General features: G+C 43.5%; 1 protein-coding gene and 1 non-coding gene across 2 annotated transcripts; both read right to left on the bottom strand.

The window, feature by feature from the left end:
* Positions 1 to 24,598: 24,598 nt before the first annotated feature.
* On the bottom strand, positions 24,599 to 24,705 carry LOC122152221. Its single transcript, XR_006164459.1, has one exon. It is a non-coding gene; the product is annotated as a U6 spliceosomal RNA (small nuclear RNA).
* Positions 24,706 to 26,385: 1,680 nt separating this feature from the next.
* GGT7 (gamma-glutamyltransferase 7) lies at positions 26,386 to 50,914 on the bottom strand. Its single transcript, XM_007934582.2, has 15 exons — positions 50,746 to 50,914; positions 44,000 to 44,235; positions 43,490 to 43,641; positions 42,038 to 42,155; positions 40,244 to 40,311; positions 39,939 to 40,012; positions 39,455 to 39,651; positions 36,661 to 36,748; positions 35,039 to 35,166; positions 34,764 to 34,852; positions 31,929 to 32,078; positions 31,693 to 31,810; positions 30,804 to 30,941; positions 29,524 to 29,623; positions 26,386 to 26,549 (listed from the first exon to the last, which is right to left on the bottom strand). The coding sequence occupies exons 1-15, from the start codon at positions 50,912 to 50,914 to the stop codon at positions 26,386 to 26,388; spliced, it is 1,989 nt and encodes a 662-aa protein (XP_007932773.1).
* Positions 50,915 to 57,178: the final 6,264 nt, after the last annotated feature.

A 57,178-nucleotide genomic window follows, 5' to 3' on the forward strand; every position in this document is an offset into this window, starting at 1 on the left:
CACTATGAGTCGGAAACGACTCGACGGCACTTAACAACAACAACAACAACATTCTTTTACTCTTGCTCTTTTCTCTCACAGCCCACCCCCACCAATAGATTGGAGGGTTTTTTTCCCCCCTCTTTATCCCATTATCTTTTATCTTTTTTAAATATATTTTTTTAATTTCTTCTCATTTATTGCCTTTTGTGTGTGTGTGTGTGTGTGTGTGTGATTATTCCTGCTTGTTTATGTGGTTTGCATTTTTGTTCTCTTGTTTTATTTTTTTCATTGTTTACTTATTTCTTGTCTGAGTGTGAGACAGTAACTGATCCCAAACATACCTGCACCTCCTGCAGCCCCACCCTCTGAGTGAGGGCCACCACTTGCTCCTGCACCAACTGACCAAAAATAGACAGCAGCCAATACCAGCTCAACTCATCCTAAACAGCTCTTCCTGAACAGCGAACAGATCTGTGCACATACTCTCAATTCTCTATCAACCTACCAGGAGATAGGTGGAAAGTCTAAGTGGTATCAACTAGTGAATAGAGGAGTACAGTGCCTTGCTCACACAGATGTATCAAAACAAAATAAAGGAAAAAAAAAAAAAAAAAAACACCTTGGTGAAATCACACCAAGAAACAACCTCAAATTAAACATAAATACAACATCACAATATCTTGGAGGCAACTGACCATCCCAATCCAAACAAAGATGATAAAGTAGTACAAACAACCAGGATACAAACCCAGAAAATATCCCTGAGGAAGAAGTAGCGTTGGAATTCCTTGATAAGGAATTCAAAAGAATTATATTTGGGTACCTTCAATGTATTGAGAGACAGATCAAGGAAAACAGTAACAAGATCATGGAAAATACTGACAAAATTAAGGAAAACACACACGAAAAAAACTCTAGAACAATTTAGGAAAACAATACCAGAATAAATTGATAAAATAAGGAAAAAAAAAATAGAAATGGTATAAAAACAACATATAGAATCCAAAAGATTAATTCTAATATTTCTCAGAAATAAATAACACACTGAATAGGCAAAGGAGTAATAGTAGAAGATTAATTGAACTAGGAGGTTCATTGAACTTTTGAATGGGTATCTTCTCATCTTTCATTGTATTAGGGAAATTCTCTACTAACAAATCTTCGACAGTTTTCTCTGTGGATTTATTTGTCTCTTCTGTAATAGTAGGAGACTTTAATATACCACTTCAATGAAATTTAGGACAGCTAGAAAGAAACTCAAAAAAGACACAGAAAAACTAAATAATACAATCCACCAACTTGACCTTATAGAGAGCACTTCACCCAACAACAGCAAAATATACATTCTTCTCCAGCACACATGGAATATTCTCAAGGATAGACTATGTTACACAAGGGCACAAAGCAAGCCTCAGTAACTCTGTCAACATTGAAATACTGCAAAGCATTTTCTCAGATCACAGTCCTATGAAATTAGAAGTAACAGAAATAACACTAGGAAGACCAATGGAAAAAGAGCAAACGCATGGAAACTGAATAACAAACTCCTTAAAAATGACTGGGTAATAGAAATAAAAATGAAATTTAAAAAATTTCTTGAATCAAACGAGAATGCAAACACAACATACCAAAATCTTTGGGACACAGCAGAAGCAGTCATCAGAGAGCAATTTACAAACTTAAATGCACACATCAAAAAAGAACGAAGAGCCAGAATCAACACCTTAACCCAGCATCTCCAGCAATTAGAAAAAGAGCAACAACAACAACAAAAAGCCTACACTCACCAGAATAAAAGAAATAACAAAGATTAAAGCAGAAATAAATGAAACAGAAAACAGACAATAGAAAAAAATCAACAATACTAGAAGTTGTTTCTTTGAAAAGATTAATCAAATTGACAAACTACTGGCAAACTTAACAAAGGAAAAGAAGATGCAAATTACATGATAAGGAATGAAATGGTTGATGTCATAACAGAACCAAAGGAAATAAAAAGGATAATATCAGGATACTATGAAGAACTGTACTCCAACAAATTTGAAAACCTAGAAAAAATGGGCAGATTTCTAGAAACATACTACTTACCTAAACTAACACAAACTCAGGTAGAAAATATGAACAGATCCAAAACAAAAGAAGAAATTGAACAGGTCATAAAAAATTACCCAAAAAAAAGTCCTGACCAGATGGTTTCACTGGAGAATTCTCCCAAACATTCAAAGAAGAGCTGACACTAACCCTGCTCAAAATATTCCAGAACAGAAAAGGATGGAATCCTCCCAAATTCATTTTATAAAGCAAGCAAAACCCTGATACTCAAACCAAGCAAAGATGCCACTAGAAAGGAAAACTACAGACCAGTATCTCTCATGAATATAGATGCAAAAATTTTCAACAAAATCCTAGCCAATAGACTCCAACAACATATCAAGAAAATCATTCATCATAACCAAGTGTGGTTCATACCAGGTACACAAGGATGGTTCGACATTAGAAAAACAATCAACATCATCCATCACATAGGTAAAATAAAGGAAAAGAATCACATGATCATATCAATCAATGCAAAAAAGGCATTTGATAAAATCCAACACCCATTCCTGATTTGAAAAAAAAAAAAAAAAGAAAACTCTCAGAAAAATAGAAATAGAAGGAAAATTCCTTAACATAATAAAGGGTAAATATACAAAACCAACAGCCAACATTGTTTTCTATGGAGAGAGACTGAAACCATTCATTACCCCCGTGAACAGGATGAGCTCTATCACCACTTCTATTCAACATTGTATCCAAAGTTTTGGACAGGGCAATAAGGCAAGAAAGAGAAATAAAAGGCATCCAAATTGGTAAGGAAGAAGTAAAACTAACCCTATTTGCAGATGATAGGATCCTATACACAAGAAACCCAAGAGACTCAGCAAGTAAACTACTGCAACTAATTGAAAGATTTAGTAGAGTGGCAGGATACAAGATCAATGTACAAAAATCAGTTGGATTTTTCTGCACCAGCACAGAGGTCTCTGAAAAGGTAATCAATACCATTTGTAATAGCTACTGAAAAGATAAGATATTTGAGAATAAATCTTACCAGAACATGAAAGACCTACAAAGAAAACTACAAAATACTACTTCAAGAAACTATAGGATATCTACACAAATGGAAGAACATACCATGCTTGTGGATAGGAAGATTGAATATTGTCAAAATGTCAATACTACCCAAAGCAATCTATAGAGTCAATTTAATCTTGATCCAGATTCCATCAACATTCTTTAAACACATGGTAAAACCAATCACTAATTTTATATGCAAAGTAAAGAGATCCTGGATAAGCAAGGCACTACTGAAGAAGTAGCTATCAGTTTGTTGTACTGCAGTGGCTATTGTGTTGCTGTGAGGCTGGATGTTATGCCACCAGTATTTCAAATACCAGCAGGGTCACCCTTGGCAGATAGGATTCAGCAGAGCTTCCAGACTAAGACAGACTCGGAAGAAGGAAGGGGCCATCCACTTCTCAAAGAATTGGCCAGTGAAAACCTTATGAATAGCAGTGAAACACTGTCTGATATATTACTGGAAAACTTTATGAATAGCCCTAAAACACTGCCTGATACAGTGATGGAAGATGAGCCCCTCAGGTCGGAAGGTACTCAAAATACGATTGGGGCAGACCTGCCTCCTCAGAGTAGAGCCAACCTTTATGATGTGGATGGAGTACAGCTTTCGGGACCTCCATTTGCTGATGTGGCACAACTCAAAATGGGAAGGAACAGCTGTAAACACCCATTAATAACTGGAACATGGAATATACAAAGTATGAATCTAGGAAAACTGGAAGCTGTCAAAAATGAAATGGAACGCAAAATCGATATCCTAGGCATTAGTGGGGTAAAATGGACTGGTTTTGGCCATCTTGAATCAGACAACCATATGATCTACTACGCCAAGAATGACAAATTGAAGAGGAATGGCATGGCATTCATCATCATAAAGAATGTTTCAAGATCCATCCTGAAGTACAATGCTGTCAGTGATAGGATAATATCCATACACCTACAAGGAAGACCAATTAATACTACTAGTATTCAAATTTACGCACCAATCACCAAAGCCAAAGACAAGAAAACTGAAGATTTTTTACCAACTTCTGCAGTCTGAAATTGACCAAACATGCAATCAAGATGTGTTGATTATCACTGGTAATTGGTATGCAAAAGTTGGAAACAAAGAATTATCAGTAGTTGGAAAACATGGCCTTAGTGACAGAAATAACACTGAAGATCTCATGACAGAATTTTGCAAGACCAACAACTTATTCACTGCAAATACCTCTTTTCAGCAACACAAATGATGGCTATATGTGTGGACTTCACCACCTGGAGTACACAGGAATCAGACTGACTATATCTCTGGAAAGAGGCAATGGAGAAACTCAGTATCTTCAGCCAAAACAAATCAAGGAGCTGTCTGTGGAACAGACCATCAACTTCATATATAAGTTCAAGTTGAAGCTAAAGACAATTAAAACAAGTCCACAAGAACAAAAATATGACCTTGATTACATCCCACCTGACTTTAGAGACCATCTAAAGAATAGATTTGATGCACTGAACACCAATGACCAAAAACCAGAGGAATTGTGGGATGACATCAAAAACATCATCCATGAAGAAAGAAGTCATTAAAAAGACAGGAAAGGAAGAAAAGACCAAAATGGATGTCAGAAGAAACTCTGAAACTTGACTTTGAATGGAGAGTAGCTAAAGCAAATGGAAGAAATGACAAGATAAAAGAGCTGAAAAGAAGATTTCAAAAAGCAGCTCGAGAAGACAGTCAATTATTATAATGAAATGTGCAAAGACCTGGAGTTAGAAAACCAAAAGGTCAGAACACAGTCGGCATTTCTCAAACTAAAAGAACTGAAGGAAAAAATTCAAGCCTCGAGTTGCAATACTGAAAAATTCTATGGGCAAAATATTGAATGATGCAGGAAACATGAAAAGAAGATGGAAGGAACACACAGACTCACTGTACCAAAAAGAATTGCTCGATGTTCATCCATTTCAGGAGGTGGCATATGATCAAGAACCACTAGTACTGAAGGAAGAAGTTAAAGCTGCACTAAAGGAATTGATGGAATATCCACGGAGATGTTTCAACAAACATATGCTGCACTGGAGGCACTCACTTGTCTATGCCAAGAAATCTGGAAGACAGCTACCTGGTCCACTGACTGGAAAAGATCCATATTTGTACCCATTCCAAAAAAAGGTGATTCCACAGAATGTGGAAATTACCAAACAATCTCATTAATATCACACACAAGTAAAATCTTGCTGAAGGTAATTCAAAAACAGATGCAGCAGTATTACTGGCAGAGAACTTCCAGAAATGCAAGCTGGATTCAGAAGAGGACATGAACAAGGGCTATCATTGCTAATGTCAGATGGATCTTGGCTGAAAGCAAGGAATACCAGAAAGATGTTTACTTGTGTTTTATTGACTATGCAAAAGCATTTGATTGTGTGGATCATAACAAATTATGGATAACATTAAGAAGAATGGGAATTTCAGAACATTTAATTGTACTCATGAGGAACCTGTGTACCAGGAGGCTGTCATTCGAACAGAACAAGGGAATACTGCATGGTTTAAGATCAGGAAGGGAGTGCATCAGGGTTGTATCTTTTTACCATACTTATTCAATCTGTATGCTGAGCAAATAACCCGAGAAGCTGGACTATGTGAAGAAGAACATGGCATCAGAATTGGAGGAAGACTTATTAACAACCTGTGATATGCAGACGACACAACTTAGCTTTCTGAAAGTGAGGATGACTTGAAGCACTTACTGATGAAGATTAAAGACTTCAGCCCGCAGTATGGATTACATCTCAACATAAAGAAAACGAAAATCTTTACAACTGGACCGATAAGCAGCATCACAATAAATGGAAAAAAGATTGAAGTTGTTAAAGATTTCACATTACTTCATTCCACAATCAACACCAATGGAAGCAGCAGTCAAGACATCAGATGATGTATTACACTGGGCAAACTGCTGCAGAAGACCTCTTTGAAGTGCTGAAGAGCAAAGATGCCTCTGTGAAGACTAAGGTGCCTAACCCAAGCCATGGTATTTTCAACAGCCTCATACGCATGTCAGAGCTGGACAGTGAATAAGGAAAACAGAAGAAGAGTTGATGCTTTTGAGTTGCGGTGTTGGCAAAGAATACCGGAAAATACCATGGACTGCTAAAAGAACAAACAGATCTGTCCTGGAAGAAATCACAATGCTCCTTGGAAGCAAGAATGGCCAAACTTTGTCTCACCTGCTTTGGTCATGTTGTCAAAAGGGACCATTCCCTGGAGAAGGATAACATGCTTGGTAAAGCGGAGGGTCAACAAAAAAGGGGAAGACCCTGAAGGAGATGGATTGACACAGTGGTTGCAACAATGGGCTCAGGTATAGCAAAGATTGTGAGGCTGGCACAGGACAGGGCAGTGTTTAGTTCCATTGTACGTATGGTCACAATGAGTCGGAGCCAACTCTCTAGCACCTAACAACAAGAGTAGGTGTCAGACACTGATCTGCACATATTACAAACATTAACTCATTTAATCCACACAACGTATGAGATAAATGCTATGGTTCCTATTTTAAAGATGCAAAACTGAGGCAAAAAGAAGGCATGTATTTGTCCAAGGTCACACAGCTAACAAGCAACAGAGTTGGAATTAGGACCTCAAACCTCTACCAAAAAACCTGAAAACAAGCCTCTTTTAATAAATGATGCTGGGACAACTGGTTATACACACACAAAAAAAACACCAAACTAATTGCCATCAAGTCAGATCCGACTCATAGTGACCCCTCCTTGGGCTTCCGAGGTGGTATCACTATGGAAGTAGATGGCCCAATCTTCCTTCCGAGGAGTGGCTGGTGGGTTTGAACCCCCAACCTTCAGGTTAGCAGTCAAATGCCTTAGGCACTAAGCCACCAGAGCTCCTTGGTTATACAGAGTAAAAAAAAATAAATTGGAACCTACCTCACATCATTTACAGGATCAATTCCAGATGGATTAAAGATCTAAACATTAAAGGCAAAATAGTAGAGATTCTAGAAGATGATATAAAGAATAACTTCAAAATATTGGAGGTGATAAAGATTGACAAATTTGAGTACATAAAAATTCAGAACTTGGTTTTTACAAAAGACACCTTAAAAGGAGTAGATAAATAAGCAACAAACTGGAAAACAACATTTGTAACACATATAACCAACAAAGAAGTCACAGACTATATAAAGAAATCTTTTGAAAAAGACAAATAGTCCAATAGGAAAACGGCAAAACAAGCCCCAGCATGGTCTACACTATGAAAACCTGGCATTACCACAGTTGCTACAAATCTGACCCTATAAAAGTAGACTTTGGCATCACTGACCAATATACAACACTCATGGACCTATGTCATGTTGCAGGTTACACAAAGCATGGAGAATCCAGTCAGAAAGGTAGAGGCAAAATGGTTATTATCTACAGAATAGGAACTAGATGGCAAAACAGAAGCTGAGCATCCAACATTCAGAACATTGATCAGATAGTAAATATTTTCAGCTCTGCAAGCTATACATTCTTTTTCACAACTATTCAACTCTGCCAGTAGTGCAAAAGCAGCCAAAGACAACTAGTAAATGAATGTGAATATGTTACAATAAAACTTAATTTACAAAAATAGGTGGCAGGCCAGCTTTAATCTGTGAACCATAGTTTGGGGACCCCTAATTGTGATTTTCCTACAATTTAGGAATACTTCCTGCATCGTTGTCTGCCTTTTATGTCCTATTACTCTATCAAAAACATTATTCTTTGACAATTCTCATCTCATTTTTCATCCACCTATTCTTAAATCTCTTTGGCAGTCACTCGCCCAAACTAAAATAAAACAAAACCCATCACCGTCCAGTTGATTTTGACTCATAGCAACCCTGTAGGACTATAATCTTTTGGAAGCAGACTGCCACATCTTTCTCTCATACAGTGGCTGGCTGCGTTTGAATTGCTGACCTTTTGGTTAACTACTATACCACCAGGCCTCCTTACCCCAAACTAGAAATCTAAAAAAAATCCTCTTCTTTCAACACTCATGATGTAACAACACTTGAAAATTCCAACTCCGTGCAATGCCCATAATCTCTGCTTTAGTTTGGCTCTTCTTACTTCTTCCCTGCACTCCAGTCTACCCTCCAAAAAAGCATCTAGTTATCTTCTAAAAATTAAATCTCACCATACTACTCCCTTACTTGAAAACCTGTAATGCCTCCCTATCAGCTGAAGGCAGAAAGATGAGGCAGTCTGCTTCCATAAAGATGCACAGCCTTGGACACTTCATGGAGCAGTTCTACTTTGTCCTAAAGGGTCACTATGAGTTGGAATCGACTTGATGGCAGTGAGTTTTTTTTTTTTTTTTGGTCAGCTGATTGTGTTTGGTAAAACGAATGCAAGGGAAACTCTCAATAGATGGACAGACGCAATAGCCACAACAATGGACTCAAACATTCCAACTATCTAAAGACAGCACACGACCAGGCAACAGTTCCTTCTGTTACACACGGCAACTAACAACCTCAGCTGAGGATTTGGTCCAAACTCCTTAGCAAAGTCCTTTACAACCGGGTTCCAAACAACCTTCCAGTCTCATCTCGAATGGACTCTTTCACACATACACACAGATTCTATGATCTAACCACATTCAATTACATTTCCTGAAAATGTATGCTTTTACCTGGAAAGCTCTTCCCTCCAACTCTCCATCTTGCAAACTCCTCTATCCTTCAAGATACTCTTAAATGTCACTCTAATCACAAAATCTTCCTGGAGCAAAGACCCACAGCCCACCACTGTGTCCTTACAACCTCTGATAAGACACCCTTAGCATGTGACATCCTAAACCATCATTGTTTACAAGTCTACTACTCTTACTGGACCAGAACATTCAAAGTGAAAAAACCTGCCTTTGTGGCACAGTGTAAGTGCTTGGCTACTAACAGAAAGGTCTGTGGTTCGAATCCACCCATTACTCTGTGGAAGAAAGATGTGACAGCCTGCTTCTATAAAAATTACAGCCTTGGAAACCCTACGGGGCAGTTCTACTCTGCCTCACAGGTTGCTATGACTCAGAATCAATTCAAAGGCAACAAGTTTGGTTTTTCTGGTAACGATCTTTGAAGTCTCAGCATCCAGCACACTTAGCACTGTGCTTGACACACAGTAAATATCTATTCATTAAGATATGCCTGGTAGTAGGAATTAGAGTAGGATTTCTTAATGTGAAGTTTATACACAGGAGCTCATAGACAGAATTCAAGGGGTCTGTGATCTTACATAAAGGAGTACTGTAGTAAGGCATTTGGCTGCTGACCAAAAGGTCAGCAGTTCGAACCCACCAGCTGCTCTATGGGAGAAAGATGAGGCAATCTGCTTCCATAAAGATTTACAACCTTGGGGGTCATTTTAAGTCAGAATCAACTCTATGGCAGTGGGTTTGGTTGGTTGGGTTTGGTGAACTTGTGTTACTTTCATTGACCTCCAGCTGAAGTTATCATTTTCTTCAAAATGAGTATAGTTGACAAATTATTGTAGTACTACCAGTACCTGTGACTGTCAAGGAGCCCCAGTGACGTAATGGGTGAGCTCTGGGCTGCTAACCAAAAGGTCCGTGGTTCAAAAAACACCCAGACGCTCCATAGAATAAGGATGTGGCAGTCTGTTTCCATAAAGACTACAGCTTTGGAAACCCTATGGGGTCTATTCTGTCCTTTAGGGTTGCTATGAGTTAGAATTGAATCGATGGCACACAACAAAAGGACTATGTCAATATAGACATCTATCTTTATATCTTACACTTGTTGCAGATATCTTAAACTATTATTTATGTTCATCTTTTTGAAATTATAAGACCCTTCACTAGATCTTATTTAATGTGCTAATGTGCTGATAAAAGTACATATATATTACTATGTCAGTTTATATATTTTAGTAACTATTTCAATATAATTGTCTTGTGCAATTAAAAATATTATTCTGAGAAGAGTCCATACAAAAAAAAAAAACCAAACTTACTGCCGTCAAGTTGACTCATAGTGACCCCTCCTTGGGTTTCCAAGGAGGTATCTCTATGGAAGTAGATTGCCCAATCTTCCTTTGAGTGGGTTTGAACTGCCAGCCTTCTAGTTAGCAGTCAAATACCTTAGGCATTACATCAACAGAGTTAATAGACTTCATTAGATGCCAACGGGGCCTATGACACAAGATTAAGCATCCTTGCATTAGACAGACCCTAAAAAAATGAATTGTGTTGCTGTACATATATATGGTATTGAAAACTTTATGGTTATGCATAACCTCTTAACCTCTGTGATTACACAGGGGCTCTGGACCTACCATATCATGAGTGATGTGCATAGATTCCCTCAGAACCCTACCATATTCCATCTGAACTTTGAACTTCTTTATATCATGATCAAACTTCAATTAAAGTTTGATCACGATAGCGATTCTGTGCCTCCATCATTGTTCACTGGTACCATTTTAGGTTTTTTTGTGTCAATTTATTATATACTGAACACCTTAAACAAGAAGAATCATTTCTAAATATTACAGCAAGTTAGAGGTCAAAAGATCTTGAAGATAACTTTTTTGCATAAATGGAGGTGAGCTAAGAAATAACAAACAACAGGTCATCTATACTTTCTTGGATCTCCTCACAGCCTTTGCACTGATAACTCATTATAAAACCAAATTCATTAATATTTTTCTGATACATACTGCCATTCTTTTCTTAACATTTTTCTCCCAGCTAGCAAATTCCTCTAAGGCAGTGTATTGAATGAGAAGACTACAAACCTGAGTTCTGGAATACCCTCTGTCACTAACTTTGTAACATCCTGGGAAGTCAACTTCACCTTGCCATGTTTCAGCCAAAACCACTAAGTACATGATCTGATTACATTACACAAACTCCAAAGCCATTAAACATTTTACACATTGACTCCTCTTCACCATTCTTAGTGGCTTCAATAATGCCTTTCGGATGACCTCTCCAGGTGACCCTGCTCTTAGCAGTGGGCTGTCCCCTTCCTGGGAAGACACCTTGGGTCACCGCCCCCAAACAGCCTGGTTCCTCCTTTTAAAGACACAAACTCCCTAAATTGATGGAGGCTCTCTCCCTCCGTGCCAACCAGCTCCACTCTGCACTCCTTTTGCTAGCCAGCGCCTGTATTCAAACCTCAGCCCCTCTCTTCTCTCTGTCTCACCAAACCCGTCCCTTTTTCTGGTGCTCTCCCCAATAAAGGGTTGAGAATCCTCGGGGTACGTAAGTCTCCAACCCCTTGGAGGTTATATGGGCTTTGCAATTCAGTCCCGGGATTCAGAGATTGCTCAACGCGATACCCGCGTCTGAACCCAAAAGGCCCGAGTTTCTAGTCAAACCCTGGAGAGCTGTCCCAGCCTTGACAGCTTGAGCTAGACCCCCACGCCCCCCAGGTCCACCCTGCCCTGGGGTCCTGAACACTGCCGGTGGCCCAACTCAGCTCCACGTCCTGCCCCACCCCACTCAATGGCCCCCGACCATGGTTCCAATCTGACCCAGTGTCTCTTCCTCGCGACCCTGGCCACGACCCCACGTCCGGCTCCCGCCAGTCTGCAAGACCCCGAGCGCCACGCCACGCCGAGCAAACCCTGACCCAGCCCTGCACTCCCTCAATGCCCCGGACCCCGTGTCCCACACCCTCCCCACCCCCGGACAAGCCCTTGCTCCCTTCAGCGCCCCCGCCCGCAGGCCTGGGGCCCGCTCCCCAACATGGCGACAGGGACACCAGCCCGGCGGGCGGGCGGGGCGGCTCCCGGCCCGGCCCGCACTCGGGCCGCGCTCCACGGTCGGCCGGCGCCATTTTCCCGCGCCAGGCCCGGGCGGCGCTTCTCTTCCTCCGAGCTAGCTGGTCTGGGACCGCGGACGCCCGGTGGGCCCACCCCTTACGGGCCCGCGTCGCCGTCGCCTCACCTGAGCGCCGCTCCAGCCCTCCCGGGCGGGCCTCGGAGCGCCGGCCCGGGCCGTGCGTGCCCGCAGCCCCCCGTGCGTCCGTCCGTCCGTCCTCGCGTGCGCCCGTCTGTCCTGCCGTCTGCTCCCGGCCACCCACAGCCCGACCCGGCAGGGCCTCAGGGAGCCGGCAGGGAGGGGGATGGGCCGGACCGGGCCGGGGAGGGAGGGGAAGGGAGGGAGGGAGAGAAGGAGGGAGCGCGGGAGGGGGCGGGGCGGACCCAAAGGGCGGGGTCCTGTCCACGTGACCAAACGTCCCCGGGAGCGCGAGAAGGAGCGCGCGCTCTCTCAAGTGGGTGCAGAGCATCTAGTGCAGGGCTGGAGTGGGCTTGTGTCTCCTTCCCTGCTTAGTGATCTCGCCAGTGGCTCCTGCCCCTACTTCTAACCACCGCACAGTCCAGTGGAAGCGCTCAGACTGGGTGTCCTGGGGTAAGTCACCTGGCCAAGTCTCAGTTTCCCCTTCCGAAACTATGAGGATAGTAATTGTGATTGCGAGAGGAAATGAGAAAGGCCATGGAAAGCACTTGGCACTGTGCCTGACATGATAAAGATAACAGCCTTTATCACTATTTGTCTATAAGTCCCTCTCTACTTTTTCCCTCCACCACCCTGGCAAGCTCAGGAGACCTCCCCAGCACTAGACTTGATGTCATACAGCCCTGGATTCAGATCTGGCTTTTCCTTTTGATAGCTATGTGATTTTCTTCGCTTGTGTGAACCTCCATTTCCTCACCTGTAAAATAAAAGTTGAGTCTGTTATAAACATCAGATAGAAGATGAGCAGATGAATTGTAAAGTGCTTGTAGGTGTACTGGTCTCATCTAAGAAAAGAAGTCAGGAGTGCTTTCATGCCACAAATATTTATGTATTGAACACACACTATGTGCTTGGACTAATGCAGTAGCCACCCACTGCGTTTTCACCTTCTCCTTACCCACCCATCAATCTCTTCTCAGAGTAATGTTTCTAAGTCAGAAATCTGGTCATGTCACTCCCCTATTTAAACTATTTGATAGTTTTATGTTGCTTTTAAGACAAAGATCAAGTAAATGTTTTACTGATGTCCTCCTCACCTCTCCAGGTGCATCTTGGGCCCTTTTCCATCTGTAGGCTGCAACCACAATGGCCTTCTTCAATTCCTAACACATTGTAACTCCTCCTTCCCAAGACTCCTGTACTTGCTGATCCTTTGCCTGAAATGCTCTCTTCCCCACCCTTAGCTTTTAGATCTACGTTCAAATGTCAATACCCCAAGAACACCATCCCTGATCACCCTCCAGACAAGGTCCTTTTAGCAGAACCTTGATAGAACAGACTAGATTGTTTATTGCCACTAGAATGTGGACCCCATAAGGAGGGAGACAGCATCTTCACCGCTGTTTCCTCAGCATATAACTCAGTGCCTGGCACAGAATCCAAACCCAAACTCGCTGCCATCGAGTCAATTCTGACCCATAGCAAACTGGGTTTCCAAGTCTGTAAATCTTTATGGAAGCAGATGCCTCATCTTTTTTCCATGGAGTGGCTGGTAGGTTCAAACCACCAACCTTTTGGTTAACAGCCAAATGCCTTAACCACTACACCACCAGAGCTTTGGCACAGAATAAAAACCAAGAAAAAACAAACTCACTGCGGTCAAGTAAATTTGGCTCATAGTGACCCCTCCTTGTGTTTCTGAGAAGATATCTCTATGGAAGTAGATTGCCCAGTCTTCCTTCTAAAGAGTGGCTGGTGGGTTTGAACCACCCTTCTGGTTAGCAGTCAAATGCCTTAGGCACTATGCCACCAGAGCTCACTCAATAAAATTTGTTGTATGTGTGGATCCTGTGCGCTATACTTGGTGCTAGGTCCAAAACGGCAGAGAAAAGCAAAGGGAACCATACTAAGCTTATAAAATTAACACCAAAGGGACTTTACAATAGCCTGGAAATAATTTTTTTGAAGCTTTTTCTTTTAACTTTTCAAAAATTGAGGCAAATTTTTTCAAAAATATATGCAAATTTGCATACAGAAAAATGCAAAAACTTAACTGTATACCTAATGAAGTTTTATCTCTGTTCTTGTGTTACTACCTCCTAGATCAAGTTACAGAACATCTCTAATAACGCAGGGAGCTCCCTTTTGTTCCTTCTCAAATATCCCCTCCCAATCAATACCTGCTCCCCCAAAGGTAATCACTCCTTTGACTTCTAGCACCATAAATTTGACAGTTCTTGAACTTTGTATAAACAGAACCATATAGATGTACTGTTTTGTGTTAGCCTGGAAATTGGCAGAGCCAAAGAGTCATTATTTGGATAATGATACAATCAATGAGTTACTTAATTGATAAATTAATTAATTTGAAAGAGTGAGAAACTCTGGTCACTTCATCTCACTTAGACAGGGATCCTGCTAGCAGACAGTCCAGAGGCTAAAATGACATCATCCATATACCTCCAAGTCCCACAAAAGCTTTTAGCAGTAAGAAAACTCTGAAAATTCCACAACCTGAGCCACTGTCCTTATTTTTCACTTTCTTATCTATGTCCTTAAGCCAAGGTCATTGGTTTTCCTGGGATGAGCAAGGAAGCATGGCACTGAGGACATAGGCACCAACTTGGACACTGTTGCGAATTAAATTGTGTCCCCTCAAAAATATATGCCAATTAGGCCAGGCTGTGATTCTCGGTATTGTGTAATTATCCACCATTTTGTTGTCTGATGTATTCCTTTATGTAGTAAATTCTAATCTCTATGATATTTATGAGGTAGGACTAGAGAGAGTTGTGTTAATGAGGCAGGATGCAATCTACATGATTAGGTTTTACTTTGAGTCAATTCCTTTTGAGATATAAAAGAGATTAAACAAAAGAGCAGAGACAGAAGGACCTGAGTATCACCAAGAAAGAAGAGCTGAAAGCAGATCATGTTTTTTGGACCCAGGGTCCCTGCACTGAGAACCTCCTAGACTCAAGGGAAAATTGATGCCAAGATACATGGAAATCTCCAAGGAATGCTGGAGCCACAGATGTGGAAAGTAGATAAAGACCTTCCCCAAAAACTGACAGAGACGGCCTTCCTCTAGAGCTTGCAAGCTGGATTTGGACTTCTAACCTCCTAAACTGTGAGAGAATAAACTTGTTTGTTAAAGCCATCAACTTGTGATATTTCTTTGAAGTGGAATTAGATGATTAATACAGGCACCTACACATCCAGGAATTGATAGGATGCCCATTGAGATGTTTCAACAAACAGATGCTGCTCTGGAGACACTAACTTCTCTATGCCAAGAAATTTGGAAGACGGCTACCTGGCCAACTGGCTGGAAGAGATCCATATTCGTACCCATTCCAAAGAAAGATGATCCAACAGAATGTGGAAATTATAAAACAATATCATTAATATCACATGCAAGTAAAATCTTACTGAAGATAATTTAAAAACGATTGCAGCAGTATATTGACAGAGAACTTCCAGAAATGCATGCTGGATTCAGAAGAGGACGTGGAATGAGGGATATCATTGCTGATGTTAGATGGATCTTGGCTTAAAGCAAAGAATACCGGAAAGATGTTTACTTGTATTTTATTGACTATGCAAAGACTGTATGGATCATAACAAATTATGGATAACATTAAGAAGAATGGGAATTCCAGAACACTTAATTATGCTCATGAGGAATCTGTACATAGATCAGGAGGCTTTCTTTCGAACAGAACAAGGGGATACTATGTGGTTTAAAATCAGGAGGGGAGTGCGTCAGGGTCGTATGCTTTCCCCATATTTATTCAGTCTGTATGCTGAGCAAATAATCCGAGAAGCTGGACTATATGAAGAAGAATGTGGCATCAAGATTGGAGGAAGACTTATTAACAACCTGTGATATGCAGATGATACAACCTTGCTTGCTGAAAGTGAAGATGACTTGAAGCACTTAGTAGTGAAGATTAAAGATTACATTTTGCAGTCTGAATTACACCTCACAACTGGAACAATAAGCAGCATCACAATAAATGGAGAAATGATTGAAGTTGTCAAATATTTCATATTACTTGGATCCACAATCAACACCAATGGAAGCAGCAGTCAAGAAATCAGACAACATATTGTACTGGGCAAATCTGTTGCAAAAGACCTCTTTAAAGTGCTGAAGAGCAAAAATGTCTCTTGTGAAGACTAAGATGCATCCTAACCCAAGCCATGGTATTTTCAGTCACCTCACAAGCTTTTAAAAGCTAAACAGTGAACAAGGAAGACCAAGGAAGAGTTGATGCTTTTGATTTGTGGCATTGGTGAAGAATACTGGAAATACCATGGATTGCCATGTTGTTGTTTTTTTAGATGCTATCGAGTGTCTCCGACTCATAGCAACCCTGGGTACAACAGAACAAAACACTGCCTGGTCCTGTGTCAGCCTCACGATCTTTGCTGTACCTGAGCCCATCGTTGCAGCCATAAGAATGAACAAATCTGTCCTGGAGAAGTGCAGCCGGGATGCTCCTTGAAAGCAAGAATGGCCAGACTTTGTCTCACTTACTTTGGTCATGTTATCAGAAGGGACCATTCCCTGGAGAAAGACAGCATGCTTGGTAAAGTGGAGGGTCCACAAAAAAGGGGAAGACCTTCAACGAAATGGATTGACACAATGGCTGCAACAATGAGCTCAAGTGTAACAAGGATTGTGAGGCTGGTGCAAGACCAGGCAGTATTTCGTTCTGTTGTACATAGAGTTGCTGTTAAGTCGGAGCTGACTTGACAGCATCTAATAACAACAACACATGCTGGAAGTGGAAATAGCAGCATAGGCAGGGTCTGCAAGGCCCACAGGAAGGCAGCAAGGGAACAAGAACAGACCATGAACTGGCAGAGCCAAAGAGTGACTATTTGGATATTGTAATGATTATAAGTTTGGGCTTTGAAGCCAAAATGCCCACATTCAGATTCTAGCTCTGCCACATGTGAGCTATTTGATCTTAGGAAAATCCAATCTCCTTGTTTTACAGACTAGAAAGTGGGACCCAAACCAAATCCACTGCTATTGAATGCTTAACCACTGTGCCACCAGAGCTCCTGAAAATGGGACCAGGAGATAAATGACTTGGCCAACAGGGTCTAAAGCATTTTTTTCTTTATTTCATTCATTTTGTTTTGTGTCCCTATTAAGCTCCCCTCAAGGAAGCTCTTTTTAATACAAGCCCTGGTGGTGTAGTGCCTAAGGCACTTGACTGCTAACCAGAAGGTTGGTGGTTCAAACCCACCAGCCACTCCTCGGAAGGAAGATTGGGCAATCTACTTCCAAAGAGATACCTCCTTGGAAACCCAAGGGGAGGTCACTATGAAGTCGGAGACGACCTGACAGCACATAATGACAACCACTTGTAATATCACTTACCTTTTTTGTGCCTTAGTTGAGTCAATTAAGTCTCCTACTTCATAAGGATTAATGAGGATTAAATGAATTAATACATAAAAATGTTTAGAAGAGTGTCTAGCACATATGATGGCCTCCCCATAACAGAAGACTCTGGATACATTTTTAGGCTGTTTTCAATGAGTGTTTTGAGCAAGAAGAACAATTCTAAGACACCCAGAATCTTGTTCTGGATTCAGACTTGGGTAGATGAAAACCAAATCTGTTGTTCTTGCTATAAGAGATGTAATCAAATTAGCATTCATTGAACTTCTGTTTTCGTATGTGTGTTATGTGTGTTCTTCGAATGGGCTTGGCAGTGATAAAATTGATAGTGACTAGTTGAAGGATGTCTTTCAGAAGAACAAACAAGTGACAACAAACAGGCGGGAACAGGGCGGGAGGACAACCCACCAAGCGCCAACATTCTGCTCTCTTCAGGGCTAGAACAGTGCCAAACAGGGTTACCACGTTTAGTTATGTCCTGCGGGAGGAAACCAACCACATCTAACTGGACGCTATTCATGGTAGACATTGTAGATTTTTAAATCTATTGTGTTAATTTACCACCAGATGGCAGTAAGGGCCTTGTAATTACAAAATCAGCTCAAAATTATCAAAGGGAAATGAATTGCTCTGCACTACCAGAGCTCCCGTTGGGAGCTCTGGTAGCATAGTGGCTAAAAGCACTTGACTGCTCACCAGAAGGCTGGCGGTTCAAACCCACCAGCCACTCCTCGGAAGGAAGGTTGGAAGGTTGGGCAATCCTACTTCCGTAGTGATACTGCCTCGGAAACCCAAGGAGGGGTCGCTATGAGTCGGGGCCGACTCCACGGCACATAACAACAACAACAACAACAACCAGAGCTCCCGATAAAGGGTACTTTTTCAATTTTGTATAAAGGCTTAGTTAGTATGGGTAAGCAATGGCTTGAACTTTAGATAAAAAATTGAAAAATAAAATAGAGTAATAACACAATTACAAAGAATTGAAGAGTATCAAGAGGTGAGCTCCCACTGCAAACCACCCCCCTCCAAAAAAAAAAGAAAAATTCTTAGAACTTAAAAACGTATTTTCAAGAAGTTTCTGAAATTCTTGTCTTCTTCTTCTTTTTAATAGTATAGCATGGAGATATAACAGTATACAAACTGTAAGTGTAAAGCTGATGACTTTTCATAAAGTAAACAAACATTACCAGGACCCCAGAAACCCCATATTTTCCCCTTACCCTCTTCTGGTTACCTAGTGCCGCTCTGACAGGAATATACCACAAATGGGATGGCCTTAACAAACAGGAGTTTATTCTTACACTTTGGAGGCTTTAAGTCTAAGTTCAAAGTGCCAGGCTCTAGAGGGTAGGTGAAAGCCCCTCAACCTTGGGGTCCAGCTCCGCCTCCTGCTCCTGGCCCACTGGAGCTAGAGGTGTTTCTTCACTCAGATAGCTGCTGGCTGCTGAGGCTGAGAAGCCCCAAGGTTGACAAGTAAAAAGGCACAGTCCTGATGTTACCAAACCACACGGCAGGCCATTAACTTAAGTCCATTGTAAATCCCAAGGTCAGCAGAGCGTAGCAGGCTGCTGAGCAACGACACGGCTACATGCAGGATCCGAGCATGCCATAGGCTAGAGGCCATTCCCAAGGCTTCTCCTTAAATACAGGAAGCAGACCACATACCCAAAGGCAGCTACTCACTCAGCTGCTTGTGGTAGATCCCACCATGGAGTTGATTGCCAGTCTCATCATGGGGAATAACTATCACCAGCTGCCCAGCCACTCAACCAGGCCCAGCCAAGTTGACACACAAACATAACTACCGCACCCTCCTTACCAGTGCCTCCCTGGAAGGAAACAGCATCCTGACTTCATTGCTTTAGAAAAAATATTAAAAAAAAAAACACTGCCATTGAGTTGATTCCAACTCATAACAACCCCCATTGGGTTTGCAAAGCAATATTCATAGGGTAGTAGATTGCCCCATCTTCCTTCCGCTGAGCAGCTGGTGGGTTTGAATTGCCAGCCTTCTGGTTAGCAGTCAAATGCCTTAGGCATTGTGCCACCAGAGCTCCTTGTATATGTAAAAATGGATTCATACAAAATGTACTCTTTTTAGTCTTGATTCTTTTGCTCAATTTTATGATTTTGAGATTCATCTATACTGTTGCATGTAGTTGTGTTTATTTTCATTGATGTATAACATTTCACTATTTGATTATTCCACAGTTTATCCATTGTACTGCTGACGAGCATTTTTAGGTTTCCACATTAGGGCTATTTTTAGTAGTACTATTATGAACATGCTTGTACATATCTTTGGGTAAGCACATGTACAATTTTCCATTGAGTATATAACTAGGACTGGGGTTTCTGGGTCATAGAGTTTGCATGACTATTAAACTCTAGCTGATCTTGTCAAATTCTGTATCTTTTTAAAACAGCTTTATTGAGATATATAATTCATGTACAATTCATATTTAAAGTATACAATTCAAATGGTTTTTAGAAAACTCAGATACATACGACCATCACCATAGTCAATTTTAGAACATATTTTTATTACCTCAGAAAAAGACTTCATATCCTTAACTATCATAGCTCTATTCCTCTATTACCCCAACCTGAGAGTAGTAGTAGTCACTGCCATGGAGTCAGACCTGACTCATGGCGACCTCTCCTTGGGTTTCCAAGGCAGAAACCTTCACTACAGAAGTAGATTGCCCAGTCTTCCTTCCAAGGACTGGCTGGTGGGTTTGAACCGCCAGCCTTCTGGTTAGCAGGCAAATGTCTTAGACACTACACCACCACCAATTTTCTTTCTGTCTCTATAGATTTGCCTATTCTGGATGTTTCATATAAATAGAATCATATGACTGGCTCCTTTAACTTAGCATGATGTTCTCAAGGTTCATCCATGTTCTAACATGTATTAATATTTCATTTCTTTATATGGTCAAATAATATTTCATGGTATAAATATACCACATTTTGCTTTTTCATTTCAGTTGGTGGATAGTTTGTTTTTTTCTACCTTTTGACCATTATGCATAATTATAAACAGCTGTGTACATGTTTTTATGTGGATATATGCTTTCATTTCTCTTTAGTATGGACCTAGGAGTATTGTTGGGTCACATGGTAATTCTGCTTAGTTGTTTGAGGAACTGCCAGATTGTTTTCCAAGTGGTTGAGCCATTTCACATTCCTACCAGCAGTGTATGAGGGTTTCTAGTTCTCCATATCCTTGTCAATACTTATTATTATCTTTTTTTTTACTATATGCATCCTAGTGGATGTGAAATGGTATCATCACACTGTGGTTTTGATTTGTATTTCCTTGATAACTATGATGAGAGCTTTTTCATGTGTTATGGGCCATTTGTATATCTTCTTTTGCAAAATGTGTATTCCAATGCTGTGCCATTTCTTCAGAGATAAAATCACATAACATAAAATTCACCATTTTAACTAAAGTGTTTAATTCAGTGGTTTTTAGTATAGTCATAATGTTGTACAACCATCATCACTAATTCAGAACATTCCTAGCACCACATTAAAAAAAACTTGTACCTGTAAGTAATCTTCACTTCCCATTCCCTCTACTACCTGGCAATCCTTAATCTGTTTTGTCTCTACAGATTTATCTATTCTGGACATTTCATATAAATTGTTGTTGTTGTTTGGTGGCACCATCGAGTTGGCTCTGACTCATAGCGATACTACAGACAACAGAATGAGACACTGTTTGGTCTTATTCCATGCTAACAATCCTTGTTATACTTGAGCCCATCGAGCCACTATGTCAACCTGTCTCGTTGAGGGTCTTCCCCGTTTTTGCTACTTTAACAAGCATGATGTCCTTCTCCAGGGAATGGTCCCTTCTGACAATGTAACCAAAGTAGATGACACGAAGTCTGGCCATTCTCACTTCCAAGGAGAATTCTGGCCACACTTCTTCCAGGACAGATTTGTTTGTTCTTACTGGCAGTCCATGGTATTTTCAGTATTCTTCACCAACACCAAAATTTAAAGGCATCAACTCTTCTTTGGTGTTCCTTATTGATTGTTAGCCTTCACATGCATATAAGGCTATTGAAAATACCATGGGTTGGGTTAGGTGCACTTAGTCTTCAAAATGACATCTTTGCTTCTTAACACTTTAAAGAGTGTTTTTTTTTTTTCTTCAGCAGATTTGCCCAGTGCAATATGACGTCTGATTTCTTTTCCTTTTTTAAATTTTTTTTTTTTTTTAGTAATTTGGGTGAGTTTACAGAGCATTTTCCATACAGCAATCCATACACATTTGGTTTCACATTGACTACAATTCCCCACAATGTAACAGCTTTCTTCCCACTTCCTCCCTGTAGTTACCTCTTCCCATGTCCTTCTCTCCCACGCACCACCCCACACCCCTATCTCCCTGTGCAAACACTGCCCTTCTGTTCTCCCACAACTGATTGCTCCAAGGAATGCATCTACCTGATGTAAATGTTCACCTCATATGCCTGTCTATTGTTTGGCTGGAAGCCACAGGAGTGAGTTCAGTTCTAGAGCTGAAGGGTACCTAGGGACCATAGTCTCAGGGGTCTCACCAGGCTCTATCAGACCAGCAAACCTGGTCTTTTTAGTTTGAGTTTTGTTCCACACTGTTCTCTCACTGTATCCAGAATCTCCTGCACAAATCCCCCTCTGAGTGGTTGACAGTGGTAGCCAGGCACCATCTAGTTCTTCTGTTTTCCTGGTCATATAGGCTGAGAATTGCACGGTCTACTAGTCCCTTGGACTAATTGTTTTCATGTGTTGTTGGTTGACATCTGATTTCTTGACTGCTGCTTCCATGGATGTTGATTCTGCATCCAAATAAAATGATATATTTCATTTAAGTAGGATCATATAGTATGTGGCTTTTTGTGCCCTGGCTTCTTTCACAAATCATGCTTTCAAGGTTGTAGCATGTATCAGTACTGCATTCATTTCTGAATATTACTCCATTGTATGGACATGCCACATTTCACTCATCCATTGATAGACATTTGGGTTGTTTCTACATTTTGACTATTGTGGACATTTTTGTACAAGTCTTTGTTTGAACACTTGTTTTCGGCTCTTTTGGGTTTACACATAGGAGTGAAATTGCTGGATCGATCATATGGTAATTCTATATTTCACTTATTGAAGAAACACAAAAAACTGTTTTCCACAGCAGCTGCACCATTTTATATTCCCACCAGCAATAAATAAAGATTCCAATTTATCCACATCCTCACCAATACTTGCTATTTTCTGTTTTAAATTTTCTTACAGCCAACCTAGGGAGCTCTGGTGGTATAGTGCCTAAGGCATTTGACTGATAACCAGAAGGCTGGCAGTTCAAACCCACCAGCCAGTCACTCCTCAGAAGGAAGGTTGGGTAATCTACTTCCATAGTGATGCCACCTTGGAAACCCAAGGAGGGGTTGCTATGAGTCGGATCCAACTCGATGGCAGTGAGTTTTGAGTTTACAGCCAACCTAGTGTGAAGTGCTATCTCACTGTAGCTTTGATTTGTATTTCCCTAATGAAAAGGCGTCCTAGTGGTGCAGTGGTTAAAGCACTTGGCTGCTAAGTGAAAGATGGGTGGTTAGAACTCACCAGCCACTCTGTGGGAGAAAGATGGTTGCTTCCAAAGAGTTTTTTTTTTTTTTGTCAGCATCACAATTCAAATGCATCACTTCTTCTGTGGTCTTCCTTATTCATTGTCTAGCTCTCACACACATATGAAGCTATTGAAAATACCATGGCTTGGGCCAGGTGCACCTTAGTTTTCAAAGTGACATCTTTGCTCTTAAACACTTTAAAGAGGTCTTTTGCAGCACATATTCCCAATGTAATGTTGTTGTTGTTATGTGCCGTCGAGTCGGCCCCGACTCATAGCGACCCCTCCTTGGGTTTCCGAGGCAGTATCACTACGGAAGTAGGATTGCCCAACCTTCCTTCCGAGGAGTGTCTGGTGGGTTTGAACCGCCAGCCGTCTGGTTAGCAGGCAAGTGTCTTAGCCACTATGCTACCAGAGCTCCCTCCCAATGTAATAGTCAAGAAATTAAATGATGTATTACATCCCAATGTAATACATCATTTAATTTCTTGACTACTATTTGCACAGGCATTGATTGTGGATACAAGTAAAATGAAGTCTTTGACAACTTCAATATTTTCTCCATTTATCATAATGTTGCTTATTGGTCCAGTTGTGAGGATTTTTGTTTTATGTTGAGGTGCAATCCCTATTGAAGGCGATAAGTGCTTCAAGTCATCTTCACTTTCAACAAGCAAGGTTGTGTCATCTGCATATCACAGGTTGTTACTGAGTCGCCCTCCAATCCCTAACTGCATTCTTCTTCACATAGTCCAGCTTTTCTGATTATTTACTCAGCATAGAGATTGAACAAGTATGGTGAAAAGATACAACCCTGACACACACCCTTCTCTATTATACACCACACAGTATCCTGCTGTTCTGTTTAAATGAATGCCTCTTGGTCTATGTATACATTTCTTCATGAGCACAATTAAGTGTTCTGGAATTCCCATTCTCCATAAGATCATAAATTGTTGTGATCCACACAGTCGAATGCCTCTGCATAGTCACTAGTAAACATCTTTCTGGTATTCTTTTCTTTAAGCCATGATCCATCTGACATCTTTAATGAATCCCTTGTTCCATCCTCACTTCTGAATCCAGCCTGAATTTCTTTGTGGCAGCAGTTCCCCATCAATGTACTGCTGCAAACATTTTTGAATGATTTTCAGGAAAATTTTTCTTGTGTGTGATATTAAAGATATTGCCCGATAATTTCCACATTCTGTTGGATCACCTTTCTTTGGAATGGGCACAAATATGGATCTCTTCCAGTTGGTTGGCTAGGTAGCTGTCTTCCAAATTTCTTGGCATGAGTGAGCACCTCCTGTGCTGTATCCGTTTGCTGAAACATCTCAATGAATATTCTATCAATTCCTAGAGCCTTGCTTTTCACGAATTCCTTCAGTGAAGCTTGGACTTCTTCCTTCACTACTGTCGGTTCTTAATCATATGCTACCTCCTGGAATAGTTCAACATCGACCAATTATTTTTTTTGGACAGAGAAGTTAAAAATATGGAATGCTTCATGAATTTGAATGTCATCCTTGTGTGGGGGCCATGCTAATCTTCTCTGTATCGTTCCAATCTTGGTATATGTGCTGCTGAAGCGAGCACTCGACCAGTTCTTTCTGGTACAGTGACTTTGTGTATTTCTTCTATCTTCTCTTGATGCTTCCTGAATTGTTCAGTATTTTGTCCATAGAATCCTTCAATATCACAACTCAAGGCTTGACTATTTCTTCAATTCTCTTTTAGCTTGAGAAATGCCATGTGTATTTTTCTTCTTTTGTGTTCTAACTCCAGGTCTTTGCTCATTTCATTATACTTTGTCCTCTTTAGCAGCCCTTTGAAATTTCTGTTCACCTCTTTTACTTCATCATTTCTTTCACTCACTTTAGCTACTCTGTTTAAGAGCAAGTTTAAGAGTTTCTTTTGACATTCATTTTGGTCTTCTCTTCCTTTTCTGTCCTTTTAAGGACCTTTTGCTTTCTTTATGTATGATGTCATTGATGTCACTCAATAACTTGTCTGGTCTTTGGTCACTGGTGTTCAATGCTTCAAATTTATTCTTCAGATTATCTCTAAATTCAGTTGGGATATACTGAAAGTCATTATTTTGGCTGTCATGGGCATGTTTTAATTTACTTCAGTTTCAATTTAAATTTGCATATAAGCAAGTGATAGTCTGTTCCACAGTTGGCCCCTGGCCTTGTTCTGACTGATGATAATGAGCTTCTCCATCAGCTCCTTCCACAGATGTAGTGGCTTTGATTCCTGTGTATTCCATCTGGTGAGGTCCATGTGTATAGTCACTGTTGATGTTGCTGAAAAAAGGTATCTGCAATGAATAAGTTGTTGGTAATACAAAATTCTATCATGTGATCTGTATTACTAAGACCCTATTTTCCAACTACTGACACTTCTTCTTTGTTTATAGCTTTCACATTCCAATCACCAGTAATTATCAAAGCATCTTGTTTGCATGTTTGGTCAATTTCAGACTGCAGAAGTTGGTAAAAATGTTCAATTTCCAGTCTTGGATAGATGGCAGTTATTATTACTGCAACTCTGCAAAGCTGACTTTAGTTTGCCCTGGAGTCAGTGCTGCTGGAACGGGGTAGGCTGAGGTCAATTCTCCCAATCTCACTCCCAAAACAGCCGAACATAAATAAAGCCAGAGCCATGGTTAAGCAATATTCTTTAATTCTTCTTTGCAAATGGAAGCCCCTGAGCTGGTCCCCACCCCACCCCTACCCCACACCCTGGAGACCCACAGATGCAAGGTCCCCTGCTTTAACCTGGTAGGAGGAGGAGAGGAGCACCCCCTCCCCAGGATGGTCCATTAAAAAATTCCTAGTCATTTAAGAAATGAGGCTGGGGACAGGGGAAAGGAGCTGGAAGACAAGGCCCAGGTCAGGCCAGACTGGAGATATTGGGGTTGTTTGTGAGAACCCTCAAGAAGGGTTTGCAAGCACGTCCCTAAGCTCAGGGCCAGCATGGCTGAGGGAGGAGAGGAGACAGACAGTCTGACTCCTCAAGGTCCTGATTGCCTGGTCATGAACAGTGACACCACACCCACCACCACCACCACCACTACCACCACCACCACCACCACCACCACCACAGGCCTTGGGAGATTTTTCCAGTTATTCTGGGATAGGGTTTGCTAAGCATCCCCTTTGGCCCCTGACTTGGGGCATCCCTGGGGTCCCCCTGAGACCAAACCTGGGAGGAGGAGGGACTCTGGGAACATGCAAAGGGGGAGGAGCAGAGACCCTGCCCCACCCCACTGTTCTACACCATGGTGGCTCCGGCTGCATCTGGGCTCCGAGGGTCTTTCGCACCAATGATGAAGTTGTTGGTTCTCCGGGTGCCATGGACCCAGGACAAGACATCTACCTTCTCCACATGGTGGCCCCTGGCTTCCAGGAACTCAATGTCTTCCTCTGTGAACTCACCTGAAAACCAGCCCCCAACAAACATACATACATTCAGAGTGTTCAGAGCACCAGCTCAGGAATCCTATGATCTATTCCCTCCATTGAAGAGCTATTTGAACTTGGGCAAATCATTTCACTTCTCTGCATGTTTCCTTATGTAAAAAATAGATATTATAAGGGAATCTACTACATGGAGTTGTTGCAAAGATTAAAGGAAATAATGCCCCAAAAGCACTGAGCTCAGAGCCTGGCACACTCTATATATTGCAAAATGGGCTTTGAGGTCATTATCCCTACCTGCATAGGCCAAACTGCTATCATTTCTTGTCAGAACTACTGCAATAGCCTACTAACTAGTCTCCTTGCTTCTAGTTTTGCCTCACACAACAGCCAAAAGGATCTTTTTAAAACATAAGTCAGACCATGTCACTTTCCCCACTCCAAACCCTCCAACAGCTGTGATGCCTCTTAGAGTAAAACCAAAAGTCCTTACAAAGGCCTCTAAGGCCCAACATTATCTAGGTCCTTGCTACTCCTCCTCATTTTCTTCCACTCTATTCCTTGCTTAAACCTTCAAGTAGGCCAAACATGGTCTTGCCTCAGGGCCTTCGCACTTGCTGTTTTCTCTGCCTGGAATGCTCTACTTCTACATAGTTACAAAGCTGGCTCCCTTACTTCATTAGGGTCTTTGCTCAAAGGACACTCTTCATGGAGAATTTTCCTGACCAGTATCTAAAATAAAAAGCCCTGCTGTCGAGTCGGATTCAACTCATAGTGACCCCTCCTTGGGTTTCCAAGGCAATATCACTATGGAAGTAGATTGCCCAACCTTCCTTCCAAGGCCTGGCTGAAATAGCACCCAGTTATATTTACCCTGCTTTATTTTCTTTCAAAGCACTTACTACTACATATATATTTGCTTATTTATTTATTCTGCTCCCACACTAGAATATAAGCTTTTTGAAGGCAGAGATGTTGTCTTTATTATTGCTCCCTAGTGCCTAGAACAGGATCAGTACATAGTAAATTTTAAGCAAAATTTACTGGATATATGAACATACCCTTACCTCCTTGCATTAACACAGGTCCTCATAATTTCTCACCTGGGCCATAACTCTAGATGCTCCCCTCATTTCCCCAACTTAAGTTTTCCTCCCTTCAGTCCATCCCTATAAAACAAGTCAGATCATGTCCTCCCCTACTCAGCTGGATAAAGGCCATCCTTAACATGGACTTCCATTACAGGCCTTCTACACTCTCACCTCCCGCTGTTCCTCAACAAAGACCTTATCTTCTTATTTCCCCAAACAGGATGATTCTAGATGTTTTTGAGATAAAGACATAATATTGAATAGGATTAAATCACTAATTGGAAATGTATTCCCTTTGTGGTTAACATTTAATTTTTCTAATTATGACAAGAACAGAATCTCAGTCTTGTCTCTAACATTTCCTAATCTTCTTTAACAGAGAAAACAGTCTCAGAACCTTCCACAGTCAACAATACCTAACTAGAACCTACCAATACCTTATTTTTATAGCTATTTATCATTTGTTCTCGGCAAATACTAGTTTTTCCATTTGTTAATTATGATATGAATGAACATAACCTTTGAAATTAATTTAGGTTAAAAAGTAAGTCCATTTTAAATGACTCTGAGACTAGAAGAACTAGATAGTGCCAGGCAACCACTCAGAAAGGGTTCAGTATAGGAGATACTGGATAGAGTGGGATAAAAATGTAGAACAAAATATCCTAAAAAAAAGACCAGGGTTACTGGTGTGATAGAGACTGGTGAAACCCCTGAGACTATGGCCCCTAGTCAGGCCTGCAACTGGACTCACTCCTGTGGCTTCCAGCTAAACAAAAGAATTCCTACAAGGTGAGCAATTACACCAGGTAGATACACTCCTTAGAACAGTCAACCATGGGAAATCAGAAGGGCAGCATTTGCACAGATACCTCACAGGGCAGGAATGCATAAGAAAGAAGGAAACAGGGAAAGGGTAAACGCAGGGAGAAAATGAGGAGAGAGCCATGAGATGAAGAACTGAGTTTTTGGTATCAGCCAGGATTGGGTTCTAATCTCAGTCCTGCCATTTACTGGTTAATCTTCAACTAGTTTGTAACCTTTGTGAGCCTGTTTCTTTCTCTGTAAGATGGGACTAATAATACCAAGGACTGTGCTTCATTCAATTCCATGTCCCCTTTAACTAGCACAGTACACTGCCTGTTGCATAAAAACTCCTCAAAGTGCACACACTTTTTTATTTACAAAACTAAGCTGTGTTCGATTCATCTCAGAACCTGTCCTTTTTACAGGAAAGTCCATCTCCTCACCAGAGCCTCAAGGTTCAGGATCTGGCTCTGCCTGCCTCTCGGATCTCATCTTATTCTCTGTTTTGTACTCCTCCAACAAAACATGCCAAGCCCATTCCTGCCCTCAGGTCTTCACACCTGTTTCCTCAGCCTACAGAGCTCTATCCCAGTTCTTTCCATGGTGGACTCTTTCTCACTCTTCAGATCTCAGCTTACATATCATTGAAGAGAAGACTTCCCTGGCCATCCAGTCAGTCTTACATCACCCTGATTTAATGTTCTGCATAGCACTTACTCTGCCACTTGACATTTCTTTGGTTATTTTCTTGTCTGCCTATGAATGCAATCTGTCCAGCACCTGGCACACAATAGGTGTTTAATGCAGAGTATTGAATGAATGGAGGTTTGCAGAATGAACAACTCTATCTTATTTTATAGAAGAGAAAATCGAAGCTCAGAGTGGAGACATGGCTTTCCCAAGGTCACACAGCCAAAAAATGGTAGACTGCTGTAATTCCCAGCTCTTTCATTCCTCCAGTAGGAGTTCGTTGAAAGAAACCAAACTTGCACTGGAGGGAGTTGGTGCTGACTGAGGCAGTGATACTCATGGAATAAGCCACTTTCTCTGCCCATTCCTATGCCCACCCCATGGGGCCTTCACTCTGCACTCACTGTCCACCTGCAGGAGGTTGGACTGCAGGTCCGGGTGCAGGCGGCCACGGGCCAGGCTGTCACTCAAGTTCCGGTTCAAGGTCAGGACATTCAGCAGAACCTATGGGTAGCCAAGGGGCAGAAAAGTCAGGGCTGTCCCAGGGGCTCCTCAGCCCTCACCCCTGGCCGAGTCTTTAAAACCCTTGCAATAGGAGTATGATCTGAGCCTCTCAATAGCCCGAGACAGGCAGCCCTGTAATGGCTATCTATCCCCATTTCACAGAGGGGGAAAGTGAGGGCAGAGATGAAAACTGGCTCACTCCAGGGTTTAGGAGGAGCCCAGGGAGAGGCACAGTTAGCAGGGTCTCCTTCAATCCAGGCCAGGGCTCCCCCTCCTTTTCCCTTCCCAGGGCAGTGTTAATAGCTGGAGGTGGTCTTGGGTATGATGTGGTTACTTTTAACTTAGTGGTTAGGAGTATGGCTAGGTTCTGGAACCAAACTGCCCACCTGCTCTTACTAGTTGAAGGAACTTGACCTAATTTGTTAACCTCTCTGGGCCTCAGTTTCCTCATCTATAAAACAGGAATAAGGATTCCTCTAACAGTTGGGGAGATTAAAAGGTTAACACACATAAGGAGTTTAGCATAGTGCCTAGAACTTAGTAAGAACTCCATAACTATTAACTCTTGTTATTATTTCCATCTTACAGATGGGGAAACGGAGGTTTGGAGAGGTAAAGTGAATTCTCCGACATTACACAGCTGGAGATTGGCAGTGCTTGGGCTTGAATCCAGGGGTTTCTGATTCCAAAGGTCAAGCTAGTTAACCCACCACCTGCCATGTATGTATGTGTCTAGCACACGTATCAGGTGCTCAAGACATTAGAGGAACTGTCGTGAGATAGGAGGAAAGTAGAAGGCTTCTCCCTCCAAAATCCTCCAAAATCAGACTCTAAAGAGGGCTGGTTGTGTAGTCTGATGGTGGGCAGAGGGATGATGGGACTTGATGTTGACAGAGCCCAGGCAGTTCAGATGTTGTATTACATGTCAGCTCTACTCATGCTGTGATTTTTCCTGTAACCTGGAAAGACAGGGAGCTTTAGAGCTTCATTTTCACTAAGAAATTGAGAGAAGCCCACGTCCCCAGAACCCAGGACGGGCCTGACACAAAGCAGCTTCGCCTACGTTTGCTGCATGAGTGAAGGGGTGGGAACGAACCAGAGACCTGAGGGGCATCTGCAGCTCAGACTTCAGTCTGGCTTCTGGCTGCAAAAGGCCCACCCACAATGGAGGAAATCTTACCTGGGTCAGGCCACTGAGGCCTCTGGCAGCCCCATTAGCCCCCAGGGCGAGGTAGGTCCCACAGAGCCCCTCTGCTGGTCGGACCACAGTGGGTAGCAGGAAAGAGAGTGGCCGCTTCCCTGGCTGTACCGAATTCTCCTGTTGTCAAAGGACAGAGACCACAAGGGGAATGTGGGGAGGGGCAAGACAGGGAAAGGGCCACATTACCACGTTCCAACCTCCTACCCTCTTCTGTATCTTCCACAGGCCCAGTTTTCATGGGAGACTGGTCTCTTCCCAGGCTACAGTTTCTGAATGTGAAATGGGCAGGATCTTTCAATGACTGGATAAGAGGAAGTGATACATAAACCCACTGAGCTATGGGGCTGCCGTGGGCAGGGGAAGAGGGGACCAGGCCAAGAAAGATGGCAATGAGTGGTTGCTTTTAAGGGAAGGACAGTATTATCCCATCTGATAATTTCTGTCTTTGCCCTCCCAGGGTCCCAACTTGCAGGGTGCAAAGGTGCTAATTTCTAACTAGACAGTAATTTCTTGTCTTTTTCCTCCTTGGCTCCCCACTTGGTGCCCAGAAATAGAGCTTAACCCCATCAGCTCAGCATCACAAAGCAGCATGACCACTAGTGTTAAAAAGTGTCCAAAGCTTCATTAACAGCTGATACCTCCCTTCATCTACATAATGAGACACTGACAAACTGGGCTGATAGTTCTTTGGGCCTACCAGGCTCTGAGCCCCAGATTTAGTGGTGCTGGGGATGGAGTGGACACTTTGTTTGGGCTCCTTTTCCTTAAAATAATCTTTCCTAGAGGAATTAGAGAGGAAGGGGCTCCCACGCCGGCCACACCTCCTGCCTGGCCTCAGGGTCCAAGGGAGCTAGGAGGCAGATCCTACCAGGCTGGGTGCAGAGTGGTTAGCAGTCCTGTTGGGCCAAGAGAAGTCCAACATCTGACTGTTAAGTAGGATCCCCGAGGGAGTGATGAGGCCACTGCCAAAGGGCCGGTTCAGGGAGCTGTGGACCAAAGTGAGGCCAGGTAAGCCCTGAGCCCGCCCTCACCCCCAGCCAGCCCCACTTCCCCCTTCTGTCCAAATAATTCCTTGTATCAGGTTCTGAGTCTGAGCTGGCATACCTGACCATGGCCACAATGAAGTCGTCAGGGCCCATGATCAGCACCTGAGCAGCCGTGGTAGCTCCATCCAGCTCATAGACAGGCAGCAGTGGGGCAGGAGCTGCCCGGGAATCATTGATGTGGCCCCGGAGGTAGGCAGCCTCCACTTTGCTGAAAATACCAGGGATGGGGGGGTGATGAACAGACAACAAGCTATACTCACCTACCATACTTGGAATACATCTGTGGATTATTTGATTAACATCCCTCCCCCACTAGACTACTAAATCTATGAAGGCAGTATCTTACACGCACCTAATACACAAGGAAACCCTGGAAATAGTTATTGAACTGAATAAATGTATCTATGTGTTACTGAGATTCTCCTCTAGAGCCAACTGTTATTTAAGTTGACTTTATTTTTCTACAAAAGTACTTGGTGCACAGTGGGTGCTCAGAAACAAATTGTTTTGAACAAGCAAACTGAATTAATTGAGTCTAATGTTTGTGGTCTAGAACTAAAATGTTATTGAGAATTTACTTGTGGGAGGATTTTGTCTACTTGAGGATCTTTACTCACTATTAGAATTCTCTTTTGAAGGCACAGGAGGACTTGCACATAGTAGGCACTCAATAAATATTTGTTGCATGAATTAGCTGACTGAATTTAATACAAGTGTGTGTGTTTTAGAGCTACATTTATATGTATCTTGGTTAATTCATAAGCCTTTAGTCACTAGTACACAGACTTTTAATTTCAAGCACAGAGCCCAGCTCATAGTAAGTGTTCAAAAACTATTTGTTGAGAGACTATGGCCCCTAGTTATCCTTCAGGTCTGGAACTGAACTCACTTTCGTGGCTTCCAGCCAAACAACAGACAGGCATATAGGGTGAACATTTACATCAGGTAGACACACTCATTGGAGTGATTTGGGAGAACAGAAGGGCAGTATTTGCACAGGGAGATAGCTCAGGGGGCAGGAATGCATAGGAAAGGAGGACACAGGGAAGAGGTAAGTACAGAAAGGGCGTGGGAAGAGAGCTGTTACATTGTAGGGGATTGCAATCAATGTCCTGAAACAAAATGTGTATAAACTGCTATACAGAAAATGAATTTGCTGTGTAAACTTTTGCCCAAATTACAATAAAAATTAAAAAAACAAAACAAAACTATTTGTTGAAGGATAAATGGCAGTGTGGCATCACAGTCTCTATCCTGGTTCCTCCTTCAGCTCTCAGGATCATTGCACCATTTGCCTGGGCTTCCTCCCACTCCCTCGGCCCTGTCCATGGTCTTTCATGAAACCCAGAATTCAGTCTGGAAGTACTTCTAATACAGACCAATGATTTATTAATTACATTCCAAGACTCAATGGTGGAAAACAACATGCAGTTCTCCAGATTTTTTTTTTTTTTTTTTTTTCTTTTTCTTCCAAGTTTAACCGAGGGCTTCTTACCAGTACTGCTAACTGGGCTACTTGAATTGATTAAAGAATGACAGGTTACCAAAGACTACTTAAGACATTCATTCAGTTTTCAATCAAGAAGCCTGGTGACCACAAAGAACAGGTTCAGAGGGTTTTGTTTCAAGTAGGTTGGGAGAGAGGAGCTTGGTTGGTTGGCTTCAACCCTGTGGTCTTGACTGGTAGTTTTTGTTACTGCTCTTTTTGCTTCTTTAATGATACGTTGTTCATTTAGTCTCATCATTTCTAATTTAATTGGGAAGGGTTGTTGGAGTGACTATACATATTTACATTAACTATTACATTTTTTGGGGGAGGGGAGCTCTGGTGGTGTAGGGCCTAAGGCATTTATTTGACTGCTAACCAGAAGGCTGGCAATTCAAACCCACCAGCTACTCCGCGGAAGGAAGATGGGGCAATCTACTTCCGTAGTGGTACTGCCTCGGAAACCCAAGAAAGGGTCGCTGTGAGTTGGATCCGACTCCATAGCAGTGAGTTTGGCTTTTGGTTTTGTTACATATTTGGTTTCAGATTTTCCCTTAGCTAGTCCTTAAGTTAAGGAGCTCTGGTGGTGCAGTGGTTAAGGCATTCAGCTGCTAATCAAATGGTCATCGGTTCAAACCCACCAGCTGCTCTGCAAAGGAAAGATGAAGCAGTCTGTTTGCACAAAAATTTACAGCCTTGGAAACCCAATGGGGGTTGCTATGAGTCGGTACTGACTTGTTGGCAGTGAGTTTGGAGTCTTTAAGTTAGGTGCAGTGGCAGTTTTAATATTAACCATCCTTAACCCTATTGCCAGTTAATGATAACTGACATTTGTTGAACACTTATTATGTGCCAGTGGGCTAAGTGCTTTATATGTGTGATATCATTTACGCCTTACAGCAACCTCATGAGCTTGATACTGTCATTATTAGGAGACTTTGTAGAAACTGAGACTTAGTTTAAACCACTTGTCCAAGGTGGCACAGCTAGTGAGCACTGAAGCTAGGATTTGAATTGAGGCAGTCTGACCTGGAGCCCTCCGTCTTAACTACTGTGCCATGCTGCTAAAGTAGGTATGTTATAATCAAAGCCCCTGCCTCCAGCATTTCTTGGAGACTATATTTTATTGCTATTTCACTTTCTTTTTCCACTCAAAAAGAGGTACAGGTGAGCCCAGATAGGTGCCCTGTTTTGGTAAAAAAAAAAAAAGAACCATATGAAACACACTAACTCACTGTACAGATGGGAAGAAACAGGGTGCAATGAGAGTGCACACTGTGAGTGGGGTTAACTTGAAACTGACTGAAGTTTCAGGCCTTATTGCTACACCAGGTGCATTTGACCTGATCCTTTCCCAATACCCACCACCACCTCTACAGCCCCCTAAGTCCTGCCTAAGGGACCCACCTGAGCATGTCATCCATGCTCTCAGTGATGGTAGAATCGTAGGCAGGATCCCCCAGTCTGCTAGCCAGGGCTAATGCAATCTTCAGGGTCTGAAAACAGATCAGGGGTGTGACAGAAGCTGCCAGGCCTCTCCCAGCACCCACACCTAGTGAATCCTTGTGCATGAGAAAACTTGGAGGTGATTTAGTCCCTCCCCATGACAATACTCCATCCCCATCCACCCACCCATTCCCAGTGTCCCTAGACCCAGGGTAGGGTGGAGAGGTTGGCCTTACCTCTGCCACCCAGTGAAGAGCCTGTTCCCGGGATACCAGGCTGGTAAGGTTGAAGCCCTCCAAAATGTTGAGAGCACTGATGAGGGCAGGGCCTGTGTGTGGGGGTGGAGGACTGAGAACCAGGTGGCCTGAGAGGACAGGAAATAACCAGATGGCAGAGGAAGGGTCAAGGCAAAAGGACAGAACCATGTCCACATCCCACCATCTCACAGACTGAGACCACTGCTCTAAACTCCCTCAGCAGACAGGGAAACTGAAGCCTCAGGAGCCACAGGGATCCACTCAGGTTCACATGGTGAGTCAGGAACAAAGCCAGGACACAAACTCAGAATACTGGTGTTCAGTTTCCTTTGCCATAGGAGGAATCTGAGGCTCAAGAGGGACTGTGACTTGCCCAAGGTCACACTGCAGGTCATTGGCAGCACAGGGACAAGTGTCTAGATACCCATATTCCAGGTCCACCAGGTATCTCCTGATGGCTTCTCCCATAGGCCAAGATACAATCCAGGGCTCCTAATGGTCCCACTCACTTAATCCTCACAATGGGTAATTATCATCCCCATTTCACAGGTGAGAAAACTGAGGTACAGAGAAGTAACTGGTTCAAGTTTAGACAATTAAGTGGCAAGCAACAAGGGGAACCCAGAACTCCCAAGGTACTAACATTGCCAAGAAGCTCAGGCCAGGGAGGGGAAATAGGAAAAATCAAACACACAGTATCATCTCTACATCATATCATCAACTCTTCATGGGCACCCTGAAAGGTAGGCACTACTATTATCTCCAATTTAAGGAGAGAACCAAGGTTCAGAGTGGTAAGAGTCTCTCTGAATCAAGATCTCTGAATCAAATCCACATTGGCCTGATTCCAAAGCTGTATTCTTTCCTCTGCTCCATACACTGCCTGTGGAAGTGGAAGCAGGCTGGAGATTGAAGGCTAGACTCAGAGGCTGAACTAAGGCTGCCTCTCTTGGGAACTGAGATGGCCTGGCCTTTCTAGGGGGAAAAGGAGTGGGCCCTCTTCTGAGAATACAGGTCCCAGGAGAGAAGGGACTCCAGCCTGCTTGCCTCTGAATGACCCAGGAACAAACCACCTTGGGTTCAGTAAACATGGACCTCATCCATGCATGTTGCAAGCTTGGCACTTCAGGTTTCCTCCTTGGTTTTGTTGAGTTTGGGGATTAAATTTCTGTTCCCTCCCTAGGCCTCTATTTCCTTTTAGTATAGTGATGGAGCTGGTCTGTGACTGTCTGGAAGAGATCATTCTACCTGAAGCTTAGAGGAACTGTTTCTTATAAATTCTTCTTGGAGGTACATGGCAGTGAGAGTAAGGCTGGGACAACACAGAGCCCATATCAAGAAAACGTAGGACCAGAACCCTAGTCTCCAGACCTGAGTCTGTGACCTGACCCTCTGCATCCTAACTGCTTGGGACAACTGACTCTATGACTATTTCAGAAGAGGGGCTAGCTCTGGCTTGCTTCAACAGTTGGCTGCCCCAAGCAGCTCACTGTCTTAGTTCTCTCCTGTGAAGTAGGGAAGACTCTCTGGGCCAAAAGGATATGACCATGAACTGGGAGACTTCTCCTGAGTGGGGGTCTGGGAGCTGGGGGAGAGGTCACCTTTGTACATGCCACACACGGGCTTCTCCACAAGGGCGCTGTAGTTGCTGAAGTCCTCCTCAGTTATGACGCCCCCTGCGTGCTGAGCCTGGAGGGGAGAGAATGACCCCCACGTTTGTGAGTATGTGGGCTTGGTCTGTGATACATGTTGGAATCATAGTCAGATGAGCTGTTCACAATTTTAATGTCTTCTCTAACCCCCATCATGGCCTTTAGGAGATACCAAAACTGAATGATGCATTTCACTACAACTAGCTAAAGCCATTAAAAAACTATAAACCTTGAATGACCCTGGTAGGCTAGACCTTTAATGGATATAATTGAACATTCTTTACCAACCAGTGAACCAGTTTTGTACAAACCAATGGACTTATTCTATCCTATCCACAGTGCTAATTTTTAGTCCTAATTAGTATAACCATTATGAATCATTTCCTTTCTAGTACTTAAAACCTCTGACTTTTCCACCCTTAGTGAACAACATAATGAATTCTTGGCTGGTGTGTGTTCCTTTGCCTGGCAAGTTAGTAAGGCTCAACTTTGGGTCCTTTTTTGAAAAAAAAAAAAAACTGTGGTGGTTTTATTCTTTGGCCCTTAGAATCTCCCCACTACCTATAGGAGAAGGCATATGGCCCAGCTCAAGCCAATCAGCACATTTCTTTTCCATGACTATAATGATTGGTTTGTGAATTGTGTTGAGACCTACAACTCGACAATGAGATACAACCTTGAGGCTTTTGCTGGAATTATTGGGAATAAGAAATGATCCTTCCTTGGATGGTTTGCTGGAAGGGTGGCCTAAGACTGGCTGGTGAGGACCACTCTGTGGAAATGATCTAACAGAGAATGAAATCAAAGATAGAGCTGTGACCAAGTCCTCACAATGTGGATTGAGCCCCTGGACCCTGTACAGGATCTAAAACCAGTGCTCTCCTGGACCTTTCAATTTTCCAGTCTATTTGAGCCGGGCTTTGATCCACACCTTCTGTGCCCAGCACAGGGCTCTGTGAATGTTTCATTCCCATAACTGCAAAGCAGACGTAGATAACATTTCCATTGCACAGATGAGAGAAACACTGAATTGGTCTGCACACACTTATCTTGAACATAATTTTCTATCAAGAATTTGAAACTACTGACCACAGTTTTCGGAACTCATTACTGCCTTTGGGGTTGGCTGGTAAGCCCTTGTGTCAGTCACCTCAGTCCTGCCAATCACCAGTGAAGGAGGCATTTCCTTCAGTTCAGAGGACACCCAAAGGCAGAATGAGAAGCTGAGGCTGATCCCTGGCAGGGACAGGGCAGATCCCCTGCACAGCCTGGCACCAACCCTGTAGAGGCTAAAAGTACTTCTCTCAGGGCCAGAAACAGCACTCTGGAAATGTGAAGAGGGTCAACATGTCAAGATTTGGAACCAAAGAGACATTAACAGAATCTCAGTCTCACCACTCACAAGCAGCATGTTCTGAGCAAATTACTCAATCCCTTTGGGTACCCTCAGTTTTTTCACCTCTAAAACGAGTGATATGTAACTGGGAATGCAACACAGATGAAGAAGAATAAGAAAGCTCTTTTGCGTACAGATTTAAAATGATTTTCAGGATATTTTGTTAAATGAAAAAAGTTGGGTGCAGAAGTGTGTATCTACGTATGTAAAAAGCCAGAGGTATATAATATATCCACCACCCATCTGTCAGTTTGTTGTCCTGTGGTGTTGCTATGATGCTGGGAGCAGGGTCACCCATGGTAGACAGGTCTCAGCAGAGCTTCCAGACAAAGAGTAGGAAGAAATGCTTGGTGATCTCGACCAAACCCAAACACACTGCCATTGAGTCGATTCCGACTCATAGTGACTCCCTTTGGGTTTCCAAGGCAGTAAAGTTTTATGGAAGTAGATCACCCAGTCTTCCTTCCGTGGAGTGGCTGGTGGGTTTGAAACACCAACCTTCTGGTTAGTAAATGCCTCCTTCTGAAAATAAGCCAGTGAGAACCCTATGGACCACAACAGACTATTGTGTGATTGTGTGCTGGAAGATGAGCTCCCAAGGTTGGAAGGCACTCAAGATGCACAGTGGTAGCAACAGTGGGTTCAAGCATACCAATAATTATGAAGACCGTGCAAGAATGGGCAATATTTTGTTCTGTTATATGTAACGTTGCCATGAATCAAAGCCAACTCAATGGCAATTAGCAACATAGATATGTATGTTTGTGTGAGCAATGTCTTTGGAACAATGTACAAGAGACTAGTATCAATGGTTGACTCCAAGGAGGGGCACTGGCGGCTGAGCACAGGGGTGAGAAGACCTTTCTCTGAATGCCCTTTTGTACCTACCTACTGAATTTTAACCACATAAACGAATTCGCAATTCAAAACTAAATAAATCAAAATGTAAAAGTAAAATAAACTTTTCAAATATATCTATATATCTATATCTATATCTATATCTATAATCTCCCATTGCCACTGAGTCATTTTGACTCATGGCAACCCAAAAGGACAGAGTAGAACTGCCCCACAGGGTTTCTAGGTGGAATCTTCATGGGAGCCAATTACCAGGTCTTTTCTCCCAGGGCGACTGGTGGCTTTGAACTGCCCAACTTTCAGTAGCAGCCCAGAGCTTTACCGCTGCGCCACCAAGGTTCCATATGTAATGCAGGAGACAGACAGACAGACATGGAAGGAAGGGGACTATCCCTACAATAGGGTCATAAGAGCCGGTGGTTTCTCCAAGCGCCCGCGACCCCCGGCGGCGCTCGCGACCCCTGGCGGCGTTCCCGCCTGCGCGCTTACCTCTGCCACCATCTCCAGCGTGAGGTTGTTGCCGGCGTAGAAGTAGGCGGGACCGGAGGTTCCGAGAGCACTCAGTAGAGCCGCCAGATCGGGCCGACGCAGCAGGGAGTCGGGTAGAGGTGGGCGGCCAGAAGGCAGGAACGTCTCGCGGAAACGCTCGGACGCATTGGGAGGTGGCTGCTCCGCCAGGGCGCGGGCTGAGGGCAGGGACGGGAGGTTGGGCGAGGGGCGCGGGTACTAGACAGGATGACTGAGACGCGTGATTAAGTAGGATGGGTGAGGGCTCTGGCCCCCCAGGAGCCTGTTAGGGGGTGCATATGGGCCCCTAGCAGATCCCTCATTGGAGGCTGCCTCCAGAGAGTGTGGGATGGTATCGGGAGCAAACTGGAATGGAAGTCCTCTCTGGCTTGGGCCCCAAAGCTGTTGTTTCCCTCCCTTGTCCATTAACCGCGTGCCTTTTCCCCCACCCCCAATCCCCACTGACCTAGATCATGGGTCACGTTGAAACCATCTTGGGCCACAGCTGCAGCGAAAGCCAGGACTTGGGACCATGGCAGCCTGGGGAGGCCGGAGAGCAGGGGGTGGAGGGAGTCCTGGGGGAGGAGGAGGGGTCTTGGGGGGAGGGGGGTTCCTGGGAAGGAGAGTCCTGGCAAGGGAAGGGGATATTAGGAGGGAGGGGGAGATTGGGAAGGGAAGAATCCAGGAAGGTGGGAAAAGACCACCCAAGGAGGGGTGCAGGCAGGGCTAGGGTTGGGGGTGGTGGGGTTGGGTGTGGTTGGTGGTCTTTACCTGCCATAGAGCTGGTGAGCTTCATATAGCCCCTTCACCATTCCGGGGACCCCCACCAAGAGCCCAGGCTGGGCGAGGCGGGCAGACGAGGGAGAGAGGAGACCAGGTCACTGGAAGGGGGGGGCTGGGCTGAACTCCGCAGAGCCCCAAGCCAGGGATGGAGCTTGCACATGGGGAGAGACACAGGCCAAGTATCCCAAGGGAGGGACAAGCTCTCCCCAGCAGGCACCCCAAGGCTGGGAGTAGGTTATAGTCTCCCCTCATATGGTATTCCTTTCATCACATTTCCTGGACTTCTATTAACAAGTAGGTACCATCTCCCTGACTTCCTATCAACAAATATGGAAAGGCCTTTTTTTTTTTTTTCCTAGCATAGTTGAGGATTTATAAATTAAGCAAAACCTTTTTAAGAGTGAATTTAGATGGAAAACTATCTACAAGGGGTCATACCTACCTCTGCCTTTTTAAATGGTGGATAAGGAACTTCATGTAACCTTTTATCATTCCATCATTACCCTGAGCACTGCACTAAACTAAAAAACAAAACAAACAAGAAAAACCTCACTGCCATTGAGTCGATTCCGACTCACAGCAACCACCTTTGGGTTTCCAAGGCGGTACATCTTTATGGAAGTAGATTGCCCAGTCTTCCTTCTGTAGAGTGGCTGGTAGGTTTGAACCACCAACCTTCTGGTTAACAGTTAAATGCCTTAGGCACTATGCCACTACACTAAGTACCCTATTTTAAGTTCTTGTGTCTGTTTTTCTATTTCCTTCTTTGCTTTCAGCTGATATAAGTTTGTTTCTAGCATTTGCTCTCTAATCTTCTAGTATTTTGTGAGCTAGAAAAGTTAGAGGAAACAGGCTCAGAATGAGATGTATGAATGAGATGTGTGAACTTTCGTGCAGCAACTTTGTGACATCTTGGGCAGCCCAATGGCCTTTTTTTTTCCTTCCTAAGTACCAGAAAAGGAGTTCTGGTGGTGCTGTGGTTAAGGCATTGGGCTGCTAACCAAAAGGTAGGCAGTTCAAACCCACCAGCTGCTCTATAGAAAGATGATGTGGCAATCTACCTGTGTAGAGACTTACAGCCTTGGAAATCTGATGGTGGTTGCTATGAGTTGGAATCGACTCGATGGCAGTGGATTTGGTTTGCTTTGGTTTATGTGCCAGATAGCCAAGGCTGCCAGAGATGTAAGGTGTTGATGTAGTGCTTGTTATCAATCACCCAGATTTTTTAGTTCATTCTTTTATTTTGGGGCTGCTTGTCTCCTTAATAGTCTAAAAATGTCCTCTTTTCCCCACTCCTGTGGTTAAGTACTAGGCTGCTACCCAAAAGGTCAGCAGTTTGAACCCACCAGCCATTCATTCTGCAGAGGAAAGATGTGGCAGTCTGGTTCCATAAAGATTTACAAAACCTCTATGGGAGAGTTCTACCCTGTCTGATAGGGTTGCTACGAGTAGTAACTGACTCGAGGGCAGTAGATTTTGGTGGATGGTGGAATAGTGGCTAAGCATTCAACTGCTAACCAAAAGGATGGTGGTTCGAACCCACCAGCTGCTCCAAAGGAGAAAGATGTGGCAGCCTGCTTCCTTAAAGATTTATAGCCTTGCAAACCTTATGGGGCAATTCTGCTCTGTCCTATAAGGTTGCTATGAGTCGGAATCAGCTGAATGGTACACAACAACAACATAGTAAATACTCAGCAAATTAATGTTTGGCTTAGCAGAAGGAATGTGAAAGGAGACCCCTCCCTACCCCCTAGGATGCCCTGTTCCCACCAGGGTCCCCACCTTGGTCTCCCAGGATCTCTGCAGGGCCTCTTCTCTGAGGGCCCCTGGTGCAGACTCTCGGAAATCAATCAGTCGGCTCTTGTTTCGCCGGATGTCATGGACCAGCATCACGCCCCCTCTGGGAGAGAAAGAGGAGGGTGATAACCTGCCATCCTGCAACCCCCAATGGCAAGAGCTGTAGGCTCAGTCTGTCATCAGGGATCAGGTGTCTGTGCCCCCTCCCCAGCAGGGATTCAGAGACTCAGCGACCCTACTAGGGGTGTAGCGTGAAGCCGAGGGGGTTGGGGATCCTGGGTCCATGGGCCTCTTCCAGTCTGTCATTGGAGATTTTAATCCCTGATTAGGGAAAACCCAGAGACTGGCAGAGCAGGATGTTCTGCCCCTCACCCCCACCCAAAGCTGGGCCCCTGCCAGTTTCCTGCACCTGCCTTCTGTGTGTGACCCTCTCCCAGGACTGGATTATGTAAGGACAGATTGGGCAAAACTAAAAGGGGAGTTTCTTGATAGGATCTGGAGGGCTGGTTTTGTAGGAAACAAGATGTGAACTTTGTCAGCTTGTTCTTTTCCTATGGCTTGTTTTCACCTAAAATAACTAAACTCAGCGCCATCAAGTCGGATCCGACTCATAGCGACCCTTCCTTGGGTTTCTGAGACAGTATTACTACAGTAAATTGCCCAACCTTCCTTCCGAGGAGTGGCTGGTGGGTTTGAACCACCAACCTTCTGGTTAGCAGTCAAACGCCTCAGGCACTATGCCACCAGAGTTCCTTTCATGTAAGATAGGGGCTGCAAATTCAAATACTTGCAGCTAAGTAACAGAATGAGGAAAGCAGGACAAGTATATCTATACTATGGGACTGGTAGGAACTACGGCAAAGTAGACAGCACTTTTCCTCAGGGAAAGCAACTTCTACTCAGCTCCAGATAACTGAAGCCATGTAGGAATGTGAGTCCTTATCAGATCTCCTGATTGTTCAAGAGATGTTGGAAATTTGGATTTTTTTTGTGTGTAAAACTTCACTTTTTAACAGTTACAACAAATTTTAAAAAGTAAGTGTGCAAACTAAAACAATCTCTGTTTAGGTGTGGCTCATGGGTGACCACTCTGTAACCTCAGCTTTAAGAGTTCTTAACCTGGGCTCTGGTACTGTATACAGAAAACTACGTGAATTTTTGGAGAGCACAGGGTCCATAGTTTTCATCAGAAACCAGGCATTTGTGATGGTTCCCAGTAAAGAAGCTTCTAGTAACACCACCAGATCTTCCATCCAGTAGCTTAGTTCCTCTGACTCCATCCAGGGAGAATAGGGTGCAATTGGGAGCAGAAAGAAAATGTGCAATGAATTGGCCTCTCTACCCAAATTGAAAAATCCTCAGTGAAGCACAGAGAACAGGAGGCAAAAAGTAGGTCTAAGTGACCCCACTCTTCACAGCTGCATGGTCCTTACTTACCCGCCCAGGCCAGAGCTGTGTGGGGCTACGATTCCCAAACACAGGGCAGCTGCCACAGCCGCATCCACAGACGATCCCTGCTTACTGAGCACTTCAATGCCCAGCGATGTGCAGCGGGCGGCATCGGTCACCACTGCACCCTGTTGGAAGATCTGAGGGGAAAGAGGACTAGGTGGGGGCAGTAGGAACCTCCTGACTCCCTAAGGCCCTTCCACTAACTCCAGAACCTCCACAGAGGTTGGAGGTGGGAGAGTACTGCCCTCTTGTCCCTTTGACTCTCCCCTAAGACCCCATCTCAGCTGCCCCAAGTATCTCCTTCCTGATCTCGACGCTTCCTTGCCCCAGAGAAGCGTCCTTTCGGACTCGCGCTCCCACACCACTACCCACTCCCCTTTCCATTTCCTGGCCCCCTCCCACCATTCGGTTCATTCCTCAATTCGCAGTCTTCTCACGGTCTCCCAGGCCCCTCTCCTCCGCGGTTCCCTCCCTCTGCCCCTCAGTCCTCCTCACCTGGGGGTCCCCGAAGTAAATCTGCATGATGAGCGCCACAGTGACGCCCGTGGCGAAGGTGAGGCAGGCCGTGACGATGACGGTGAGCCCGTCCTGGCGGCAGGAGCATTCGGCTGCTGCAGCCGAGAACGGGTCCTTGCGCGTCTCCCTCAGCGGCGACCCGTCCGGGCTGCCCATCTCCGACGACGACGACGGCAATCGCTGCAGCCGGGCCGACTTTAAAAAGGAGTCCGGGTCTGCAGGCGGCGGGGGGCAGGTCGGTTTGGGAGCCCCCTACTGGCCCCTGTTTGCTATTCAGGCGGCGCTATTCCGCGCGCCCCTCCTACCGCGCCAAACCCCACTACCAGCACTGCTCACCTTTAAGGGTGTCCTCAGGCACCCCAAGGTGGGCGGAGGTGGCGATCCCCAACTGGGAAGAGAGAGACTCCCCCTCCCCACAGCTGAGCTAGATTCCCGCCAGGCTGATATCTTGGCCAAATTTCCCTGGACCCAGGACTGAGAACACTTCCTGGAGAGGCTGGAGGGGTGGCGGTTTGGTTCTCCCCGGAAACCAGATCCTGACGGAGCTGGGGCCCAGCCTTCTGTGCAAGGCGGCAGCTACTAAACTGAGTGGACAAACTCCGGCTTCTATTATCCATTCATTCATTCAACAAATAAGGAGGGAGGGTCTGCTATGTGTCTGGTTCTATGCTAGGCGCTAAGGGAAGGTGCAGATAATTTCTGTCCTCAGAGTTTACAGACCAGTGGAAGAAAAAGACAATAAGTAACAAACAAAACTACTGCCCTAGAGTCGTATCTGACTCATAGCGACCCCTCCTTGGATTTCTGAGGCGGTATCACTATGGAAGTAGATTGCCCAACCTTCCTTCAGAGGGGTGGCTGGTAGATTTGAACCGCCAGACTTCTGGTTAGCAGTCAAATGCCTTAGGCACAAGTTGTGGCAAGTGTTATGAAGAAAAGGAAGGATGAAATTATAGCAAATAATCTTAGCAAGGGAAATCAGAGAAGGCCTCTCTGTGAAGGGAACTTTGAAGCTGAGAACAGGGATAAGATGGACCCAGCCATATGTAGAACAAGGGATGGATGTGTGTGTGTGTGTGTGTGTAGTGTTCCAGAAAGTGGGAACAGCAGGTGCAAAGGCCTTAATGTGGGAATGACCATGGTGTATTAGAATAATCAAGGCCTGGGTAGCCTGTGTGCAGGGTCAAGGGGTAAGAGTAGTAGAGGTGGAGGCTAGATACACTGGGCTATTTGGACCTAGTGAAGAGCTTGGATTCTACACAGAGTGATGGGAGGCCACTGGAGAGTCTGAAGCAAGAAAGTGAAGCCATCTGTTTTGTGTTTTAAAAAGATCCCTCTGACTGTTCTCTGGAGAATGGAAGCAGCGGAAAGCTGAAAGCCATATTCAGTTACTGGGTGACTGACTATGGGCAATCTATGAGCCTCATCTTCTCTTACCTAATAATGGGGCTAACCACTAACTGGCGGGATGGGTCCAAGGATTCCAAGAGATGATGTATACTAGGTACCCTGTAGGTGTTCACTCAAAGTTATTTCCATTCCTTTCCCACCGTGGACAGGGCCAGGACCCTCTTCCATCCCAGGGTTCCCTTCTCTGGGTGCTATTAGCTTTGAACGCAGGTCCCTAATTGGCCTAAAAGTCCTGGGTGTTTGTGAACAGTAAAGAAATAGCCTGGTACCTTAATACATTGCTGTACTCACAATCTTTAAAAAGTTCATTTATTCAGTAAATATTTTTTGAGTGCCTACTACTCTGCACTAGGAGTATAACCTTCTTAAAAGTTTGTCTGATAATATTAAAAACTGACTATGTTATATTTTTCTGTTTACATACTATCGTGGCATATCAATGCCAACATGATAGAATCCAAGCTTCTTGGCCTGGGTTTCAAGACCCACCGTGATTCCTACCGTCTTCTGTACATATAAATAAGAAGCTGCATATATAGATTAAAATGCTGATCTATGCAAAACATTTTAAGAAATTATTTATGGGAAAAAGATACTGAAGGTGTGAATGAGATGGGATGAAAGCATTTTTTTTGTTGTTTGGTATGTTTACCATATATATATTTGATTTTTTTAAAAAAATTAATAATTTTTTTAAATAAAAAAGACAAAAAGTTTCCCCCTTGAATGGGAGGAGATAGGAAGAAGAACGGGTGTTTTACTTTTCTTTACTGTTAGTTTTTTATTTGCTTTTAAATTTTTATCTTTAAAAAGAGATTTCTTTTCTGGGAGCCTCCCTCGATTGATCATACTTGTTTCTAACCCTCTGCAGCAGAGTCTATAAATAAAACTGGAATTCATTCAATAAACAGATATTGAATACCCGCTGTGGGCACAGAACTCTTCCGGCCCCTAGAGGTTTCAAAAGAAATGCAAGGACGGGCCGTGAACATACATTTATTGATGCTAACTATATACCAGGCACTCTTGTAAAGTTAGTTTGGGGCCACTTCCTCAATGAAGTGGTCCCATAACTTTATGAGATAGGCCTACTGTCCCCACTTTACAGATGAGGAAACTGAGCCTGAAAAAGGTGATAATGTCTGCTCAAGGTCATAATGTAAATAAGGGTCAGAACCAAGATTCTGCATGACTCAAAAGACTCTTTCCCATTGTTCTATACAGCATCAGGAGCCTTTCCCACCCTCAAAAACCAATCTTACACACTAACTCAAGTTGGAATTTCCTAGTACTTGTCCTTAAATCTGTTTTCTCCAATCAAAGCTGAGGAGTCATAAGGTAAGATGCCCCCATCAGACCTAGATCATTCGAGGCAATTTCAACCATTCAGTAAATCAATAAATTATTCATTTATTCAATAATATTTACAGCATACCTATTATGTGTACTGTGCAAGAGCTGGGACAATACCAATGCATAAAAGCAACAGCAGGACACTGGAAGAAGGTTAGTCTTGGACCAGGAGAAATAAGTCTTTTTGGAGAAAGATCATGAATTTAATGTTGGCTACTCTGAATTTTTGGGAAACCAGGAGGAGCTGTCTGGAGGCAATTAGCCTAATAGACATCTTATTTTTATCCGCTTAGACAACATTCCCTATCCTTATGAAAACAATACCTTAGTTTTCTTTTAGGGGTCACCCTCTCCCCTCTTAGCCAACGGTCTCATCCTTGAGCAGAGTAGGAATATTACTCAGATCTGGTGAATCAGAACAGGAGTCCCTATACAGCGATTAGGAGCTCTGGTGGCATAGCGCCTAAGGCATTTGACTGCTAACCAGAAGGCCCAGCCATTTAAACTCACCAGCCACTCCTTGGAAGGAAGGTTGGATAATCTATTTCCGTAGTGATACCGCCTCAGAAACCCAAGGAGGAGTTGTGAGGAGTTGGATACGACTCAACGGCAGTGAGTCCACAGTGATTGGTTCACAAACAGGCATCTGATTAAACCAGATCAATGAGACTCAAACCTTGTACTTCTGCTGGAACTGTCAGGAAAGAGGCTCTCTTTCTCTCAAGGTTGCTAGGCTGGTAGGATATAAGCTTATAGCTGTTGGAGGCATCTTGCCCCCGTACCATGAGAGGCTTTCTGAAGATGAAGCCAATAAAAAAGAAGGCAGAGAAAAAGATGGAGAGAAGCCAATTCTTTTTAGGCACCTGGATCCAGCTAAGGAGTCCATGAGCGATCCAAATGTTAAGTGCTCAGCTGCTAACCAAAAGGTTGGTGGTTCATATCCACTCACAGGCTCCTTGGAAAAAAGCCCCAGCAATCTCTTTCTGAAAGATCACGTGGTGGTTGTTGTTGTTATGTGCCGTGGAGTCAGACCTGACTCATAGAGACCCCTCCTTGGGTTTCCATCATAGCCATTGAAAACCTTATGGAGTACAGTTCTACTCTGAAACACATAGGTCTCCGCGAGTTGAAATCAGCTTGATCGTAACTGGTTGTTGGTTTTTTTTGGGGGGATCCAGCTATGCCTGAAACCTGACATCCTTGGACTTTTCAGTTATGCTGCTCAATAAAATTATCTTCTTAAATTTAGCTCAGTTTTAGCTGAGTTTATAACAACAACAACAAACAAACAAACAAAAAACCAACACCAAAACCAAACCAAACCAAATCCTGAGCAGTGCTGACTCCATAGGTCCAGAGCTCAGCAGAGGGATTTTGGACGGTAGTTGAATTTATCCCTGGCTTACTTGCTCCCTTAAGAGGAGAATCACTAAAGATTTCTAAACCAGGAGTGACACGATCAGAAGTGCAGAATGATGGATGGGATTGGGGTGAATGGGAAGAGGCAGGAGACAGGAATAGTAGCTATGGGCTTATGAGGTAATACAGGGGAGAAAAGGATCGTGGCTTAGTCTACAGTGGTAGTGACAAGAATGGTGAGGGAGAAACAGACATGGAAAACATGTAGAGTGAAACAGATCACCATTAGGAAGCGGGAGCAAGAGGGGAAGTCGAGGATGGCTCTCGGACTTCTGTGGATGAATGACAGTATCACTGGGAATTATACTGGGGGAAGAGCAGGAGTAAAAGATGATGACTTCAGCATAGGACATACTGAAGGTGAGGCGCTTATAGGACATTTAGAGACAGAAGCTTAGAAGAAACAGTAATTCATGGGACAGGAGCTCAGGAAAGAGGAAAAAAGGTTAGTGTTTCCCTAACCTTAGAGCAGTAACCAAACAACCCATCTAACCCATAGGGCCTGATGTGTGCCTAGCACTTAATCCTGCAGAGCAGCAGGCTAGGGGCTAGCAGGGCACAAGGTCCTGGCTAAGAGGACAGGGCAGGGCCACTAGGTGGCACCATCAGGTTGGGTACACAGGAATGGTGTTATTAGCCAGCAGGCTGGTGGAGGTAGATCAAGGAGCCTTGGGGCTTAGCAGTAGGGCTGGGAGACAAGGTACTGAAATGATTACACAGGTATGATAGCAAGGTCCTTGGAACCTACAAGGCAGGTCCCTTGGATCTTTGGTGTGCAACCTTGGCAGAAGGTGCAGGTTTCTAGAAGTTCAGGTGACCTGGGTCTCCAATGGATTTCTATACAAATGAAAGCCGAGTCTGTATTGAACTCCTCAAGGTATTCCCTGAGGCTTGGGAAATCTCTCCCCTGCCATTCTTTCATCCTGCAATCTTCTCCCTCTTTCATTTATTCATTCAACAATTATTTCTTGAGAGTCCACCACATGGTAGGCACTGTGCTGAATGCTGGAGAAAGAGGGATGAACAAAACAGTCATGATCCCTGCCTTCATGGGGCTTACAGACAGACAGACATAATCACAGAAATAAATAATCACAGGTTGTGACAAATGCTAAGGTATTTACAGGGGGGCAGGAGAAAATGTATCAGGGGTTTCCAATCTCTAGGTTAGGAGAGACAAGTATTCCCTGTTGAGCTGGAAGAGGACACAAGGCCTAGGACAGGGCAGTTTTGCCCACTGTCACACAGTGAGTCAGGCAGTGTTGGGACCAGAAGAGCAATCCTGATCCCTGACCCTTAAAGGACCTGATATCAGGCTGGTATCTATCAGGGTATATTTTCTTCCTCCTCTCCCTGCCACCTCCTGACTCCCTCTAAAAAACAAGTTTAGATCTGCAGCCCTGATTTTGATGCCTATAAGCCCCACACTCTATCGTTACCCTCACCCACCCCAGGTAGGGTGCAATAAAGTTGGTAGGGCTGCTGCTCCTCCTGTGAAGGGGGAGAGAATCTGGGGCTGTCAGACTGGGAGCAGCTGATAAAGGCCAAGCCAGAAAGGGCTGGGCAGAGATCTGCTAGGCCAGTAAGGGATAGCACTCAAGTGCAGGCAATGGGAGAGTGAGCGACTGAGACAGAAGGATGCTCTAATGCCAGGAAGTGACGTTGAGGGGAAGAGGGATGGGGATGAAGGATGGAGAATGGAGGAGAGGATGGAGCTGAGCCACATGGATAGGAAGGAGAGCACTAGGGAAGGGATGCTCAAAGAGCTCTAGGCTCCCAGGTCTCCCCTAAACCCCGCGTCCTTTCTCCCTACCCCTTCTCACACTAGCAATCCTTGAAGATGGCTGAGAACACAGTAAAATCCTCAAGCCTGCTTCCGGGGTGGGGGGGGGGCAGGGTACCTTACCAACATCCCAGCGTGGTCCATAGCTCCGGGAAGGGTGAGGTAATCCAAAAGAGAGCGATGGCACCCAGCTCTCTAGTCCCCAAGGACTTTGAGAGGTCATGCAGTCCATCCCTCTGTCTCCTTATACCCAGCACTCCAGACAGCAGGCAACTGTGTTCTTTTCATCCCCTCCTTGGACATGAAGAGATTCTCAGCTTCTCCTCTCCCCACAATCCCTGGCTGTGGGGAAGTTCTTCTCAAGACCTAGCCTCTATCCCTTCTGCTGCAGTTTCTGACTTGATTTCTCTTATCCTCCTCTCCATGGCTAGAAAAAGGTCTCTTCTGTGTAATAACAGCTGCTTATTGGGATCTCCTGTCCAACATTCCTTCCCTTTTCAGTTGGTTCTCCCCAAGAGGTAATCTCAATCCCTCCTACTGCAGTCCCTGGCATCGTTGTCCCTTTTCGCATCCTAAGCCTCCAAGACAAAAATGCACCCCCACCCCACCCCCACAGATACTCAACAGAGACAAGGATGGAGAAGGGAGAAGTGCCGGATAAGGGGGATCAATTAGGGGTATGGAGGCTGGAGGAGGATGCAGATGACAGAGAACCAGGGACATCCCGAGGCGGGGCAGGGACGGGGCCAGCGGGCCTCACCGGTCTCGGGGTCTCCCAAGAAGGCATCCTCATCCTTCCGGCCCCGCAGCGGGGCAGCGGGCGCCGGCTCGTCTTCGGGCAGCCGCGGGAAGCTGGTGATACTCATGTAGTCTACGGGCGAGTAGGCGCCCAGGGCGCTCTCCTGGCTGGCCTCGTTCTCCGCCGCCATCCTCGCCCGCGCCCCCCAGCAGCGCAGCGCCTGCCGGAAGTGGATGCGGCTGGAGGAGGGCGGGGGGCAGGGGGCGGGGCCTGAGGGTCTGGACAGCCGCGAGGGGGCGTCTCACCCCCGCCCTTGGCAATGTCCGGGTCTGACCCGTGCTCGCCTGCTTAGCGCGGTTGGCCTGCAGTGGGCACGCAGGTGGGGGTAAGGGTAGATGGAAGCTGATCCCGACTGCGCGGGGAGGCGGGTGGACGTGCTGCAAGCGGAACCACAGTGGCTCCGGGCACTTTATGCAGCCTAGGGGCCAAGCCCCTTCCACTCTGAGAGTCCTTCTTCTACCCCAAGCACCCTTCGGGCCGTAGACCCTTCCTCTGACTCGGAATCTCTGTCCCTGGGTCCCAGACTTCCCTCGTCGCACTGCGGATTTGCAGACTACAAACTGTTTCTTGACTTCAGAGCCTTTCTGTGACTCCACACTCCTTAGACCCTAGACTTACTTCTAGGACCCCAGTCTCGTTGGGCTCCAAGATTCTCCTCCTATAACCTCAGACATGTCTACTGTTCCGCACCCTTCTTTCGGCTTCAGGCTCCGCCTTTAGCCCTAGACCTTTCTTAAAATAATAATAATAATAATTTTATGTGATAATATATATATAACACTTTTTTGTCATTCTAGCCATTTTTAAGAGTACAATTCAGTGACATTATTACTTTCACCATACTGTGCGACCATTGCCACTACCGTTTCCAAAACTTTTTCATCATCCCAAACAGAAACTCATTACCTTGTCAGTAGTAACTTCCCCATCTCCCCTCCCTCTAGCCTCTGATAACCATTAATAAACAGATCTCCATGCACTTGCCTATTAAAGTTATTTCATATAAGTGGGATCATACAATATTTGTCCTTTTGTGTCTCAATTATTTTCTCTTAGCATAATAATTTTCAAGGTTTGTTCATGTTGTAGCATGTATGCAAACTTCATTTCTCTATATGACTGGGTAGTATTCCATTGTATATATCACATTTTCTTTATCCATTCATCTGGTGATAGACACTTGGTTTTTTTTTTTTACCTTTCAGCTGTTGTGAATACTGCTGCGGTGAATACTGGTGACAAGTATCTGCTTGAGTTCTTGCTTTCAGTTATCTACCTGGGAGTGCAATCATTGGGCCATTTGGTAATTCTGTTTAACTTCTATGATTAACCACCAAACTATTTTCTAAAGTGGCTGCACCATTTTACATTCCCACTAGCAATGCATGAGTGTTCTGGTTTCTCCACATTCTTACCACAGTTATTATTATTATTTTTTAAATGTATATATAATAGCCATCCTAATGGATATGAAGGAGCTCTGGCGGTGTAGCACCTAAGGCACTTGGCTGCTAGTCAGAAGGCTGGCGGTTCAAACCCACCAGCCACTCCTCAGAAGGAAGGTTGGCAATCTACTTCCACAGTGATACTGTCTCGGAAACCCAAGGAGGGGTTGCTATGAGTCGGGTCTGACTCAACGGCACATAACAACAACAACAGTGAATATGAAGAGGTATCTCATTGTAGTTTTGATTTGCATTTCCCTGATGACTAGTAATGCCGAGAATGTTTTCATGTGCCTATTGTCCATCTGGGGAGCCCTGGTAGCATAGTGCCTAAGGCACTTGACTGCTAACCAGAAGGCTGGCGGTTCAAACCCACCAGCCGCTCCTCGGAAGGAAGGTTGGGCAATCCTACTTCCGTAATGATACTGCCTCGGAAACCCAAGGAGGGGTCGCTATGAGTCGGGGCCAACTCGACGGCACATAACAACAACAACAACATTGTCCATCTGTATATCTTCTTTAGAGGATGTCTACTTAAGCCTTTTGCTCGAATCTTTATTAGATATATGGTTACTAAATATTTTTTCCTTTTCTGTAGATTGTCTCTTCACTTTGTTGATTAAAAAAAAAAACTTACAAATTTTTTAATGCAAACAGGAAGTACAGACAACAAAGACAAACACTTTTACATATACCATACTGCGTTATCAGTGATACCAGACATTAATCTATGGGTAAATAGATGGGTAGACAGGCTGATGATCAGGTATGTCTAGGAAAAAGGGAATATACCCATGACCGTATATAAAGTCTACAGATGATATTTCTACATACGTATTTGTATGTGCTATGAGAATGTCCGTATAAATAGAACTACCGGGGACAAAGTTATGGTAATTTCTTATGCACAGTCAGCCACCCTGATGGAGTGAAGTGTTGGACCACTGGGCTTGGGACCATGGCCTCGGAGGACATGGGGAACATCAGGCTTAACTGGCATAACATACTACACAAAAACATTGTTCTATATCCTACTTTGGTGAGTAGCAACTAGGGTTTTAAAAGCTTGCAAGCAGCCTTCTAGATGCAACAGTGGGTCTCTCCTAGTCCAGAGCAAAGAAGAATGAAGAAAATCAAAGATGCATGGTAACAATTAGTCCAAGGGACTAGCAGACCATGCAAACCTCAGCCTATATGACCATGAGACCAGTAGAACTAGATGGTGCCCAGCTACCACAGTCAACTGCTTGAAAAGGGATTAGTGCAGGTGATCCTGGTTGGCATGGGAGAACAACGTGGAACAAAACTTTCAGGCCTGGAATTTAATTCACTCCCATGGCTTCCAGCTAAAACAATTGACCGACATAAGGGTGAACATTTACACCAGATAGATACACTCCTTAGAACAATCCATCATGGGAGAACAAAAGGGCAGTATTTACACAGGAGATGGCTCAGAGGGCAGTGATGCATAGGAAAGAAGGACACAAGCAAGAGGAAATGGAAAGAGAGCTGTTACATTGTGGAGAATCATAGTCAATGTCATGAAACAAAATATGTATGAACTGCTATACAGAAAATTAATTTTCTCTGTAAACTTTCACCCAAATGACAATACATTTTTTTAATTGATGACAAAAGTTTTAAATTTCAATGACATTCAATTTATCTATTTTTTTTTCTTTTTTCGGTTTGCTTTTAGTGTCATATATAAACATCTGTTGTTCAAAACAAGGCATCGAAGCTTTACCTACATGTTTTCTCTTTTAAAAAAAGAAAAAAACTTTCCTTGACTTTTTACGATAGTGAACTAATACAATATTTGTCCTGTGATTGACTTATTTCACTCAGCATAATGTCCTCTAAGTTCATCCACATTATGCAGTGCTTCATAGATTCTACATTATTCTTTAGTGTTGCATAGTATTCCATTGGGTGTATGTACCATAGTTTGCTTATCCATTCTTCTGTTGATGGGCACTTAGGTTGTTTCTATCTCTTTGCTATTGTGAATAGTGCTGTAATGAACATGGGTGTGCATATAGCTGTTCTTGTCCTGGCTCTCACTGCTTTAGGATATATACCTAGTAGTAGGTTTGCTGGATCAAACGGTATTTCTAGTTCCAATTTTTTAAGGAAATGCCATACTGATTTACACAGTGGTTGTATCATTTTACAGCGCAGTGTATGAGAGTCCCAATTTCTCCATATCCTTGCCAGCATTAATTATTTTCTGTCTTGTTGAACTTTGGTATTAGTGCTGGGGTGAGATGGTATCTCACTGTTGTTTTGATTTGCATCTTTCTCATGGCTTATGATTGTGAACATTTCTTCATGTGTGTTTTGGCTGCCTGAATATCTTCTTTGGTGAAGTGTCTGTTCATGTCTTCTACCCATTTTTTAATTGGATTGTTTGTCTTTTTGTTGTTGAAATGTTGGAGGTTTCTATAAATTTTAGTGATAAGTCCCTTGTCACATGTGTTATTGCCCAATATTTTTTCCCAATTTGTAGGTTCTCTTTTTACTCTTTTGAAGCACATAAAAATTTAATTTTTAGAAAGTCCCATTTATCTAGTTTATCTTCTGCTGTTTGTGCATTGTGGGTTATGCTTGATAGTCTATTTATGCCATAAATTCCAAACCGAACTCACTGCCATTGAGTCAGATCTGACTCATAATGACCCCTCCTTGGGTTTCCGAAGCAGTATCACTATGGAAGTACCAGCCACTACTCAGAAGGAAGATTGGGCAATCTACTTCTGTAGAGATACTGCCTCAGAAACCCAAGGAGACTTTAGAAAAGTCTCAGGATATAATGCCATAAATTAGATCCCTAAATTTGCCCCTATTTTTTTCTTGAGGTATTTTATAGTTTTAGGTTTCACATTTAAGTCTTTGATCCATATGGAGTTAGTTTTTGTGAATGGTGTGAGATATGGATCTTGTTTCATTTTTCTGCAAATGGATATCCAGTTTTGCCAGCTCCATATGTTGAAGAGACTATCTCTTTTCCATTTAATGGATTTTGGCCCTTTGTCAAAGATCAGCTGACCATAGGTTGATGGATCTATTTCAGGATCTCAATTCTCTTCCACTGATCTTTGTCTGTTGTTGTATCAATATCAGGCTGTTTTGACTACTGTGGCTGTATAGTAGGTTTTATGATCTGGAAGAGTGAGACCTACTTTGTCCTTTCTCAATAGTGCTTTGCTTATCCAAGATCCCTTTCCTTTCCATATAAAATTAGTGATTGGTTTTTCCATGTCTTTAAAGAATGTGCATGGGATCTGGATTGGCATTGCATTGAATGTATAGATTGCTTTGGGTAGTATTGACATCTTCACAATGTTCAATCCTCCTATCAATGAACATGGTATGTTTTCCATTAATGTAGATCTCTTATGGTTTCTTGAAATAGTGTTTTGTAGTTTTCTTTATATAGGTCTTTTGTGTCCCTTGTAAGATTTATTCCCAAGTATTTTATTCTTTTGGTACCTATTGTAAATGATATTGATCTCCTTATTTCCTTTCCAACAATCTCTTTGCTAGTATAGAGGAATCCAACTGATTTTTGTATGTTGATCTTGTATCTTGCCACTATGCTAAATCTCTCAATTAGTTCCAGTAGTTTTCTTGGTGAGTCTCTTGGGTTTTCTGTGTATAGGACCATATCACCAGCAAATAAGGATAGTTTCATTTCTTCCTCACCAATTTGGATGCCTTTGATTTCCCTTTCTTGCTTTATTGCCCTGGCTAAGACTTCCAATACAATGTTCAACAGAAGTGGTGTTAGAGGGCATCCTTGTCTGGTTCCTCTTCACAAGGGGAATTCTGATTACACATAGGTTATTCCTCTTGATGTTATCCCACATGAATCTTAGGCTTTCTTCATTTTGTTTTGATCTTTTTTTTTTTCTGATTGATCTCTTTCCAAAAAAGTATTGAGGTATTTGTCTTCAATATTACTAATTCTGTCTTTCATTGATTGAATTCTACTCCTTTGCCCATTCAATGTGTTATCTATTTCTGAAAATTTAGTATTAATGTTCTGGATTTCTATCTGTAGATTTTGTATCATTTCTAATTTTTTATTTGTCATTTTGTTCTTAGATTGTCTTTTGAAATTATTCTAGGGTTTTGTCTGTCTTTTCCTTAATTTTGTCAGTGTTTACCTTGATCTGTCTCTCAAACCATTGAAGGTTCCTAAATATAATTCCTTTGAATTCCTTATCAGAGAATTCCAATGCTTCTTTTTCCTCAGGTATCCTGGTCCCTTGTTACTACTACTTTATTTTGCTTCTTTGTGTGGACTGTTATGGTCTCTTGTCTCTGAGACATTGTGACATATATTTAATTGGTGATTATATCTTGATGTGATTCACCTAAGATTTTTTGTCTTTGTTTTGATATATCTGAGTAAGCAGGGTACTTTGATCCTCCATTCACTATTTGACAGCACTTGTGTACTCACTACCTGTCTCCTGATGTATATGATAGAGAATGAGAGTGGGCTCATAGATCTCTGTTAGCTGTTTGTGAAGAGCAGTTAAGGGTGAGGCAGGCTAGTATTGGCTATTGTCTATCATTGGCCAGTGGTGCAAAAGCAAGTAGTGGCCCTCATTTAGAAGGTGGGGCTGCAGGAGGTGTAGGTATGGTTGTGTCATATGGGCACAGTTGTTGTCTCCCATTCAAGAAAAACAACAATCAAAAAAACCACCACAAAAGTAAAAAGAAGAGGACAAAAAACACAAACTATATAGACACACAAAAAGAAAAAAAAAAAAGAAAGGCAATTGTGATAGTTGAAGATCTGTCAACTTGGCTGGACTTCACTTGTGAGTGGTGTTTCCCATGATGGATCACATGACTACGTCCTAAGCGGCCGGTCAGTCTAGGGGGAGTTTCCCCAGGGGTGTGGCCTACCTGTAATACTATCCCAGGAACAAACT

The sequence above is a fragment of the Orycteropus afer genome, unplaced genomic scaffold, assembly GCF_000298275.1.
Source record: "Orycteropus afer afer isolate SDZICR_OR568_19922 unplaced genomic scaffold, OryAfe1.0 scaffold00020, whole genome shotgun sequence".
NCBI lineage: Eukaryota > Metazoa > Chordata > Mammalia > Tubulidentata > Orycteropodidae > Orycteropus > Orycteropus afer.

Excerpts from the sequence above, each read along its gene's own strand:
- GGT7 (XM_007934582.2), bottom strand. The coding sequence starts at position 50,914 with ATGGCGGCGGAGAACGAGGCCAGCCAGGAGAGCGCCCTGGGCGCCTAC. Across the intron at positions 42,156-43,489 it reads CACAGCTCTGGCCTGGGCGG|AGGGGGCGTGATGCTGGTCC; the intron begins GTAAGTAAGGAC and ends TTTCTCTCCCAG. Across the intron at positions 36,749-39,454 it reads CGCTGGAGATGGTGGCAGAG|GCTCAGCACGCAGGGGGCGT; the intron begins GTAAGCGCGCAG and ends TCTCCCCTCCAG.